General features: G+C 36.6%; 1 protein-coding gene across 1 annotated transcript; it reads left to right on the top strand.

Annotated features, from left to right (window-relative positions):
- Positions 1-9,946: 9,946 nt before the first annotated feature.
- Positions 9,947-34,556, top strand: LOC117709298 (cytochrome P450 2J5-like). The gene is made up of 10 exons (XM_034503588.2): positions 9,947-10,114; positions 10,241-10,473; positions 10,996-11,158; positions 14,043-14,192; positions 14,922-15,082; positions 22,229-22,405; positions 25,634-25,772; positions 26,656-26,843; positions 28,970-29,108; positions 33,371-34,556. Exons 2-10 carry the CDS (start codon positions 10,264-10,266, stop codon positions 33,547-33,549), a joined length of 1,506 nt encoding a protein of 501 aa, XP_034359479.1. The 5' UTR covers positions 9,947-10,114; positions 10,241-10,263; the 3' UTR covers positions 33,550-34,556.
- Positions 34,557-69,748: the final 35,192 nt, after the last annotated feature.

Consider the following 69,748-nt stretch of genomic DNA (forward strand, 5'->3'; position numbering starts at 1 on the left):
GATAGATAGAGAGATAGATAGATAGATAGATGGTCTTAAAAAACCACAGAGACCTACAGAATATGTAATTTTAAGATTTGTTTATTAATATAAGTCATTTTTTCCTTTTTTGTCAGTAAAATGGGTCTGCTCCTGGCAGCATCCCCATTCTACTTCAAAGAAGATAATTAGCATTGAAGAAACTTCATAGGGAGTTTGCTTCATATGCAGCAAGCTGACACTGGAAAAACAATTGCCCTTGCTCCAATTCCAAACAGAATGCTGTCCAAAATGGATGAGCAAATGCAGGAGAGTTGAGTACTACTGGATTATTATTGATTTGACTAGTGATACAAGGTAGGCAAGTGCTTCATATTTCCTGCTTTACAAAACATTTGTCTTGTATTATAGATGTTATAGAATGTCTCCAACATTATAGAAACAATTCTGGAGGATTGTCCAGATAGCCAATTATTGCTGTCCTTTCTCTAGTTTTAGTAGATGCTTGCTCTTCACTTCCTACACACTCAGGTAATAATTTTTTTCCTTCTCACATCTCTGATGGGGTTAAAGACTAGATGGTTATGACTACACATAAGTTTGAGTTGTTTAGGATCTCACATGATATTTTAGTTGGTAATATAAGTTATGATAGAAACAGATTTAGGTGCAGAACTCTAAACTCAACAAGATAGGATAAATAATAGAATTCCAAATAAATACTGACTGAATATTATATTATTAACCTTACCTGATAGTTTTCAAATTTGTTATTATTGTATATAGTTTATTGATTAAGAGAATGAGTTTTTTATTAGACTAAAAAGGAGAATATTAGGAAGAAACTATTGTGTACTGTATGGTTACCTTCCTTGTCAAACACACACACACACACACACACACACACACACACACACACACAAACTATGACCTAAAGAAAAGGGTAAAATAGAAGGTAGGATATCTGGTAAACAGAAATGATTCTGTAATTGATTAAATTGGGAACTTGCCCATGAACATGGAGAAGGTCAGAAGCATTGGAGTTGAGTAGAGGTAACCAGCCATGTGGCAGAATTTAAAGTAGAATAAATGAGATACTAAGTTTGTCATCTAATTGGGAAACCAACCAAAGTTTCTGGCCAAGGTGTTTGTAAATATATTTTGAGTCTTAGGATTGTTATTCCTGGAGTATGGAGCCAGGACAAAAAACTTACATTTTACAGTTTCTTCTTTTGGAAACCATAAATTAAACACAATGATAGTGTCTAAACACTATCATTGATCTGTGTCATTATTATTTATTTTAATCATTTCTTTAACATACCATTAAACGAAAAGACATAATGCTTCTGAACACTTTTGAAATTCCCCATATCCATGAGTGTGCTCTCCAAATTTACATACCCATTTGTCCAAACATAAACTGTTTGGCATATTAAGTAGATAAGAGCCCTTTAGATTCCAGATCGGGTACCACTTATTGTGTATTGATGGACACCCCAGAGACCTAGACAAAAAGGTAATAATAGAGAGAAACACAATGTTCTAACATTATTTCAAGAATAAACATTTTAAATCTTTTTCACTGATGTTGATATATCCTCCAGCTAGCTACTATAGATCTCATCGCAAACATAATTTAAACAATTAGTCTCCTTAAACTAAGTTTGCCCCTGACTTACTTAACTCTGGGTTACCAAGTTCTATGGTGTGAGAACTAGTTTATGATACTTCCCATAATTTCAGCACCAGATGAAAATAGATAGATAGATAGATAGATAGATAGATAGATAAGAAGTAAATGAATAAGAAATGAATAGGAATGTAACATAACTGCTCTGAGATACAGCAGAGGAGAAAGTTCGTTGTTGATAAAAGGGTGAGTATAGCCAGAGTAAGAGACATCTGGAGAGTCCAGAGTGGACATGACCCTGAACTACATGAAGAAATAAGGGGATGAAAAGGGAGAGTGGAGAGAAGGGAACCTGGTGCAACAGCCAGGAAGGCAATGGTACAAAAGTTAACCACAATGGTTGGATAATGGAGAGAAGAGCAAGCAACACAACCCCTTGAGTTGGAAAATTCAGAGTAAGGGGAAGTTTATGTAAGCCAGGGGCCCCATAATCGTTTGGGATTGATGGATGTTAGGAGAATCTGGCAACCAGGTCTGCTTTGATATGTTAATAGGTGCCTCAGCCATTTGTCCCAGGTATGAAACTTAACACATGTCACGTATTACTCAACGAACTGACAACTTTTAACAAAGAGATTTTTCTCACCGACAAGGGATAAGGTTGCTCTATTCAGGTCCAGATGGTCTGAACTTCTTTCCTTGGCTACAAAACCTGACCCAGCTATGGCCCCATTACAGTGAAAAACTGCAGGCATGAGATAGGCCTGAGTAGAAAGTCTTGAGGGAAAAATAAGCCAGCAAGGGCATTTTCCTGTTAAGTAAGTCCTTTGGGGCCCTGCTTGTGGGCAACTCTCTAAGATATCAGGTCCTCTTTCTTTATTGGAACCCACCCTTTCCCAAAGCCTTTCCCAGTATACCTCTCCAGTTGTTTTCTCCTCTAACCTGCTCTAACCATTTGTTCCTCTCCTTCTATTGGGTAAGTGTCACTGTGGAGCTCCCTGATTTTTCTATTTTGCTATGAAGGCTACATTGGTGTACCAAGAAGTTTTTTCTTACTCTACTTTCTGTCAGTTGTAAAGGGATGCCTCTCCTCCATGATTTCGGACATCTCTCTCTGACAAGTTTCTTAGTCCACTTGGGTATGCTCCAGTTGGAAAATCTTGTTACCATGACTCTTAACCCCTCTACACCTTCCTGGAATTCCTAACCTCTTTCCAGGAGCTGCCAACTAACTGCCCCAGCTTCTATATATGCTTCTTGATCTGTGACCCTTTCATTTCCCCTTCTGCTTAGAAGACACCTGCACTGTTTGTTTTGGCTTCTGTGAGCTTGTATGTTGTGAGTTTCCTCGTTTCCCTCAGGAGCTATTGGCTAAGTCCTACAGCTTCTCTATGCCCTCTGGCTTCTGCAATATTGGAACCTCCCTAGGGTAGTGTTTCTGCTCATTCTTCTTTGTCCCTTAGGGCTACACTGTTCTATTTCTTAAAGCCTCACTATCTTACTAAGGTTGATGTCCAAAGATAGCACAATCAAGTTACAAATTCTCACAGATTATAACAAATTCTGCCACTGCACAAACAAATAACCCCAAAGTCTCTTCTAAGGTTTTACAATGTTTGACTCTTAAATCTTAAATCTTTAATCTCTATGGTTTCTTGTGATTTGATCAAGAAAACTTTTTAGACTATTGTATAAATAGTCTTTATCTCAGGATTTGTAAATTCATTGAGTGTTGCTTAAAAAAATGTACAGTGAATACCTTGTATTTCCCCATCTACTGTTTATTTCTGAGGGTAGCATCTCTGGTCTTGGAACTCCCCTCCCCTAACTACCAGGACCTCAGGCCTAAAAGTTTCAAATGTATAGCCAAGAAAAGTGATTTTCCCCAAAGTCCTTAATTTTACCTCCTCCCTTTAATATGTATTTGTTCCAACAGATTTCTAGTCAATAAAAATTCAAACTGCTCCAACTCAATCCTGTACATCTACAGCCCCAGATGGGCCTGAATAGCCTGGACAGTAAGAGAAACAACCTGTTCTTCCTGGACTTGGCCAACCCTTATTTTGGGCTCCCCAACAGTGATATCTTGACATTAGAAGGATATAGTTATAAAAGAATACATATCCCTTATATATTTTTTATTACCAACAAAAAAGATGGAACATTAATTAAGTCTCAAACCTGTGACAATGGGCTGAGGTACCTATTTAACATTTCAAAGTAGACCTCCTTACTAGGTTCTCCTAACATTCTTCAGTCCATTCCTATTTCAGGGTTTTCCTGGCTTACATATCTTGGCCCCTGCCCTGCATAGTGGGCTTCTCTATATAATCTGGTCATTTTGGTTAGCCACTCTTTTTGTATCTTTGCCTTCCTGGCTGCTAAACCTGGTTCCCCTGTCCCTACTCTCTCTACTTTCCCTTTCCCTCCCCTATTTCCTTACAAGGGTCAGGATCATGTCCATTCTAGACTCTCCCATATGTGTCTGAATCTAACTATGCTTTCCATTTTATCTACAATAACCTAGGACCTACCACGTTCCTTTCCTCCTTATTTTATTTGTTATTTGGTATAGATTGTATTTTTTTTGTTACAGGTGCTTTGTTGGCCTATAACTTGCCAACACTCCCAACCCTATCATGAAATGTCATCTGTAAAAGAAACAGGAAACCACACTTCCTGAATGAAAGCAGCCATCAGAAAACTTCCATTGTCTCTCTACTAGACTTGGGAGAAACCACATGCCATGTACACTAACTCTTGATGCTTCAATAGAGATAAAAATATAATATAGTCTTATCCACACACACTCCAACTTCTCTTTCCAACTCCAACTCTTTGCCCTAAGTAAATGGATGTGGGTTGGGATTCTTCTGCTATTGCTTAATTATGGCTTGCTATACTCCATTATTAAAGGCATACCACACAGGGATGCCGAGCCTCCCAGACAGTGGCGTTATGGAGCAAATCATAGGCATATCCATTGAAATGGTGTGCAACCTTGCTTGTGAAAATATCCAATGGGCTACAACTTTCCATTTGTCATGTATGGCCTTGATTGTGTTAAATTATGTTCCTTCCCCCCCCCCCCCAGTGTGCTGATTTAACTTTTGTCTGTAAACTTGTGATAAACTTGAACATATCTGGGAAGAAGAAATCTAAATTGAGAAATTGCCTGAATCAGATTATCCTAATGGCATGTCTGTGAGACATTTTTTCATTAGTGGTTAGTGTGGTAGTGTTTATTTCATTAAGGGTAATTCCAAGTTGTATAAGAAAGAAATATATAGAGTCGCAGTATGTAATTGTGGGCACATATTGTAAACAGGTCCTTGAAGAACAACCATTGCTCTGAACCATTGAGCCAACCCTCCAGTCCTATATTTGATATTTTACTAGAACATTTTTAGTTTGTTTTGTAGTAAGAAATCTGCACAACCACTTTGAGAGCACCTTAGCATGGATACGCTAAAGACATGTTCACTCTGAGTTTATCTTAAACATCTATGATTCCAAACTGGAAGAGAAGGGATGTGTAACTCCATGGACTTGGTGCTTGCAGACCCTACATACACAGAGAAGGAAGGGTGTGATAGCAAAAGAAGATTGTGAAGAAAAAGGTAGATATCAGGAACAAGATCTACCTGTCTAGAATAAGAATGAAGGTTAAATTAATTTATTGTCATTGTTCTTAGGGGAGACAAAAATGCTGGAGGAAAATTGTCAAAGGCAGATATGTTCTGGCCTCTCAGATTTCTGGATCTCTGAAGAAAGCAGATTTACAAAGCTAATCTCAGGTTTTATGCATGAAGGCAACAGGATCATTACAACTGTATTAGCAATTGTTTACCTCAATTTTGGTCTAAAGCACAACAATTTAAACTTATCATGTCTAATTTATGAATAAATGAGACTCAGATTATGGTTATTTTGTTTGGATTTGACAATTACTTGGGGGAGGGAGTAATTCCTAATCTACTTTTCTAACTGTTGGCCTGGCTACCTTCCCAGTGGTGGACCCCAAATATTTACTGTATCTTTTGGCCATGTGCTCATGGTCCATCTCTCCATATGGTGGCTTCTTCTCTCCTCTCATTCTTCTTCCTCCTCCAGGCCTCTCTTCACTTCTTACTCTTCTCTACTTCCATCCAGGTAACATAAAACCCACATACCTTTAACCCCTCCAGTAATTGGTTGTAGCCAATTTTATTTAACCAATAGTTTTAAATCTAGGAACAATGTTTACACAATAAAAGCTTGTAAATGTGAGCATTTACTCCTAGGCCTAGACCTTCAGGTACAGAATTTAGCATTATAATACATAGCAACAGATCAAACCTCAACACTGGCTTATCTCATATTCTGCTTATAAAAGCAAAAGGGGTAATGTTCTAGAAAATTTAATATTTGGTCAAAAAATGTACCCAAAATAAGACCTAACCAATTTTATCTATAAATTCTAGAAATTGCAGACAACAGCTCCCATGTATTACAGTTCCAGAATCCCTCAGGAATTTGAAATATAATTAAGGGATAAACATCAAGAGAATAGTAACCAAAGAAAAACATGTCATGTGCAACCCCTCAAGCTTGACTTGGTTTTACCTAACTATAATATACCTAAAAGTCATAGCTGACATATTTATACTTTAGACTTTGGGTCAAATTTTTACTCAGTTCCAAAGTATTTCAGAAATAATTGTCTAACATTGGCACTCTAAGGCTGATCACTCCAGTTTACCTCATCTCTTTTCTCCTTTTATGGCTGAAAGCACAAAGTAATAAATAGCCAAGTTATTTATGGAGGTTCCTGGTCCTGAAAACAAAGACCTGTAATCCCTGCTACTCAGGAGTCAGTGACTGGACAAAAGTGAGCCCAAGGTTTGTATCAGCTATAAAAGTAGTTTGAGGGCATTCTATGAAACTAAGCAAGAATCTGCCAGTAAAACCAGCAAGGGTGAAGAGTCAGAGTCAGTATATCATAATGGATCATTTTCCTGGGTTGTGAAAGGCCCAAGTTTCAGTTCCAACATAACAATGAAAGAAAGAGAAAAATACACTGGCATCATGACCTATGAACTAACAAATACCTGATTTCATAGTGTTCTGTTCCAGAATACCAGAAAAATACTAGAGGTTTCAAAGTTCATTCAGTCCTTGCCTCACCAAAGCCCAAATTAGTTGCACTTTCTGCAAGATACAGAAAATAACAAACCAAAACAAAACAAAAACATTTCTCAGGCTATCTCAAGCCAGACTTTTGAAAGCCTCCCATTTTATTTACTTACTGGCTTTGCAAATACTTCTTTTAGTTTTCCAATGGTTAGTTCTCAAGTCTTGACCTTTTTAACCAATGAGATAAGATTAAGTTCACTGTGTGCAGTTAACGCTAGCCTAAATTTCCTGAGTGTATTTTTATAATTCTTATTTTTTTGCTATTGTTCTTGTCACATTAAAAAATATATTGCCAGGCGGTGGTGGTGCACGCCTTTAATCCCAGCACTTGGGAGGCAGAGACAGGTGGATTTCTGAGTTCAAGGCTAGCCTGGTCTACAGAGTGAGTTCCAGGACAGCCAGGGCTACACAGAGAAACCCTGTCTCGAAAAAAACCAATAAATAAATAAATAAATAAATAAATAAATAATAAAAAATATATTAAGGTTCAAGGTACAAAAATCAATATTTTCAATGTCCCAAAATATTATAGAAAAAATTACTGTATTTCTCTAAGCTTTTTTCAACTACAATTATATACTGATATTTTTATTATGTGTTAAAATATTTTCTTAATATCTTTGAGAAACTCATGTAAGGTGTTTTCATCAAATTTACTCCTTTCTAATTTCCTCTCAGATCTACATTACCTTTTTACACCTACTCAATTTTTTGTCCTTATATTTTATTATTATTTTTTAAAAATATCAAGTCCAATTTGTACTATTCATGTAAACCTCGATATGAAGCCATCCACTACAGTATGGTTAAGCCAAAACATGTCATACTCTTAAAGAAAACCATCTCTTTCTCTCTATCAGCAGCTATCAGTTACCAACAACTCCTCAGCTACATGTAAAATGTCATGTCTACCTTCCTTCCATATGCTGGAAATTTGACAAGCTTGGGTTTGTGCAAGTTGGGCACATTTCAGTACAACACCTGTAAGTTTGTAGTATAGCTGCCGTTCTGTGTACAGAAAACTTTGCTCTGTTGTAGTCATCAACTGCTTCCCTGAACCTTGCAAGGCTTGGCTATAAAATAGGGTTCTAACTTAGGACTGAGGACTCTGCAGTCTCTTAGTCTCTGTATTCTCTCTTTTTTCCCTTCCTTTAAAACCCCATACCCACCCAAGTCTCTGGCAGACAAGGACTTTGGCTAGTTTTGTGACCTCTGTGTTTACTCAAAGCTTGCATCAACAAATGAGAAAAAATGTTTGTCTTTCTTTGCTTAGGTTACATCATTCAGAATGATACTTTTCAGCTCTATCCACTTACTTGTCTATTTAATAGTTTTGTTTTTTATGAACAACTGAATAATATGCCATTGTATAAATATACCCATTTCATTATCCATTCATCAGTTGGTTGCCATATATGCTGTTTTTATTCTCTGCCTATAATTAATAGAACAGCAATGAACACAGATGTGTAAGTATATCTGTAGTAGGATTTAGGGTCATTTGAATATGTTCCAAAATCTGGTTATCTGGCAGGCCTACGTCTAACTTTTAGTGGAACCTCCACACAAAATTATACAGTGACTTCATCAGTTTTATTTTTGCCAGCAGTAAATAAGTGTTTCCCACCCTATATTTGTTCAAAAATTATTTCTTCATTCTCTTCTCCTCCTCCTTCTCCTCCTTTTTAAAATCAATCAATCAATCTTTCTTTCTTCCTTCCTTCCTTCCTTCCTTCCTTCCTTCCTTCCTTCCTTCCTTCCTTTCTTCCTTCCTTCCTTCCTTTCTTTCTTTTTTGCCAGCCTTAGTGTGATTAGCTGAAAGCTCAAAGGGGAATTTCTCAGAGCAGGGAATGCATCTCAGTGGCAATGTAATTATCTAACATGCTCAAGGCCCTGGGTTCAAGCTTTGACAGGGGAAAAATAGTAAGGGAGAGAGGGAATGAAAAAGAGATAATAATTAGAAACAAAATTAAATTAGAAACAACATCCCATTAAAACACATCTGAAAACCTATAAGTATTCAGTGTTAGGACCTTAGTAAGATCCTGTGTTATCCCTAATATACTTCCATATACAGCCATATTTGTCAGTGTCAGTGCCTGGTGGCAAATAATGATGTTCAACCTGTGTTCCCTAAATGCAAGGCAGTGCTATTAAGTTCATCTCCTGCTCATGCCACCTTGTATTTTAAACATGACAAAAACCCAACACTCTGTAGGTCAAAGGTCTTAGGCAGGAACTAACTGCTGTACTTTAGCTTTATTGGTATGGCACCAAACTGCCTTCTAAAAATCTATATTTATACCCACAAACAAAAGCTACTCTCAGTTTTAATCAGATAAATTTTTATTTTAATGAGTAACAGTGGATGCAGACACTGTCAGCTGCTCTAGTTCCTGAGGGTAAGAGTCATTTGAGTGCTCAAATCTCAATAGGATCTTTCTACTATTTCATCTAAGGCTCAGAGACCATTATGAAGTAGACAGAAAACAATACTAGAGTTGGAAGATTGTGTGAGAATTGCAAAGTGCTATTTTCTGTACATGCCACAGCCATAATAATTATAAAGTCATAGTATCTAGGTTTGCCTGGTGCAATGGGACTGCACAGGACTATATCTAATAATATCCAGTCATGGATAGATAAAGAGCTAAGGGGCCTTATTTCTCCCTATTTAAATATTGCCTACTGATGGATGATGGGAAATGTGAACATCATTACCTTCAGATGTGAGCTCATTGGTGATCCCACCATGTGCTGTTGAATACTTACATACACATGTTCACAAAGGCAACTCTGCTTAAACTCAGTGGGTCACAAACAAAATGATATGCCATGAACATAGAAAATCAAAAACAAAACAAAAAAACCCATAACTATAAAAAGAAGAGGAAACATTGATGGGAGTTGGAGGGAAGGAAAGAGTATGAGAGTAAGAGTAAGCCATTCGTGTATAATTCATGTATGAGGAACTGTCATAAAATAATTTACTCAATAAAAGACCACCCACCACATAACTTATACAAACTCCATAATCCTAAAATTTACAGCGCTTATATAAAGAGATGGATGTCCTGAAAAACTCAGCAAACATGTCTGTTTACCAGACAGGTTACGGTCACTGGGTGAAAGGCTTACTGAAAAACAGCAGGTCAAAGACTGTGGTCTGAGAATGAAAATCATAAACCTAAAAGTCTTCCTGCCATCCAAAACCGTTCCTTATAAGGAAGAACTGTTCTCTATAAGGAAGAATTTCCCCCAGCTTGATCTACACAAACTCTATATGGATTATTTCTAGAAACAAATACCAGGCTGCTTCACCCAACAGTGAGTATATACCAAGCCACAGCAGGGCTTATACTGAGAGGAGCATCAAGGAACAGGAAAGGATGGGAATACCCACTGTAACCTCATCATAGAGGGGCTTACTTTTCTCTGTTTTCTTTTCTAAAGAGGAGTGTGCTAGAATCCCAAATATGATTGCCTCTTTGAGCTCCCTGGTGACCTCCTTCTGGGCAGCACTGTATCTCAGGACTCTGCTACTGGCTGCTGTCATCTTCCTGTTCCTGGTTAAAATCCTCAGAAGCCGGCACCCCCAAAACTACCCACCAGGGCCCAGGGGTCTGCCCTTTGTGGGCAACTTCTTTCAAATAGACTTTGAACAAAACCACTTGGTGATTCAGGAGGTAAGAAGGGCGTGAGGGTATCTTGTCTGTTTCCTGATATTAATCCAAAATAGCAGGGTTGGGGACATTCCAAATGGCCCAGAAAGTAGCATAGGGGGCTGGACTCTAAAGCTTGTTGTGTGAATTTGCTAAACTTATTTTAACTTCTGTTCCTTCCAGTCAATAGACTCCATTCTTCTTCCCTTTACAACACTGGCACCCTGAAATTAGGACCTGTTTTGTAAACCTGCTCCACTGCTCTAGAGTGGTAGTTTTTGTTTGTTCTTTTATTCTTGTTAATTTTATTTGGTCTATTATTTCTTAAAGAACTTAGATCAAAAGAAATCACTTTAAGTTACATCTTTTTCAATGTCCATCTCCTTATTTGTATGGGGGAGGTGTGCTCTCCACAGAATAAGTTTCATCTCTCCTCACAAAATCATATAGAACTTCAATATAAGTCAACTAACTGTGCACAAGCCTGACATCCCTGGATCCTCATACACAAGCACACTCAACTCTGACTGTTGAAATATTTTTCAGCTTATGAAGAAATATGGGAATGTATTTAGTCTGGAGTTGGGCAGATCATCAGCAGTGGTTGTATCGGGACTGCCTTTAATCAAAAAAATGTTTACTCAACTGGACCAAAATTTTCTGAATCGCTTTATAAGTCCAGTTAGAGAACGAACCACCGGTAATAATGGTAAGTTTCTTGACCACGGTAATGTGTATGGTAATTTTTATGGCATATTACATGTGCTTTGCTATCCACAATTGTATAGGAATTGGTAAGAAACTCCATTGTGAAATGTTGTAATTTTAAAGGAAGCTGCCCGCATTTCTCGATGGAGAGCCGTGTGTTGTTGGCTTCTATGAGGAACTGTAAGTAGAAAGGTAATAAACACAAGCCTGGGAGTGCTGCTTGAAATGCTTTAGATTTATAAAGTAGAGCAGTTGTGTTTATGGTGTCTTAGTTTAAGGTAGGGCTAGAGAGTGAGTATCAACAGATACTATTGAAGATGTTGAGAGTTTACAGTTCTCAAAAATGAAGATAGATGAAAGAAGACGTTTTCAACATCATGTTGAAGATTTCCAGTATTTCAAGATATGGTAGGTAGTAGGTGGGGAAGCCCTTTCTTAGGGGAAAAGGGAAGGGGAATGGGGCTGGGGGGGGGTTCATGGTGGGAATACTGGGAAGGAGGATAACATTCGAAATATAAACAAATGAAATGATTAAGAAAAAAAGAAAGTAAACTAGCAAGTTTTTATAACCTTTTTCAAGACTAGTGTATACTTTTGCCTGCATTCAATGCCTCCTCGAAAACTAGTATTTCCATCTCTTCACGTCTTTTCTAAGTGGTATGTTATACCACACTTATACCTATGCAGATACACACATGCATGTAAGATAAGGTAAGATGCATGTGAGAGAGAACATATGTATGTCTTTTTCATTCTGGGTTTGGCCATCTTCCTTAATTATACTTCCCGAATACAGCATTTTTTTTCCTGACAATTTCATTTTACTTTACATCTGAAGAATATTCTAGTCTGTGTATTTACCACATTCTCATTCTCCATTCATCCGTTGATGGTCATCTGGACTGGTTCCATTTGTTTTCTATCACAAGTACAGCAACAATAAACATGGGAATTAATATATATCTATGGTAGGTTTGAATAAGAATATACTACCTAAGCTCATATATTTAAATACTTGGACTTCAGTTGGTCAAAAAGTTTGGGAAGGATTAAGAGATATGGCCTTGTCGGAAGAGTGGTGGTCACTGGTACTGTCATTGAACATTCAAAAGCCTATATTAATCCCACATATCTTTCTCTGCCTTGGGTTTGTGTCCCAAGATGTCAACTCTCAGCTACTGTTCCAGTACTGTGCCTGCTTGCCTAATGTCATGTTCTCTGCCATTACAATCATAGACTCTTACCCTCTAAAATTTTGAGCTCCTAGTTCAATTATTCTTTTTATATAAGTTTCTTTAGTTTAATTGTTTTTATCACATCAGTAAAAAAGAATTACGACAGTAGGATATGGCATTCTTTGGGTATATTACCAAGAGTAAAATATATAGGTTATAAAGTAGAACCCATTAGCTATCTGGGTTTGTACTTTCAAATCTGTAATTTTTTTTCTTTTTTGTGGTGGATATATGCATAAAATGTAATTGATAGTAAAATAGAAATGCTACAAGATGGTCAACTGCTTTAGCATGACTACTCCAACTATAGGAAGTTTGTTGAGGTATATAAAATTGGCACAGGGCAAGTATTTGAATAGCTATGCAATGTAGCTGAATAATGCTTTTATTTCTGAGTTCATTAAAAAAAATGGTATTTTTGAATGTTTACATTTATTATAAATTGATATAAAGAAAAAGGAAGAACATATATAAGTATTTGCCGAAAGTACCACTGAAAAGGAGAGGAAAAACAGCTCTAAGTTACTGAAGTGTCACAGATGGTAAGGTTGAAAGGTCTTGTAACTGATATAAAGAATGGTCATTTTACTGGAATAGGAGAGGCCACACTGACGTTAAAGAATATTGAAAAGCATTCTAGAAGTAAAACACACAAACCTGTACACACACACACACACACGCACACACACACACACACACGGAGAGAGAGAGAGAGAGAGAGAGAGAGAGAGAGAGAGAGAGAGAGAGAGAGAAGTATCACTTCTGTCTTCAAAGGATTGTCTGAGGAGATACCTACATCTTCTCCCTGTCTTTATCTGTTTCTTTGTTTCAAATATTCATCCTTCCTGTTTTTTGAAATCATGTATGTAAAATTTACCATTTTCCTTGTATAGAATTTCTCCTGTAAACCAAGAGTATGTACTTTAGTGTCCTTCCGGTATCTAGCATACCATAAATCATTACTTATAGTTATGTGACTTTTGACAAAAGTGTGTCTTTGGCATCAGGAACCCCTCAATTTTTCATACTTATTTGGCAACTAGCTGTTCTAGTTTGCTTTCTATTACTTTGAAAAGCACAATGACCAAAAGTATTTGGAGGAAGAATGGATAATTTTCATAAAATGCTTTGAATTATACCTCATTATTGAGATATGTCAGGGCAGGAACTGAAGCAGGTTCTAAAGTGAAAACCATGAAAGAACAGTGCTTCCTCCCTCACACCCTGGGTCATGTTCAGGTAGCTCTCTTATATGTCTCAGTCCCATGTACTCAGGGATGCTGGCCTTGAGGCTGGCTCCTCACACATTTATCATCACTCAGTAAAGTTTTCTCACAGACATAACTAAAGGCCAATCTGTTTTAGACAATTGTCCAATTATAGTTTCCTTTCCCCAGGTAACAATAAAAACTAACCAGGACTTCTATTTGATAAATGGATCTTGATTGTTTTGACGACCTCATGGAGTATTTGTTTTAAATGACAGAGAGAAAATTTATTGAAGTTCTTGATGCTCTAAGATGTCAGCAATATTGACCATTATGTCCATTGTTGGGAAATTTTGCAAACATCAATTCTCATGTCTCTAGTATTTGTTGCATGTTTATATAGTGGGATCACAGTATTTTATATTGAATTTCCATTTTGTAGGTTTGATCATATCTAATGGCCAGACATGGAAGGAGCAAAGGAGGTTTGCCCTGATGACACTGAGGAACTTTGGATTAGGAAAGAAGAGCTTAGAGCAGCGAATACAGGAGGAGGCCTATCACCTTGTGGAAGCCATAGAAAAGGAGGGAGGTGAGAATTTCACAGGTCATGTCTGGGATGTCATAAAGAGATATTTATTAGTTCCTAACTACTTTTCTGTTGTTCTGACATAATACTTGACAAAAGCAAATTTATAAATAAAAAGTTTATGTTGCATTACAGTTTAAGTACTCTTAAAGTCCATTTTGGCAGGGAAGTTCTTGAGGTAGGAGTACAACATAGTGGGTCACACTAAAAACATATGGTCAGTGTTCATAGAGGGTCCTGACGGTAGCTCTCTTTCTCATTTTGATTTAATCGGGGACCCTATGAGATTCCACTTCCCACATTTGGGTGACTTTACTCTGCTTCAGATAAGCTTCTCTGGAATAGCTTTCACAGATAAAGAGGCATGTTTTTAAGGTGATTCTAAGTCTAGACAAGTTGACAATGAAGTGAACCATTATGTTATTTGTACCAGGCTTTGCACTTCACCAGAATCAAATGGTGAATGTCTTACCACAACCCTGTCCTGGAGTACTGCAGCAAAGCCACAAAAGATATCATTAAACACACAGAATTTAACACCTGTCCATCAGTCTGGCTTCTTAGACACTGGCAGAGTCCTTGATAAACACCAGCCTCATGTAGGATTCTGTGGACACAGCTTCTTATATGCTTCTCTGTTATGTATGTTATGTATCACATAGAGTTAAATCTCTATAGAAAATAGAAACAAATAAATTTGAAGAACACATTTTCCCCTTTGCCCACTTCCAGGACAACCTGTTAATCTTCACTTTAAGATCAACAATGCAGTTTCAAACATCATTTGCTCTGTCACCTTTGGGGAGCGCTTTGAGTATGAGGACAGTCACTTTCAGAAGCTGCTGAAGTTACTGGATGAGAACATATATGTGCAGGCTTCAATGGCAGGCCAGGTAAGCAGAAGGACCTCTTTTCCTGACTTAGTTGAGGTTATGGAGAGTGTTATTGGTCATGGTGTTTTCATTTATGTTGCTTTTTTTTTTTTTTAAATCATATATATATATATTTTGTAAAACATTAATTTGTTCTTTGTTAATTTCATATCATATACCCCAATACCACTTATTTCTCCCTTCTCCTTATAACTGCCTTCCACCCTTGTAACCTCCCCCACAATGGAGAAAAAAATCTTATTGTGGCAGCTATCGTTGAATCATAGTGTATCCCTTTTGTCCATACATCTTAACTTGGTAATGTTCATTGCAATGGCTCTTTGTTCTGGTACAAAGTCTCTGGCTACTGCTACTCTATCGATACTGAAACCTCACTTCAACTTCTGGCAGATACCCTGTTGTTGGCCTGTGTCACACAGAAAACTGTAGGTCTGGATCTGTAGGACTTGCCCCCTCATGCACACCAATAGTTTATCTATAGGTTAGATATTGGGGTGAGCTGTTTCAAATCTCTGGATCTGGGCCTGAGAGATATCTGAGGTGGTTATTTCACCAGCTCTTCTGTTTTCATGCCTTCAGGACTGATGCACCCACACTCAAACCAGGGCAAGCTTCTCAGTTGAGGTGTAGTGCCTACTCTCCTGAGTCCTGCAGCTGAAAGGGACATGGCCAGTCTCCTGTTCTCATGACTCTGGGGACAACTCTCCTGCCTGCCATAAGTGATGAAGACCTAGAGAAGGCAGGAGGGTATCTCGGCATCTCTATTTCATGGGCACCACCACACACCAGACAAGAGGCAGGGCAAGCTCTCCAATGCTTATGACCTCAAGGCCAGCTCACCAGCCACCCCCATATCCAGGCCAAGTTCTACTATGCTGCACAAACAAGGTGCAGGGCCTGCTTTTGCCACCACACAGCAGAAATAAGGCAGGGACAGTTTTTCCTGCATGCAGTAGATGACAAGGGGCAAGGAGGGTAGATGCCATGTCTCCTTTGTCCACACTGTCCTCGTGGTAAACAAATTGTGAGGCCACCTCTCTCATGGTTGCATGCTTGGAGGCAGCTCATCTGCCCACTGCCACCAGGGTCAACTTTACTGTGCTGCCCAGTCAAGGTGCAGGACCCACTCTCTCAAGTGCTATAGATGGTAATGGGTAAAGACAGCTCTCCTACTCTCATGACCCCAGGGTCCTATCTCCTAATAGATATAATTTTTTAGAATGTAAATTCAATACAAATTCTTTAAATTACTCTGTTGACTTTAGGGTTCTCAATAAGAGGGAATATTATATCAAATGTTTCTCTCTCTCTTTTTGACTTTGTAAAATGTTTATTTTAAATTTGCACTCTTCTCTATCACCTTTTTGCCTACGAAGCACCAGTGACACTGGGTTCAGTGTGAACACCACACTCTATATGCTAAGAAATACTCAAAGGTTAATAAGATATGTACATACTAAGTCAGTTAACATTTTAAAAAAGATATTAATTAGTTGAAATATATATGTCCAATGATGAGCTCAATGTATTAATATTAATATTTAAATGAAATGCAAAGCAAATACAAATGGTGTGCCTTTTATACTTAAAATTATTGCAGCTGACATTATTTAACATAAGATGATTCCTTTTGATACACTATTGGTTATGATTAGGTTTATATTTGGCTGCTACTAATTGATTAAGAGGACTTTCCAGTCACACCCTTTACTTGTATTAAAATAAGATTATTTTACCTAGTAAACATGACTTTTGTGAAAATTAACCTGGAGTGTTGTATAAGAATGGGAATATTATTACTTGGCCCACATAGCACAACATACTCAGGGTAGAAATGATTTCGCTAGTATGAATCAACAGAATAAGGATCAACACTTTGATTTTAGCAGGAAAGAGATCCCAGGCTTCTTTCACAGTGTTTCTTAAGCTTTATCCCAAGCAGATCACTACTTCAGAACTGCAGGACTTTTAAATTATGTTTTCCAGAGGTGATACAGAGAAGCTGTGTCAGAATCCCCAGAGTTGAAGACTGAGCACAGATGTTCATAATTACTGCGTTATACTGTCATCACATGATGTTTGAGGTAGAAACATTATCTGTGTCAGTGTTTCTAGAACATACTCTTGATCAAAATAATTGGGATATTGGGCCACCTGTTGGTGTGTCTATTTTTCATGTTAGTTTATGAAGTAGGAGTGCATATTATCTAAATTCCTTCCGGCTCTAAAGTTTTGTAAAAGCAGAAAATTTGAAACCCATAAAGAAATGCAGACCAAGAAAACTATGAAGATTGGAAAATTAAGTAGAAAGAAAATATATTTCATAAAAGACACAGAGGAAAGAAGAAAATTGAGCTTTGAAAGGTGGTATGTGTCCGTGTGTATATGTGTCTGTATGTGTTGTGTTAACATTTCAAAAGCCAGGTAAAATTTGAGACACAGTCATGAAGTAACACAGATGCTGTGTCTCATACACACACACACACACACATACACACACACACACACACTCCCAAACCCATGAGCATATATCTAAAGACATGCACACACATGTACTTATGTTTACAAACACATAGACACAAACGTGCACATACATGTATGAAATTGCAAAGCAGACACATGCACATTTAGAAATGCATATAAACTCATACTCACATGAACACACATGTAAGTTTTCTCTTGACTTAAGCTGACAAAGAAAATAACATCATAAAAACCTGAAAAAAAAATCTTTGATAGATTTAAATTGGTGACATTCCAGATCTTTATTATTTCTTTGAAATTGACTTTTGCTTAATGGTGTTTTGATCTATTTTGGGAATTGCTTTATGTGATATAAATACTATGTGAATGATTTCATAGCCAAATGTATTGTATATAAATAATGAAAGTTTCATCACCTTCAATTTTTTTGTACATGTGTAGGCTCATTTGTGTTTGGGTGTACATATTCTTACATGTATATATTTGTGTGTGTGCATGTGTGTGCACATGTGTGTGCATGTGTGTTTGTGTGTGTGTGTGTGTGTGTGTGTGTGTGTGTGTAGTTACACATATATTCATCTGAGGGCAGAGTGTGGAGGACTATTTTGGATTAAGTGAGCAGGACCTAGGATCCACTTGGTTTTCCTTTCCAGCATACACTGTATGGCGGTACACACTGTAACACTTGGCAGTTTTTGTGAGTGTCAGGAATCTGAACTCAGGTTCTTATGGTTATGCAGCAAGTACTTTATCAACTAATCTACCTACCAGCCCTTTATTTCTAATTCTTTGCCATTATTTTTTTTTCTTGCTTTATGATTTTGGCCAGAGTATTTAGTGTGTTCAAATTTCCTACAAATAGTGAGACTTAACTATTTCTGATTTTACTTCTGTGAATTTTTACTCTATATTATTTACAACAAAAAATACTAGACATATATAAATGTATTTCTTTTTAGTGGTCCTAATTTCTATTAATAGTTTCTTCCCTAAGGAGTAATTTATTTCATGAGAATATAATAATTCTCCTCCCTCGATTTCTGCCTCATTTTCTATCCTTTTGATTCAAATTCTGTGAATTAGGTTTTTAAAATGTGTTATTAGGTCTCTGAGTCTTTCTTACAATGTACTTTCATCATATCCACCCCTTCTCCAAGCTCCTTCCAGTTCTACCTCCTTTCTGCATCTACCCATTTTGGCATTTTTTTTTTTTTTTTTTTTTTGTTATCACTTGTTTGTCTATCAGTTGCTAGTAAGACTCCTGATATGGTGATTGTAGTTTTTGCCTACATATCTCCATTCTCCATGATTGCATTTGGTCTGGCTTGCATCTACATAGTGCTTGGGCATGCTATCACAACCACTGTGAGTTCCTATATGTAGTTGCCTTCTTGTGTCTGAGGGACACTGCTTCCTTGGAATCATCTGCTATCTCTGCTTCTCATATCTTCTCTACTTCCTCTGATGCAATGATCCCTGAACCTAGAGAGAGAAGTTGTGATGTGATATGGGTGTCTTTTTTCGGCCTGCACATTCTTTTTTTTTTTTAAATTAAAAAAACACTTTATTTATCAATATTTGTATAAACATACATACCTATACATGTATACATATATAAACAATAACCAAATAATAAGATGCATTTCAAAAGCATGGGGAGTTGGGGAAAGTGGGAGGAAGGAGAGAAAGGGGGAAACCATGCAAATACAGTGTTCATATATGAAATTCTCAAACAGGAATCCAGTTTTTTAAAATGTTCAACAGATTAACCAGCATTTTACAATATGAAAACAAATATGACCCACAATTATGTTAAAGGACATTTTAACTCACTACAAACTCTGAAGTTCAAAATGAGATCAACAAAAAAATATTTTTCCCACCATACCAACAAAAACCACAATAACGTTTTATAATTCGAAGTATTTCTGAGAACAAGAAAATAGATTGTCAGGAGCTAAGTCAGCGGAACCAGGGGTACACTGTGTGTGTGTATATGTGTCTGTGTGTGTGTGTTTATCGAATCATAATTTTTACTCTTTAACATGGGGATTATAAACACAAAAATGCAAGATGTGGGGAAGGGGATGGCACAGGAGCATAGATGTTCAGAGGGAGCACAGATATCCCTTAGAACAGGGCATCAGCTGGGTGAAGGCTCAGGGGTCAGGTCACTACAACTCTGCCCATGATTCACCCATCCCCATCTAACTTGGTACTATCTGCCAAAGGCTGCCCATCCACAAGGTCTATGACCACTCAGGCTGGCAGACCTCAACAAAAGCTGCCCGTTTACAATAGTCTACAGCCCTCTGTTTTAGCGTTTTCCCATAGAGACCCAAGACTCCGTGTTAGCAGACATGTAAGTCAGGCCCATTGCTGATCCTAGGCTCATGGCAGACTCTAGGCCTTCAGTGCATAAGCAGGGCTGCCCCTGACATCTCCTCGATTCTAATCTTGCCAAGGTGGGGATAGAGGCCTGACCTCCAGTAATTAAAGGGGACCTTGTAATGGCTCCAGTCCTCCTGTCGTTGTTCAGTGAGGCATAAGGGCCATACCCATCCCGATGTCTTTTTCCTGGAGAGGGGATACTTTTGACATCAACCCCTACTGCACATTCTTGTTATCTTATTATTCTTTACATCTTGGCCAGTTGGTCTCTGTATTACACCGTCTACTTCAGACAGAAGATTCCCTTTTCTCTGACTAGAGTTGATATATGCATTGATTTTTTTTTAATTGTGTTATGTGTGCAGCAACTTTATATTTTAATTGTATCTGTTTGAAACACTGTAAAATCTCCATATCAGCTTTTTACCCAGTCTGATGATCACTGTGTTTTATTTACATAATTATTTATTTTGCTTTTATGAAAATCTGCTAGAATGGTAATATTGATTTCCCACAGGATATTTTTGTTTTTGCCTTTACTGGTTACATTTCAGATCATGCGATTTGCTCTGATTTTATAGACTTTTTTATAATGCATGGAGATATCATTTTGGTATCACACTAAGTCTTCAAAAAGTCTGTTTTTACAGCTTTATGCAACTAACTACACAAAATGACCAATTGTTCTATGTTATCCCAAGAAAAGAAAACATTCTTCTTCTTCTTACTATTATTATTATTATTATCATCATTTTCATTGTTATTGGCAAATTTATCCTCTGTTTTCCTCTTACTCACAGTAGCGCCTAGTGCAGCAATTCCATTTGCTTTCATGCAGTTTATTCAGAGTCTGAGAACTCAAGAGAGTTTAGTGTGGTGACTCAGCTGACTTTGTACTGAGTATGTGTCTCAAAGAAAGAAATTCTAGAAAAGGAACAGAGGCTAGAAACTGAGAATAGAAACCCTTTTTCTTTTCTTTTCAGTTTTTTTAAATACCAGGCATTGTATGGACAACTGAACATATTTTATCTCTGTAAATATTCACAGCACAATCTTAGAAAGATGAAACAAAACATCATCATATGTACATGCTGGTGAAGGAGTAAAAGAGAAATTACATACAATGGTCTACTATCATTGTGTGGCTGGAGTTTCTCAGCCTCCATTATCTCCAAGAACCCCACAGAAGATTAGGTTAATGAGATAAAGAATTACTAGAACTCGTACTTCTATTACTGCTGCTGCTGCTGCTGCTGCTGCTGCTGCTGCTGCTACTGCCACGACTACTACTATTACTCCTACTACTGCTACAGAATTATTCTGCCATTATAGCTAGAAAGTATTAGACCTAACATCCATACCATGTCTGTGCCATTTCTATCATACTATTAACTTTCCACATGATAGTAATAAATGTCTATTCAATATTCACATTATTTTGATAAAAATACTGTCTTACTCATATGCAGATCATCTCATATTAAAGGGGGAAGGGAGTATAAAAATCCCTCCCAACACACATGTTCCTGATGATTTCTCTGAGAGAAATAAATCATGGCCGAGGAATAGATAGAGGGTGAAAAGACAGCTATCACTTTGAGGATCACCAGGAAGACGGTATTCCAAGGAGGAAACACTTAAAAGGGGCTTCATACAAACAGGATCGGGGGTCATGTGGCTCCCACAGGAGAGCTTTCTGAGCACAATGAGTTATAGCCAGAAATGTACATTCTGCAACAAATGTACCTTCTTCAAATGAAACAAGTACAAAGGATGTTGAATCACAGAGAATAACACTGGCAGTAAGAAAGGAGTGGGTACTCAAGGAATAGCTCAGCAGAACCTACGTGGAAATTCACTGGATTTGATGTGAATATAATGGAAATGTAGTGGAGGTTAAAGTCAGGGCAGTAGCCGTGTGTTTAAACTGTCACATGTTCCTCTGGAAGCCCTATAGATTGTAGACTGGCCATGGGCTTAAATCTAGACAAATACTGCATGATGCCATCCTCTAGGTAGGAGAGGTGGTGGCATGTACCAGGGAGCAATCCAATAGAATAAAAAAAGGGATTGGAGACTCAGTATATTTTCCATGCTGAAAATAAAATTCTCACTTTGGAGCTGAGAGAGAAAAATCTGTGTTTCTTCAAAAAAAAAAAACAAACAAACAAACAAACAAACAAAAAAAAACAAAGACTGTAAGACAAGACTGACTTAAAACACAGAAATTGATGCCATGGGTCTCTATGGATGTTTTATTTCCCCAACCAGCTCTACAATAGCTTTCCACATATAATGAAATATCTTCCTGGACCACATCAGAAAATTTTCAGAAACTGGGAAGAACTGAAATTGTTTATTTCTCATACCATCAAGAAACACCAGAAAGACTGGAACCCAGATGAGCCAAGAGACTTCATTGATGCATTCCTAACAGAAATGCAAAAGGTAAGGAAGATGATGTCTGTATTGCCTTCTTACAGAAAAACTGGCCACTTAATAACAAAAGTATGCAATAATATTCCCTGTATTTACACTGCATTAACACTGTGTGTACACTTTATCCTCTTTAGAAGATGCTCTGGGAAGTCGACTTTGAGGGCTCCTCCACCTTCTAGAACACTTCTAAATGTCTAAGGTCATAGGGTTTAGTACAATTATTATTCTGTTCATTATTTTCCTCATCTTCCATAAATAATTTTTGAAGTAGGATAGCATAACATGAATTTTTGAATTGGAATAATAAGAAGGAATATATGTTATACATGGATATAAATTTGTAATGTTTAAAAGGGGGAGTAGAATATCTAAATCAGTCCTTTTAAATGTAGGAGCATTAGCCCTTTGCTGAGATCTGGAAGGTCTTTCTCTTTATGATCATCCTTGGGTAGATCTAATGTGTACATTACTGCAATCCAGATTGCAAAGTAATAGACAGGGATTTGATCTTTTTTGAGGTCGTTTTTATATTGCCTCCCATATGTTTCCAAGTTTCAATATCTTCCATGTTTAGGAAACCAGGAATTAAATTTATATTGGCTTATACAAACTTATAGAGTTGTTGCTCTGAATATTTTGCTTCTTTGGATCTTAAGAAATAGTTCAGTAATATAATGGTTTCTGATGGTTTATGTACCTAATGTTGGACAACAGCTATTGGGTTTCATGCAGGCTTTATAACTGCAGGAAAACAGTCCAAGTGAGGTAAGAATGAATGTCAGTTTAGCTTCCGTAGTTATCCATAACTGATTTAAACATCTAGAATTGGATGCCAGGCTAAATATTTTAGCCATATTTAAGGGCAGCACAATTTTGGGGAAAATTTTTCTGACAACTAAGTCCAGTGAGTATAACAAAGCTTAAGATATGTTTACATTTACAATAGTCCATAGTACATCTGTATAATAGTCCATAGTACATTTGTACAGTCGTCTATAGTACATAGAAATAGTATATCTGGCATCTTTCTCCCACAAAGATAGGTGTTGTTGACTCAAAGACAATCTTAAAGATTTAAGGCCTAGGGAGAATGACTGAGGTAACATAAAGGCTGCTGGAGAAGGGATTGGCCTGGCCTGAGATAACGTAGAAGTAATTTAGGCTGTTACAAATTATAAATGACAACTCTCATTAGGCTGGATTTAGTGGACTGAAAAGCAATGCTTAGCACTTAGGGTAAAAGGGTATGAGATTAAATAATAAATTCTGGGAGATTCTGAGAATATCTGGCCTTACAGATAGCAAAGGATCACCAGGTTGTAAACTTCATACACTCCTAGGATTCTGGGAGGAAGACAAGTAGCCACTCCTATCCTTTGAAGCAATAAGTATGCATGTTTAGCATTCCTGACTTCTCCAATGCTCATCTACGTAAATGAATTTTCTTTATTATAAATGTAACAGTAAATTAATCTGGCAGCTGTATTTCTTTATTTTATGCTGGTTTGCCATTAACTGCACAAGAAACCAAGATTTATTTAAAACTTCACCTAAATACCTGAGGAATTAAATGATCTAGCTTTGTTCTCTATGCTAATCTGACTTCCTCCCAATCCAATCCCATGATACTTGCATAGTATTATTAATCTGGCTCTTTGTGCTTCAGGTGTGTTTCCAGGATCTGTTTCTGGACCTCTTCCTTATGGCTCCAAATCCTCCATCTACCTCACTGATCTGAATCTCCCTCTCTCTCCTCTCTCCTTCCTTTGGTTGGCAGACAACCTGATCTATTCTTTGTTCCACCCAGCCATTGGGTGATCAACACTTATTGACAAAGTAAGAGCTGTTTACACAAACTTGGGAGAGGAGATTCTTGGATAAGTATTACAGTGAAACAAGATATGAGGGAAGAGATGTCAGTATGTGAATAACACAAGAGTAACCTTCATACAATTTACAAACATACTATTCCTACACATCTGTGTGCACAAACACAAACTTGTCTAGTACACCTAAACTCGCAGGTGCTTCTTCAACTTCAATGCTTGGACTGATCTTTTCTTTCAATTGTCCCCCACTTCTCTTTGATTCTGATTCTTTTTTCCTTTTTGCAATCTTATGATTACACTGGGGCTACTTAGCTAAACTATGTCTTCTAATTTCAAAATTTCATATTAAATACATATACAAACATTTTTTTGATGAATTAGGTAATGTAAACATGTTCTATAGATTAGGATGTAGGTGTTGTAATTTTGTTTATTTAGTCTTATTTCATCTATATGAGATGAAAAAATAAGGTGAATATTTTATACATATCACCTCAAGAAAGAAAGGTAAGGGTTGAATGATATTTGACTTACAGCCTCGAAAAATGTCAAAATATTACCTTTACATTTTGCATCCCCTATCTCTTGTTCACATCTAAAGAACTGTACAAAAATCAAAAGTAGCAATTAACCTTGAGAATTCTATTTTATTTTAAGTCATACCCCAAACTAGTTATCTAGAATACCTCAGTCTCTACTGTGGAACAAATGAAACCTAGAGCTGAATGCTAGGATTTACCCTTTAAAGTTTAGATGAGATTTTGCATTCCTCCTTTCCCCCTTACTACCATCATCCATTCTTCTATACAGAACCCAGTAATATAGTCAAACTGGATGTTGTTCTGAGTTGTGTAACCTGCCGCTAAAGTATAGCATTGAATCAACATTGTCATCTGTGACTCAAGGAATTTAAATACCTCTTTTTCCAGTGAACAGAGAGTAAATTTCTTCCTTTTTTCCTACTTCTTATTCTCACAGTAATTCACAAAAACAATGTCTTATCATAGGAGCTGTTGCTGGCTACACAGTGTTTAGATATAGGCTTGTAACGAGAAACTATATTAACAAATTAAAGTTTTCAGAAGGAAAATTAAAATAATAGGGTTTGATATTTGATGAAAACAGGTTTTAACTATAAAAGTTAGTATAATGATGGGTTTGTTTGTAATTAACATTATAATTTCAGGTATTTTAAAAAAATAACTGCATTGTTGACTACTTACTATGTGGCATTCGAACTTCAATTTCAGGAGCTCAATTATGATATCTGTGTTTCCTTGTAAAGTAATACAGAGGATCATTTTTTCCCTATGGTTGTTGCCTTTTAATTTCACCTCACATGGTAGGAACCTTCTATGTAGAGACAAACACACCATCTGGATAAATGAATACACATTGTCTTTTTTAGTACCCAGATAAGACTACAAGTTTCAATGAAGAAAACCTCATCTCTAGCACCTTTGACCTCTTTTTGGCTGGAACAGAGACAACATCCACTACACTGCGGTGGGCTCTGCTCTACATGACCGTCTACCCAGAAATCCAAAGTGAGCATGTAGTTGGTCATCATCAAGGTGGAATGATGCTTCTGGAAACTGTGTCTCAGATAAAACAAGAAGATGGCAATGGTGGAGTAGGAAAACTTAGAACAACTATGATGCAATGTGAACTTATGAACTGACACATCCTCTAGGTATTTTGTTAGGACAGTGTTGACCCAGGGGACACACGTTTTTACAACATGACCATTCCCTGATCATCATCCTTCTTCTCTTTCTTCTTCTCTTTCTCCTTCTCCTTCTCCTTCTCCTTCTCCTTCTCCTTCTCCTTCTCCTTCTCCTTCTCCTTCTCCTTCTCCTTCTCCTTCTCCTTCTCCCTCTCCCTCTCCCCGTCCCCCTCCTCCTCCTCCTCCCCATTCCCCTCCTCCTCCACCTCCCCCTCCCCATTCCCCTCCTCCTCCACCTCCCCCTCCACCTCCCCCTCCCCCTCCACCTCCCCCTCCACCTCCCCCTCCACCTCCCCCTCCTCCACCTCCATTCCTCCTCCTTCTCCTCCTCCTAACCTGTTTTTCACCCAGAGAACTAGGAGCTGACATAGTTTATAGCCTAGTGACATTAACCTTATGTGTTACCAGGTTACACCAAATCTTTCCACCCACTGTCACCAATGTCCCTATTGCTATAGTTTGTACATTGTTTTTGTCCCTCCACTGATTGAGAGAGACTGTCCCATTCTATCTTTTTTCTTCCTCATAGTTTTAGAAGATTTAAGCATAAAAGGCTAGGTATACTTTTCATGTCATGTAACATTTGTTGTTTTCCAAATTATGACTAACAATTCATTTACATGCTATAATACCTATTTAGTAAAAAACCTGATGAAACATGAAGTTAAAATGAAAACTTAATGAACACTTCTATTTTATATTAGAAAATGTACAGACAGAGATTGACAGAGTAATTGGCCACAAGAGGCAGGTGAGCTTGTCCGACCGAGAGTCCATGCCCTACACCAATGCTGTCATCCATGAGGTGCAGAGGATGGGCAACATCCTCCCCTTGAGTGTTTCCAGGGAAGTGGTAGTTGATACCAAGTTTGATGGATTCCACCTGCCAAAGGTAACTATGCATTCCCAGTTTCAAATACCCCAGTCCATGTTGTACATCAACTTCAGAACCTAAGCTTTAAAGGTGATGGATATTCTTGTCCTAAGAAATAGCTTCAACTGGAGAAAGAGAGATCTGATAAAACTCTTCATATATCTAAATGATTTTTCGCATATATTATTGGAAGCTGTGACAGAAGTTCTTTGATCAATGATATTTTGGCAAAACCTAATTTCATTTTCCTTGGGCAATCTCATCATTGTCTTGTGCTAATGTGAGCACCTAGGTGGTATATATTCTATGTCAGGCACTGTCTATTTGGGCAGGTCTGGGGACTAGTGACCTGCCATGCTGAGTTTAGGAATTTCCTCACATTCCTCAAAAGATAAGATTTATTATGTAAAACACATTTGAGGGTCATGGACCAAACCCAGAGTATGACTAGTGTTTCTAACATTGTCCCCATGGGCACATTCTAGTTTCTATTTATAACCCAAAATATCACAAAAATTCTGATGTGAAATAATAATTATAAGAAAGTGAGGAAGGGAATAATATTTATTAAGCAACCAGAACATGTTGTAGACTTATCTCTTTTAAAACATTTTCCTAATTTCAGAATAACTATCAATCTCCATTTTCTAGATTAGAAAGTTGAGTCCTAGAAAACTAACATTTTCATAAGAGTTCTCTTTTACAAAGCAACAAGAGATGGGATCCAGAACCAAGCCTGTTCCAAGGATTTATATCTTCCCATGATCTACCCACAGTACTTGCTCCATTTGACATTAAAGAATCTTATTTCCATGTTACTCCATATATCCGTGTGCAATTTTGTCTTAACAGATTGAATACTGATAAGATTACTACTCATTTCTCCCAGCCATTAGCCTTCCCACTCTATGACATATATGAAGTTTCATTCTTTGCTGTCTATGATCAGTCTCTGAGAAACTAGATCTAGGACCTTAGAATATATTATTCTTGAAGATGCTCTCCACTTCAGACCTGCCACCTTCTCTTTAGAATCAGAAAAGCAGTTGCTTTTGTTAGTCTTCCCTTTGTCATTGAAAAGCTCATGGCTGGAAATTGAATTCTGGATTACCCAGGTGCTGAGTGCATTTTCACTATACATTTACTTAACTCTAGGCATCAAGTGAAACTTCTCCCACAGACTTTTAACATCAATGTTAACACCTATCCTAGGGATATAGAAATCAAAATAGCTGGAAGCTGTGGCCTTGACAGCAGGAAGGCCTAGTTCCAATGATAATTTCTACAATTATGTGAGTGTATTACATAACCACTCATATCTTCTTTACTCATTTGATAGGATCCAGATGAAAATAAAATAAGATTAAGTATGCAGGATATAATACTCAAAATTAAAATCATTTTTATTTTATACATCAAGCCAAAATTTATTAAATACTGTAAAACTTTGATTTGGGATTGGAGGAGACCTAGAACATGGAGTACCTACTCATAAGTCATAAGGACATCCCAGGAGAAAATAGAAATGTTTTTGTGTATGATGCAAATGAGGAGTGAAGAGCAGAACAAACCTGGTAGATGATTGCTTGAGTCTAGGAGAATAATATAGAAGGCTACACTAAAGAGAAAGTGAGAACAATGCCCCAGGCTTCCCAGTGAGGGAAAATCTCATGGCATGTACTTGCCTAAACAGGAGTGCCTTCTGATGCATCAATAAAATTTTCACTAGCTGTGGTCTAATTATGTGTTGTCTCTTTAACACTGTATGGAAAAAAACAGAGAATTATAGAATATAGTACCATGGACCTGACCGTTATGTGCAGCGGGACTTAATATCTTTCCTTGGATGTTTACAGGTCATTTCCTAGATATACACATACTAACATCTGTCTATTAAGCAGTTGTTTTCTGTAATGTTAAATGTGCTGATAAAAATTTCTCTGAGGAAATTACAATCGACTACTGCAATATGTCACATATTAAAAGGAAATAATATGTAGATAGTGCAAGGGACAGGTAAGAAGTGGCTTGGTCAGAGTGAAAACATTTAGGATATCAAGAGTCTCCAGCATGGGAGATTGAGAGACACTCCCACTTGAATGTGTTCCAGATATTAAGCCCTGATGCTTTGTTGCCTCCTATAGGGAACCAGGATCCTCACCAATTTGACTGCACTACACAGGGACCCCAGAGAGTGGGCCACTCCAGAAGTGTTCAATCCAGAGCATTTTTTGGAGAATGGACAATTCAAGAAGAGGGACTCCTTTCTGCCATTCTCAATGGGTGAGTTGTGATGAGAAGGAAAACGTTGTAATCTTAGCTCTTCTGTCCTCTTCTCCCTGCAGTCCTCTGCTTCAGCTGTATCCTCTCCATGAGGACCTGCCAATAGGTTCTTTTCACTATTGCTGACTTCTAGTAATTCCTGAACAGGGACTGCTTCAGATCACCTTTATTTCTCTCTGGCTTTATTTCCTAAAATATGGTGTTAGAGACCCAACCCTGCCTCTTCTCAATTAAAAAAAATAAAAATAAAAAAGGTAGATCACCTACCTACCATATTTATAGAGACTTTAATGTCCTAAGTTATTCTAAAGGTGTGCTCTCCTACCTACTACTCAGAAATAGAACTGAGTATTAATAAGGAAGTTAGGTGAAGGTAGGAGGAAGGACTCCCTATTTAACACAACAAATATACAAGACAGTAATTTTAAAGACTCCTGATGAAATAGATCATATTTTGATTTACACACATTTTTTTAGAAGTTGACTTTTATTATAGGTTTTAACAACACTTTGAAAATCTAGTTAAAACATAATATCTGTCTTAGGGTGGCATTGCTGTAAAGAGACACTATGAGCAAAGCAACTCTTATAAAGTCAAATATTTAATTGACGATGGCTTACAGTTTCAGAGGTTCAGTCCATTATCATCATGATGGGAAGGATGGTAGAGTGCAGGCAGCTATGATGATGGAGGGTCTGAGAGTTCTAGATCTTGATCCAGAGCTCACCAGGAAGAGACTCTCTTCTGCACTGGGCAGAGCTTGAGTACTAGAAAGTCTCAAAGCCTACCTACACAGTGACACACTTCCACCAAAAGGCCACACCTATTCCAAGACCACACCTCCTATAGTGCCACTTCCCATGGGCCAAGTATATGGAAACCACCACATTCAACTCCCTGGCCCCCATAAGCTTGTTCAAATATATGAGTATATGGGGGCCATTCCTAAGCATAGAATAATGCAAAATACATTTATTCCAACTTCAAAAGTCCTCATAGTCTAAAACAGTTTCAACCATGTTACAAGTCCAAAGTAGGGAATCAGCTAGTTGACTGCTGGTCTATCCTTGGAACAACAATGTTGTTCTTACATTATCTCTTCCCCTTCAGCCAAGCAGTTTGTTCTTCATATAGTGGTGATACAATCTCCCAGGCTAAACACTGTCACACAATAACTTGCACTGCATTCTGATAACCTAGCTAACCCACAGGGTAAGCCCCATGTCAAAAGAAAAGAAAACTACTAGTCATTGATTGGAATAACATCAAATTTCCAGTGCATGTAACCTAGGGAAAAATCGTGACCAGTTCTGTTTTGTTATCAACTCTTTCTCATATAGGGAAAGAAAATTCATTTGCACAGGCAAGAGTAAAGACCAGTAATATTGCCAGGAAGGTAGAAACCTAAATTATCCAGAGTTAATATCATGACAACAGTTGTCTGTATTCTCTACCTTTGGACCATAGCTACTTTTCTTTACACTTCCTCTAGACTTTCCAGAGGCAACCTGCCAGGAATAATGAAGTACAGATATTTTTCTCTTGACAAATATAAGTAGACATGAGTTTATTACCTATGCATTGTCAAGACAAGCTGCAAAAATATTCATAAACTTTGCAGTTTCTATTTATAACCTAAGCAAAGGACAGTTTATGATAAGAGATACCTTACTCTCTTACCAATAGATAAAAATCATTGTTTTACACGCGGTGGGCCCTGAAAAAAATATTAACAAAATCCATTTCTCTGATTTTATTAGTGAGAAAATTCATAAGTGTATTTTGTGTTGTGAAGATGAACCAAGTATAGATTTAATCAGGTCTTTCTATCATGCAACAAAACATATGACATAAGCAGTTGGAAAGGGACAAAGAATTTTGGTTCTTAATATAAAACTTATTCTCTAATTTAGATAATAACTTTGAAACTGAGCATCCCTGGTTTTGTCAATTACTTATTAAGAATATGTAAAAGACATACCAACCAGTGACATTGGTGGAGGTATTTTCTCAAGTGATATTTCTTCTTTCTAAATACTAGCTTCTTTTAAGTTGACATAAAAGTAGTCAGCATAGACTTGTAACTAGAAAACAATGAAAAGGGTGGAAATATGTTGACCACTCATGGAACTCACAAGTACAAATAATGACACAGCATTATTGTGACACATGGTTACTGGATAGGTTTGCCTATAAAAACCAGTTTCAACAATCTAGGGAAGGCAGACATCAAAATGGAAGCATGAATTTATGGGCAATTTTATAATATTATTTAATACTATGGTAAAAAGAAAGGTAAAAAGTGTCTTTGGAGTTGACATAGTATAATGCCTGCCATGATGTTCAGAGGAATTCTCACAAGAACACTGAACTTACACTGAGAACTTTCTTTCTTCAAAGAAAAGGGGGGTGGGACTGAGGAAGATGAAGTCTGTCTTCTTTGGCGGGGGTGAGACTGGAATGGAGTCTTCTTTCCTTCATTTAGGATTGGTCAGGTAAGATGAAAAAGTTGTCTTGGGATGAAAGTCTGAGAACCTTTTTATAAGTCAATTTTAGTTAAGAAGTTGACATTTCTGTTTCTCCTATCATAACTTCATGTAGGATGTCTGAAGACAAAGTTAAAGATGAATATTTCTTAACTTTGTGATTAATAGAAACCTTGTTTATTAAAATGAAATGTAATGGTGCAGCAGGCTGGATCATCAACCAGAGCCCAGCAAAAGAGTAAAGCTCGAGAAATGGTCTTGTCCATGTTTATACAATGATAAATTTTGCTTGAAAGATCAAAGTGTAACTTTGATGTAAAAAAAAAATAACATTCTTACATTTGACCTTGGTAATTCAAAAAATGTACCTTTGTTGCTTGGCTACAAGTAGGTACTGCAGGGATGGCTTAAGCACACATGATGATGTCAGATACCTGGGCATCATATTTCTTATCAAGGAAGGAATCATTACTGAAAAATAGTTGCCTAAATAACACCTCTGATGGTTGAGTCTATGGGAGGATGTCAAAGGCCTTACTTAATAGTCGCTTTGCTCATAAGCATATGTAGACCCTCCTATTTGTACAATAGAAGCTGGATATTGAATTCTATAAGGAGTTACTGAACAACAACAACAAAAAACCAGGTGATGCCCCATCAATCAGAACACTATATTTTGGTTTTCCTTTTAGAATACTATTAGATTCAGAACACTTGATTTTAACGGGTCACCCTCTGATCTCTTTAAAATTCATAAGGTCATGGGTGCATGGCAATTTGAATTAATGATCAAGCAGAACCAAAATGACAGTGATATTTGCCACATATTATTAACTTATTGTGGAAAACGTCTAAATTCTCACAATAAACTTTGGCCAACCAACTACTAGAAAATACATGTCTGAAAATGACGACCAGAAACCTGACACATTAATTAATACCTTTTTCTTCTATAAAGAGATCAAGTTGTTCGCTTTTTCCCCGGCAGACAATCATTAGCTAAGAGTAATTAAGAGGTTTGATCCTTGATTTCAATAAGCCCTATCTTTCTCCTTAGGCTCTACTAACAAGGAGGCTCTGTGAACATGATTATGACAAATTCCTCCACTATTTTCTACAATGACAATATCCAAGGGGAATCTTGAGGTCATTGTCTCCTGGAGATATATATATATACATATATATATACACATATATATATATGTGTGTGTGTGTGTGTGTGTGTGTGTGTGTGTCTGTGTGTGTGTGTATGTGTGTGTATGTGTATATATATATATATACATATATATATATATGAATCTTTTGTTTACATGTCTGAGGAGCTAATCTTCCCCAGTGTTAGTAAAGGCAACAAAGTAGTAATTAAATAACTAAGGAGAAAAAACAGTTAGTTACATAACTGTTTATATTTCTTTTTATGTGTAGAAAATCATTGATAATTTTGCTGGTGAACCATGGTCTGTTGTATCAGTGGTGTGTGTTAACTGAGTTTTGAAAGCTGTTAGGCTTTCTCCATCACTGTTGGACTCCAATATTTACCATTCTACACTCTATACTAATTAACACCTACCTGCCCATGAAGGCATCTGACTTGTAATTTTGGATTTGCAGATTCTGTGCTTTCAGGAACCCAGAAAGATGACAGACATAAATAAGCATTTGAACATAAAATGTAGGATCAACTCAGAACTTGAAAGAGATACTTGAGATAACAGTCTCTAGAGACTAATAAATACCAGCAGAGAAAGTGATTCACCTTATGTTTCACTCCACAGGAAAGAGAGCTTGTCTTGGAGAACAACTGGCCAGAGCTGAGCTGTTCATTTTCTTCTCTGCCCTTATGCAAAAATTTACCTTCAAGCCCCCAATCAATGAGAAGCTGAGCCTGAAGTTCAGAATGGGCCTCACCCTTTCCCCAGTCAGTCACCAAATCTGTGCTATCCCTAGACTGTGATGTCAGAAAAGAAAAGAGAATGGAGAACTGGAAGAGCTGATATGTGCTATAGAGAAACTAGGGCCTGCTCACATGGGAAGGGATAGGCTGTAGGTGACTGGGGAGATATGAGAGGATGAAGACCAAAAAATTGGGTCCAGTTTCAAGACAACTATTATCTTGATGCTGTCTCAGTAATTCACTGATGTGCCCACTGACATATCTTATCATCTGAAGGGTACAGAAAATGATGATTATTTGCATAAATAAAGCACTTATATGAGTCAGAATCAGAGGAAATGGTAAATTAAAATCTATCTGAATCATAAATAACATAGAAGTTATATTTTCATTTTCCCTCATTCTTTGAATGTGTTGCTTATATTTATTACATTTATATTCAGGGAGGAGCTTATAGTTCATAAAACAGAGAAGGCAAAAGAGTGTTTACAAAGTATGTCTACCAAGATATACTTTAAATTTATACACCATGGTGAGGTCCAGGATATGACAGACCTGAGGTGAGGTCTAACCCAGTAACTAAGTAAAAAAGATGGGATCCCCTGGTAAGATATAGGTCAGTCACAACTGGAAGTTTCAGAGCTCTACTCCTGGAGCATAGCTTTTGTCCTCTTGTGTTCATTCAAAGCTATTGAGCCAATCTTTGTGCTAAGTGCTAAAGTGGAAGGGTGAGGAACATTACTGTGGGGTACCTGGAGAAAACCACAGAGGTCATTTGACTGAATGAAGACATTAAACCTGTAAACTTCTGTTTCCTTCATCTAAACTTGAATATAAGGACAGAAATTCCACCATCTGATGAAAAAGGACTTGATTAAGAAGTGTGAAATGTGTTTGATGTGTTTGATGACACAAGGCTTATGTGGGACAGTTTGGTAAGGTAGAGCAGGTTGAAACCCAGAGATTCGATGGGCACACACCAGAGGGTTAGTTGATTCTTAGCTCCCTGCCAGAATCCTGACTTGGAACAGGTACCATGCTTCTCACATAGAGACATGGCCTGTTGTCATGTAGGCTCAAAATGGAGTTCTCAAAGCTAATGAGATACCTAGAGGCCAGGAGGGCTTAGCCAATGAGCTTTCCTTACCAGATATTCCTCCTTGCAGATGATATTTAATCTCAGACCCACTCTGAGAAGTGGGTTATGGTTTTACACATCCACTTTCCTCTATGACAATAAATGCCTGAGAACCATAGACTATCTGTTTTCATTGAGATCCACCATGGTGAGCCATGGAGATGGCCCTTGCCTACAGAACCACAGTCAAATCTTATGTAGAAGGTCTCTCTGTCCTCCCAGTAGAAGGCCTCCTTGTGCTCCCAACCACAACTGCCATAAAGCCTGCTGCCCTCAAGCCAAGGACAATTACCATGGAACTATCTGGAGCAACCCTTTTCACCATGGCCCTGGGCTAGACACAGCCCTCAGGCCTCTATTTTCTTCTGTGCTCTTCTGAGACTTCCAGCCTTGCCTGAGAGTCCCACAGGCCAGGCTTCATTGCAGGCCAAGGGTCCTCTTAGCCACCTCTTTCTTTCCCACATCTCAGACTGCACTTCCCCACTCCCAGAGCAGTGCCTTAGTGCTTCCCTACAGACCAGCACCTGCACCTGCAGTGGAGTGGAATAAGCACAGTCAAACTCCCCACCACCAATCCACAGATTCTGCCTCCCCAAGAAAAGCAAGTCACTGTGCCCAGTGTTGGAGCAGATGTGGGCCCAAAATTCATCATGTTTAATCAAATAAGACAAAGGTTGCTCTATTTTGATTATATATGTCTCATGATGTTCCTGAGAAACCACAACACCTCTATCTATATAATCTAGATAATGAGGGTACCAGCAGGCCATAGAATTTTTATGCTGGTGCATCTGTAAACTTATCCATGTTATTTGCAAGAGCATGGATGGCTCAGTTAGTGCTTCATTGAGAAGCAATATAAACGACATGAGGTCCTTGTGCTCACAGATAAACACTACAGAACACAGAGATGTTAAACAAGCAGATTTGTCTCTTCAGGAAAAGAGATATATAACCAGTTTTTCACCCAGAAGGCTAGGTATGGATATAGTTAGTAGCCTGCTAGCCTGTGCTTTCTGTAGAGCCAGTCCACACTTGACTCCCCCAGAGTCTTTGACATATCTCAATCATTTGGCTTAGACTGTTTTGTTTTCCAAAATTATACTATGATGGCTAGAAAAACCATTGATTTTATGCTAGTCATTGATCTTGGTATCTACTAGGCAATTGTCTATGATACCAGGGTTTGGAAAATAAATTCCTGTTAAACTTGACTCAGTAACCACATCCTCTCACCCAGAAATGTAAAGCCAGGACCATTGACTTGGTTTGTTATCACTAACTGCTTTTTGGCTTCTGAAACCTGCTTATGCAGATGTTCGGGTTGCTTTGACTACCTAATCTTAGCAAAGAAAAAAAAAAAGAAAACAAAACAAAACAAAAACAAAAAACCTCTTGCCTCCCTCTCTCCATACAGATTTCTAATGACTTCTGGTAGTGTGGTAGTGTACTTTAAAAGTACTTTAAAAGTACTTTGCTAACACTTCTTCTTGTAGCAATATCAAGTTTGACTCGTAGATTTTTTTTGTCCTTCTAGTAGTAATCAATAAATCTTTTAGTTATAATCGGATTGAGTCATGAGTCAGGGACTCCATAATAGTATAAAACTTAAATATTCCTAAAAATAAAGTACCTGGGTACAAACTCTAGAAGTCAGAACCAACACCATTTACCGAGTTATGCTGAACCAGACTTCTTTCTTGCTTCGCTTGGATCATAACCCTGCTGGCCATGGCATTTGCAGAGACTCCCACAACTGTGTCCAATATGAGGGCCTCAACCCTTGGTGAAGGTAGGAAATTTTTTCTTTAAATACAAGTAAAATGCAGGAATTTGGCCCTCTCATCAAAGGGTTGGTGACAATTAGAGAGAAATAAATATAGGTTCTAGTCAGTCCTTGGAGACAATTTAATTTATACAATTATTGGCATATTTGTTAAGATATAAAGAAGCAAAATATTCAAAGCAACACCTCTACAACTTTTTTCAAGTAATGTTAAATTTTAATCCCTGGTATCCTGACCAAGTAAATATTGATGTTAAAAATTGGAAGTGCATAGAAGTGAATGTGGAAAGAGCTCACAAGAAGGGAAATCAAATTCCAGTCAATTCTTTCAGAAGCTGGAGTACAGTAATATATTGCTTGGGTCCTCTCAGGCAGAACAGAGAGAGGATGGAGAGGGGAGGGAGAAAGAGAAGGGAGTGGGGAGGGAAAAAGGAGGGGGATTTCTATCCCAGACACATCTTGGCAGGGTCTGGGAGAGTAGGACAAGTGGACTCAGGTATCACTCATCCTTCCTGGCAGTCAAAGAGCCAGACCCATTTTTGCAAGCTGGTACAACAGGACCTGAAGTCAGAGCCCTCTAGCCATGCACTGCTCCTCAGGAACATCTACCACTGCAACCCCTGCTAGGGCTTGGTTGCCCAAGAGTTTAGTTTAGTTTGTTTGTTTTTCACTCACAGTGGGAATAAATTAATGATCAATAGTCTCTTGAAGCAAGTCCAAGTTCTAGTACAGGAACAATTGCAACTAGGATATAAATCTAAGCTGGTGGTTATTGAATTTATGGGCATTCGTTATATGGATAATATTTTTTGGTTCATGCAGGCAATACTTAAAAGAATGCCCAATTTTCTCATACTCACAATCTACACATCGTTACTATCCAGAAGATTGCCCTTTTAAACTTCTTTTTGGAAGATGTCCTATGGATGCTTTCTAAAATTACACCTAGAAATACTATTGTGATTACTTTGAATGCTATTACAGTACTATATTGAATAGGTAGGGTGAGAGTGGGCAGCCTTGTCTAGTCCCTGATCTTAGTGGAATTGCTTCAAGTTTCTCTCCATTTAGTTTGATGTTGGCTACTGGCTTGCTGTATATTGCTTTTACTACGTTTAGGTATGGACCTTGAATTCCTAATCTTTCCAAGACTTTTAACATGAACGGATGTTGAATTTTGTCAAATGCTTTCTCAGCATCTAGTGAGATGATCATGTGATTTTTTTTCTTTGAGTTTATTTATGTAGTGGATTACATTGATGGATTTCCGAATATTGAACCATCCCTGCATTCCTGGGATAAAGCCTAGTTGATCATGATGGATGATTGATTTGATGTGTTATTGGATTTGGTATGCAAGAATTTTATTGAGTATTTTTGCATCACTATTCATAAGAGAGATTGGTCTGTAGTTCTCTTTCTTTGTTGGGTCTTTGTGAGGCTTAGGTATGAGTGTAATTGTATCTTCATTGAACAAATTGGGTATTGTTCCTTCTGTTTCTATTCTGTGGAATAATTTGAAGAGAATTGGTATTAGGTCTTCCTGGAAGGTCTGATAGAATTCTGCACTAAAGCCATCTGGCCCCGAACTTCTTTTGGTGGGGAGATTTTTAATGACTGCTTCTATTTCTTTAGGGGTTATGCAACTGTTTAGATGATTTATCTGCTCCTCGTTTAACTTTGGTACCTGGTATGTATCTAGAAAATTGTTCATTTCATCCAGATTTTCCAATTTTGTTGAGTATAGGCTTTTGTAGTAGGATCTGACGATTTTTTAATTTCCTCTGTTTCTGTTGTTATGTTTCCCTTTTCAGTTCTGATTTTATTAATTTGAGTACTGTCTCTGCGCCTTTTGGTTAGTCTGGCTAAGGGTTTGTCTAGCTTGTTGATTTTCTCAAAGAAGCAGCTCCTGGTTTTGTTGATATTTTGTATAGTTCTTTTTGTTTCAACTTGGTTGATTTCAGCCCTGAGTTTGATTATTTCCTGCCATCTACTCCTCTTGGGTATATTAGCTTCTTTTTGTTCTAATGCTTTCAGGTGTGCTGTCAAGTTGTTAATGTATGATCTTTCCATTTTCTTTTTGTGGGCACTTAGAGCTATGACTTTTCCTCTTAGTACTGCTTTCATGGAGTCCCACAAATTTTGATATCATGTGTCCTCATTTTCATTTAAATCAAAACAGTCTTTAATTTCTTTCTTTATTTCTTCCTTGACCAAGTTATCATTGAGTAAAGCATTGTTCAGTTTCCATGTGTATGTGGGTTTTCCGTTGTTTTTGTCCATATCAAAGACGAGTCTTAGTCCATGGTGGTCTGATAGAGTACAAGGTATTATTTTCATCTTTTTGTATCTGTTGAGGCCTTTTGTGACCAATTATATGGTCTATTTTGGAGAAGGTACCATGAGGTGCTGAGAAAAAGGTATATTCTTTTGTTTTAGGATGAAATGTTTTATAGAAGTCAGTTAAGTCCAATTGGTTCATAACTTCTGTTAGTTTCATTGTGTCTAGGTTTAGTTTCTGTTTCCACGATCTGTCCACACGATCTGTCCATAGCTGAGAGTGGGGTGTTGAAATCTCTCACTATTATTGTATGAGGTGCAATGTATGCTTTAAGCTTTAGTAAAGTTTCTTTTATATATGTGGGTGCCCTTGCATTTGGAGCATAGATGTTCAGAATTGCAAGTTCCTCTTGGTACATTTTTCCTTTGATGAATATGAAGTGTACTTCTTTATCTTTTTTGATTACTTTTGGTTGAATAACGATTTTATTTGATATTAGAATCGCTACTCCAGCTTGTTTCTTGGGGCCATTTGCTTGGGAGATTGTTTTCCAACCTTTTACTCTGAGGTAGTGTCTGTCTTTTTCACAGAGGTGCATTTCCTGTATGCAGCAAAATGTTGGGCCCTATTTATGTATCCAATCTGATAGTCTATGTCTTTTTATTGGAGAATTTAGTCCATTGATATTAAGAGATATTAAGGAAAAATGAATGTTGTTCCCTGTTATTTTTGTTATTGGCAGTGGTGTTATGTTTGTATAGCTACCTTCTTTTATGGTTGTTGGAAGATTACTTTCTTGTTTTTTCTAGGTTGTAGTTTCCCTCCTTGTGTTGGAGTTTTCCACCAATTATCCTTTGAAGTGCTGGATTTGTGGGAAGATATTGTGTAAATTTGGTTTTGTCATGGAATATTTTGGTTTCTCCACCAATATTGATTGAGAGTTTTGCTGGGTAAAGTAGTCTGGGCTGGCATTTGTGTTCTCCTAGGGTCTGTATGATATCAGTCCAGGATCTTCTGGCTTTTATAGTCTCTGGTGAGAAGTCTGGTATAATTCTTATAGGTCTGCCTTTATATGTTACTTTACCTTTTTCCCTTACTGCTTTTAGTATTTTTTCTTTGTTTTGTATATTTGATGTTTTGATTATTATGTGACAGGGGGTATTTCTTTTCTGGTCTAGTCTATTTGGGGTTCTGTAGGCTTCTTGTATATTTAAAAACGTCTCTTTCTCTAGGTTAGGGAAGTTTTCCTCTATAATTTTGTTGAAGATATTTACTGGCCCTTTAAGTTGGGAGTCTTCACCCTCATTTATACCTATTATCCTTAGGTTTGGAGTTCTCATTGTGTCCTGGATTTCCTGGATGTTTTGGGTTAGGGGCTTTTTGCATTTTGCATTTTCTTTGACAATTGTGTCAATGTTTTCCATGGTATCTTCTGCCCATGAGAGTCTCTCTTCTATCTCTTGTATTCTGTTGGTGATACTTGTGTCTATGACTCCTAATCGTTTTTTTTAAGTTTTTCTATCTCCAGGGTAGAAATTTAGAAATTCTTGCATGGGCTACTGAGTTTACTGTATATTCTCTGGTGTTGTGCAGAATGTTCTGTAGATATCCATTAAATCCATTTGATGTAAGATCACAACTCTGATAAGTCTATGATTTTTTCTAGGTAATCTACATCACAGAGCATGTTTGGTGGTAAATTCACTTACTAATATTGAATTAGGGTCAATCTTTACCTCTAATTCCAGCAGTGCACTTTTTATAAAGTCGAGGACAACAGATTTTGGTGCATCTATCTTTAGTAGCATTATTATCAATTATTATAGATGGAAAAACCAAGATATTCCATGACAAAACCAAATTTACACAATATCTTTCTACAAATCCAGCCCTACAAAGGATAATAGAGGGAAACAACAAACACAAGGAGGGAAATTATACCCTAGAAAAAGCAAAAAAGTAATCTTCTTCCAACAAACCCCAAAAGAAGATAGCCATACAAACATAACTCCACCTCTAATAACAAAAATAACAGGAAGCAGCTATCACTTCTCCTTAATAACTCTTAATATCAATGGATTCAATTCCCCAATAAAAAGACATAGACAAACAGACTGGAGACATAAACAGGACCCAACATTTTGCTGCATACATGAAATGCACCTCAGTGACAAAGACAAACACTTCCTCAGAGTAAAAGGCTGGAAAACAATTTTCCAAGCAAATGGTCCCAAGAAACAAGCTGAAGTAGCCATTCTAATATCGAATAAAATCAACTTTCAACCAGATGTTATCAAAAAAGATAAGAATGGACACTTTATACTCATCAAAGGAAGAATCAACCAAGATGAAATTACAATTCTGAACATCTATGCACCAAATGCAATGGCACCCACATACATAAAAGAAACTTTGCTAAAGCTCAAAGCACAAATTGCACCTCACATTATAATAGTGGGAGACTTCAACACCTCACTCTTATCAATGGACAGAACATGGAAACAGAAACTAAACAGAGAGACAGTAAAACTAAGAGAAGTTATCAACCAAATGGATTTAGCAGATATTTACAGAAGATTTCATCCAAAAACAAAAGAATATACCTTCTTCTCAGCACCTCATGGTACCTTCTCCAAAATTAACCATATAACTGGACACAAAACAAGCCTCAACAGATACAAGAAGATTGAAATAATTTCATGCATTTTATCAGATCACCAGGGGCTAAGTCTGGTGATCTGATAGAATCATGTATCATCTATCATTATCAATAACGATAAAATCAATGGGAAGCCCACATATACATGGAAACTGAACAATGCTCTCTACTCAGTGATAACTTGGTGGGAGCCCCTGTTTTATCTGTGCACAATCTAGGAAAGCCCATCGACCCTCCTTCCCCCAACCCTGAGAAAACTCTAAACAGAGAAATAGTGCCAAAACACTGGTCCCACATTTCTGGAAACCTATGTAACATATTTTTCTTACAAATGCCTGCCCAAGAGCTTAGATTTGACCGTACCTATGCATAGTCCCAGATCATGATTGACATGTCGGCTCTACCTCCCTAATCCCTAAGCTCTAGACAACCTCCCTACCTTAGCCAGAGCCTGGGACTTCCCTGACCCACTCGGGATCAGTACCACATAAACCTGCATTTTTCTGTTTTCAATCTGGTCTGATCAGGCCTTTTGCACCAGCAGAAACATATCAGTTCTGAATAAACCAAGTTGATAGAATTCTTGGTGAAGGCATTCTAGGAAGAAGAGTTAGTAAGTAGGACTAGGATGAGTAATGACATTTGGCATCAATGGAGCTCTTTGTTGTCTCAAAGTAAAATTCCAAATATTATTGTAAATGGATTATGCTCCTTTTTTTTTCACTCTGATTAGGATTGAATATGTGATACATCTACTCACCTGGCGTGTTCTTATTGAGAAAAATCTCATCATTTCTCCAATGCCACTATACATTAATGGTATCTCTCTTAAAGTAAACAAGCAAATTATAGAAGCATTTCTTCTAAGAGGGAAGAGTATTTGGATATGTACTCCAAAAAGAGAATAAACAATACATTCCAGTCAATTTAAAGATATTTACTGACCATGTATATTATGTCAGTTATTCAGTGATTAACACAGGTAGATACAGGAACACCCCACCTAGAACTCCATCTAGTCCTGGTGTAATTTGGAATAAGGTGATAATAAGCATGCAAGAAGTTCATCATGTTTTCCACTGTAGAAAGTAAGAAAGAGACAAGATTTTTCAAGCATATAGAGTTCCAAACACCTTTCCTCACCTTTATCGACTGTATAGTAAATTTCATAGAAAAGAATTTATTGTGAGATAGGCTTCCTAGGTGTTTTCTATTACATGAGAGGTGCGGCAGCTTCACTAACAAAACCAGACTTTCTGTCAAACTCCAAGTAAGAGCTCTGCCTCCCTGAGCTGGGGGTGTGGGTGAGAGTTGGGGTAAGGGCTGCTGCCTTTTACAAGTGTTTTGTGGGTTTTTTATTAGTAAGCATTTATTTATTACATTGCATTAAAATAATTTCCAGAGAATTCTATTAAACACTTGGAGTTTTAGAAATGATTTTGCTTTTTTATAAGTTGTAGACTTTTTCTTATTTCTACAACTTATAGGGCCAGTGATTCAAGTGTCTTTAGTCTGTGAATATCCCCCATATGTCCAGCAGGATGGTAGGGATCCATATGCTCAGGGAGAAGAATGGCAGTAGCAAGTTAGAGTTCAGTTTTGTAGATTCATGTGTGTGAGAGTTAGCCCAGTGTACCATAATGGAGACTGGCAGCAGTACACTGCTTCATCAGAGGGATGCTGCCACCTCCAATAGCTAGTACTCTGTGTTTGGGCCTCTAATTTGTGGTACCACTCTGAGTATAACAATTGTAATTCATTCAGGACTTCTTCAGTTGCATAGCACAGTGTCCTTAATGCCTGTGTCGGCTGCCTGTACCAAATGTTCTGTGGAAAGTAGAAAATCAAATAGAGATGGACAATTTTATTAATAGGTATATCTTACCTAAGTTGAATCAAGATGAGATTAAACAACTTAAATTGACCTATAGTCCACAGTGAAATAGAAGCAGCTATTAAATGTCTCACAACCAAAAGGATCTCAGGTCCTGATGGTCTTAACACAGAATTTTGCCATACTTTCAAAGAAGAGTTAATGCCAATACTCCTCAAATTATTCCACTAAATAAAAACAGAAGAAACATTGCTCAATTTATTTTATCAGGTCATAGTTCCACTGACACTCAAACCACATAAGGACTCAACAAAGAAAGAGCGATTAACCTTATAAACAAAGATGAAAAAATACTCAATAAAATACTTACAATTCTAATCCAAGAACATATGAAGAAGATCATCCACCATGATCAAGTAAACTTTATACCAGAGATGCAGGGACAGTTGCAATTCACCATATAAACAAACTGAAAGAAAAAAATCCAGTGATAATCTCATTAGATCCAAGAAATCTGACAATCCTTCATGATAAAAGTCTTGAAAAGATTGAGGATGCAACAGAAATACCAAAACATAGTAACAACAGTTTACAGCAAGCCCATAGCCAATCCCAAAAAACTCAAAACAATTTCACTAATATCAGGAACAAATCAATGTTGTCCACTCTCTCCATATGTATTCAATGTAATACTTGAAGTTTTAGCTAGAATAAGATGTGAAGAAGATCAAGGGGATACAAGTTAGAAAAGATAAAGTCAAGGCATCATTATTTGCAGATGATATGATGGTATACATTTTAGGATGGTTCCTAAAATTCCACCAAGAATTTCCTATAGCTGATATGCACTTTTAGTAAAACAGCTGGATATAACATTAAAAAAAAAACAGTATGCCTCCTATACACAAATAACAAATGGACTGAGAAGAAATCAGGGAAGCAGTACCTTTCACAAGAGCATCAAATAAATAAAATATCTTGGGGGTAATTCTACCTAAGGAAGTAACAGACATGTATTATAAAAGCTTCCAATTTTGGAAAAAAATTGAAGAATATTAGAAGACACACAAGAAGGGAGAACTATACTCCCCAGAAAACAAAAGACTTACCAAGCTAAATGCACAGATGGACTCTTAAGATATGAGTGCAATCAAGCAGCCAAGAGATTTAAAGTGTATAAAGGACCTCAGGTTTTGAGCCAGAGAAATAATAAGACTTAGAATAAAGAAGAAATACCTAGGAGAAAACAGCCTAGAATAGGGACTTTCCCGAGGTTTCAAGTGTCCTAGGTAATTAGATCAGATAGCAGTTTTAAGGTAAGTCAGGAATTGTCAGAGATATTAGAGGCTCCACTGTTTATACTGTCTTCAAAGCTCAGGACAGGTAGAGAGAATATACAGAACCCTAAAATTAAACTACCCTTGGGAACTGGCGCTGGCTAGAGTGTCCTTTGTCCTTATTCCACACCCAGAATGTCCCTTCTGTGTGAGAAATGATTTTTCAGGCTAAGAGACTTCCTGGTGCTGCCGACCATCTGACCTCCTTGAAATCCACCAACACGTGTGCCTGAACATCCAGATGTGTGCCTGAACATCCAGACACCAGAACAACCTCCTGCTGTTTAGCTCAAGGTCGTCTGCTATTCTACAAGACTAAAGAACTTCAGGCCTTGACTCCTGAGACATCCCACCCTAGAGGCACAGGGGTAATGCTGCCTTAGAAGGTAGGGCCTAGGGTGTATACACCCAAGGTTAAATGACAGCTTGTGATTACAAGATTGAAGTTGAAATGTGAATCTAGAGTTATATAGATTTGTTCCTTTTGCAATTTCTCTTTATTATATATGTGATTTTATGTGTATGTAGACAGCTATGTGCCACAAAATGTGTAAAAGTCAGAGGACAACTTTGAAAGTGTGTTTCAAAGAAAGGAAATGTTTTGAAACCCCTAGTCAATAGAATAGAGCCCAAGAACCCCTGCTAACAGATACTTAGTGCCTAAAATTGATAAATGGTAGACTTACAGCTCCGGGCTAACACCATGTGTTTCCACTGCTATCTTTGATGAGAACAAAGATTATTGTGTACTTGTCCAGCTAGATCCCGCAGGTACTCTTGAACTGAGTTTGAGATACACCCTAGACGATTCTGCAGAGAGCCTATTTTCCTTGACTCTAGCTGTAACATTGTGACTAGGAGTGGCCATAGGTATAGAGACAGGTGTGGCTACATTGATACAGACACCTCATTATTTTCATCAGCTGAGAGCTGCCACTGATGTAGATTTGAGAGCCCTAGAACAGTCAGTAACAAAGTTAAGTTGTTACTGGACTTGCTGTTTCTTAAAGGAGAAAGTCTGTGTGCTGCTCTAAGAAAAAATGTTACTTCTATGTAGACCATTCAAGAGTGACTAGAGAGTAAATTCAGAGAAAGGTTAGACCAGAGACAAGATAGGGAGGCACTGCAACGTTGATTCGAGAGTTGGTTCAATCCTCCCTCGCTGGACCCTTTGTGATTTTACTTTTGCTTTTAACCATAGGCCCCTACATTTTAAATAGATTTGTAACTTTTGTTAGAGAAAGGATAAATGCTGTTCAGCTTTTTGTGTTGCACCACCAATATAGGACTTTGGGTCAAGAAAATGGTAATTATGATGACACTGGAGTTTAAACTTTTCTAAAGATCCTAATCGGAAGAAGTGGGGTGAGAATAGACTTATTAATAATTGAGTTTTTATGATTAAAAACAACCAAATTGGAAGAAGTGGGGATGTAGAGTGAAAAATTATAAAGGCCATTTTATGAAATATGTGTAGATTTTTTCCCCTTACAGAATGCAGAACTGAAAATAAGATTTCAGGCCTCACATTCCAGGTGAAGGACACTTGCTGGATTACATTCCTCAAGCCTCGCCCAAGGCAGGAAGACATTCCTGATTACAGATAAAGATGCTACCACCTAGGTGGGGCTATAGCCCTATAGCCGGAAAAAGTAAAGATAGTAATCTGAAATGGCAGAATAGGACACAATGGCATGGTAAAAACCACATTTTTGAGAAGAATGCAGGGCGATTTCCACATGACACTAATTATTTAGAGTGAGTACCTCTGAATTGTTCCACTGTTTTCATGTTTTGTATCCTTGACAACCCCTCGCCCCGCTTCCCACTCCCCTGGTTTGTGGTTTTTCCCTTTAAAACCCTCCAAGGACTGGCTGAGGTGGTCGGATCTTGACTCCAGCGTGAGTACCTGGTTAGACCGCTGGCTGCCAGCTCTTTCCCTAATAAACCTCTGCTGATTGCATCCAGGTATGGTTTCTTGTGACGTTTGGGTGGCCGAAATGTCCTGAGGCTTGAGGAAGGGTCTCCAGAGTTTGGAGCTCTTCAGTCATCAGAATGGCCTTGATATTATGTACTTAAAGTACTAAAAGGTAAACTATTTTCAATAGTAGATAATACTATATCTCATGGTATAAAGGTGTCTACTAAAAGCAGCTAACAGGTCGCTCCTGCATGGAAAGGCAAAAAAAAAAAAAAAAAAAAAAAAAAAAAAAAAAAAAAAAAAAAAAAAAACCTCTGTCTAAAGCCTCTAAATAACACCTGAAACTTAGTTTCAACAGGATTCCCTCAGCTAAATTCTGTCAGACAATGGGAATACAAATTTAATAATGACTTTAATTTAAAAAAAAATCCTTCTACATACTGCGTAAGTTTTTAAAGGCTGTCTATGTTCTCTAAAAGTTTACCAGAAAACTCACAAGACTTACCTAATGGTAATATCAACTTGTTGTTTTACTCTATGTGGATTCAATATTTTTATCAAGGCAATGTTGCACAGTATCTTCTAAGCTGAATAATAAAGATCTTCAGAACTCCAACTGTGCCTGCTTAAAATAATTACAGGCAAACTTGTTAAATCTAAATAATCTTTCAAAGAGGAGATAGACATGTGATTGGTGGACCATCACCAGAGTATCCATTCTTCCCAGTTGGCTGTGTGTGGTTTGTCCCTAGTCCTATGAGACCTCAATGTTTTCTGGGTGTATGAGGTAAAATCTAAAAATGGGGAGATGGTCCACATATGCAGCAGTTAAAAAATGTGTGGGGAAAATCGTGGGTGGGGAGGTGAGAGTGGGGGGGGGTAGGTGGGGGCACATCCTCATAGAAGCAGGAGGAGGGGGGTTGGGATAGGGAGTTTCTGGGTAGGGGGGAAAGGGGATTACATATCTGAAATGTAAATAAAATATCTAATAAAATTTTTTTTTAAAAAACGGTGTATATATACTGAATAAAGGTCCTCAATATTGCCTAATATGCTCCTTAGAAAAATTTTCTCTCAAACAAATAAGTTTGTTAATCTTATGTCTCATGGTATTTAGTTTTTAAAAATCAAGATAAATGTAGGTATAAAAGTTAAAACAACCCATAAATATAATTATAGATTTCTATCTCTCTGAAAATTAGTTCAACCTTCTTGATTCTTGCAGGGCGGTGATGGCGCACGCCTTTAATCCCAGCACTTGGGAGGCAGAGGCAGGCGGATTTCTGAGTTCGAGGCCAGCCTGGTCTACAGAGTGAGTTCCAGGACAGCCAGGGCTACACAGAGAAACCCTGTCAAAAAAAAAAACAAAAAAAAAAAAACAAAAAACCAAAAAACAAAACCACAAAACCTTCTTGATTCTTAAAATCTACAACAAAAAATAAGTGACAATTGTTTAAAAAAATCCACATACAGGTAATTTTAATTTACTGCAGCGTACCATGCATAAATTTCTAAGGTTATAATGGTCTAGTAATGTTTTAAAAATCTGACTTAAAGATCTATATCTAATCATATATGTCTATGTTAACTTTATTTTTTTGGTTTTTTGAGACAGGGTTTCTCTGTATAGCCTTGGCTGTCCTGGAACTCACTGGGTAGACCAGGCTGGCCTCGAACTCAAGAAATCCGCCTGCCTCTGCCTCCCAAGTGCTCGGATTAAAGGCGTGCGCCACCACTGCTCGGCATATGTTAGCTTTATTGAGATTTAATTATTTGGAGAAAGTACATCATATAAAACTGATATTTTGTAAAAGCATGGTATAAAAGAATTTTAGAATGAGATTCCTAGCCTCTCCATGAACTGTATCTATGGTTTGAAGTATATTTTGATACTAAAAGAACTTTAATCAAAACCATAATTTTTAAGACTCAGTCTTAACAGATAAAATTGCAAAATCCTAATCATAAAAAGTTATTTATTATAAACTTTTAAAGATATCAATATATGCAAGTTACTGACCAGTCATGTCGTATGTGATCAAAGTCTTTAATGCGCTCAGAACTGTGTTTGTAGTCCTGCTAAGCACAAATGTAATTCATTTACAGAGACGAGCTCAGAGAGACAAATTTATATCTTACATAATATCTTTGTCACATGTTGTAAAATACAACGCTGAAGCAAGTAACTCAAAACAAGTTTAAAGTTTAATTAAAAATTATTAATATAAAATAATAATCAAAATCAGGTATACAAAAGGAACTGGCTATAAAAAATGAAAAGAATGAGTAAAATAGGCTAAATGTTTATATAATACACTTGCATTGCAAGGAAAGCCCAGGCTCAAGTAGTTCCCTTGGATGGAATAGAATCCTACCAGAGTAAGTGCCTTGGGACTGGGAGGAGACAAGGGAGTGGATCCGGAAGTAACATGAATAAACAAAAAACCAACCAAACAAACAGATACATAAATACATAAATAAAAACATAAATACATAAATAAAAACATAAATACATAAATAAAATGTCTCCCATCAATAAAGAAGAAAGAAAAAGTTAATTCCATGGTATATATCCTAACCATCCATGTTCCAGGATTAAAGGAGATTTTTTTTTCCCCCAGTGGCTTCCCCTTCTTTTATTCTCCATTAGTATTTCCTTACAGTTGTAGAAAATTTTAATCCCAATCAGGGTTTCTACCCCATCTTTGATCTTTTAGTTCCCAGATAGAAGACTCACACAACCTTTATATTTACAATAAGCCTTAAACATCACAAGAGCTGGGTAGATATCTACCTCCTATACTATTAGACTCTACTTTCATATCGATAATCCTGAATCATGGAATCATAAAGGAGACTTCTAGACTTTGTGTCATCATATTTATAGTTCCTCATATTTATTCAGACTATCCACATAGTGTCTTTAAAAAGTTTGCTAGACAATCCTATAAAATGACACAATAAGATTTTATTTCTCTTTTAAACTACCAACTAGACACTGAATTAATATGACTTCTACAAAGGTTTCACCTGTTTGTTCCTTATGCAGGTGTCTAATGTAACAAACTTCTAACTACAGTTACTGTAAGGTTCTACAAAACTCTGATACATGGTTTAGCCAGTTGTTCAACTGTATTTAACCTTACAACTCAAAACTTGCTAACATTTTCTGTTAATGTTCTTGAGAAGTTTGTACAGTTATTAGCTTCTGGCTCTTGTTCTGTATCTTTACCTTTTTAAAGATTTTTTGTGCCTTTTTGGATGGATCCTCCTCAGAGGCACAGTTACTGCTGTCACTGTCTTTTCTACATTGTATTTTTTTCCAGTTCAAGTAAAAATCTGCATCCTGAATCTTTAAAAAAAAGTTTGTATGAATCTAAATCTTAGGCTAGAACAAAGAAGTAATTATATGCAGGAATCTAAATCTTAAGCTAGAACAAAGAAGTAGGCTTCAGGCATGAAAATGACTTTGGGCTAGGACAGAGAAGTAGGCTCAGATATTTTGATCATCCTGATAAGCCCTTAGAAATAGTGATCAGGAGTGATCAAGAGACTATGTTTATTGTCCTGCCTGTTCTTTGACTATCTGGGTTTATTGTCTTGCTTGTTCCTTGACTATTTGCATCTATTGTATTGCTAGTTCCTCAACCTAGAACTGAGCTTAATACTTGCATGTAATTTAAACAGTATAAAGGCAAAATAGGAGGAGGGATGGGATAGGGGATTAATGGGGGGTGTGAAAGGGGATAACATTTGAAATGTAAATAAAATACTGAATAAAAAGAATCTAAAAAAAAAAGAAGTTTGTATGACCTCTGATGCACAGATCTGACCTGACTCCATCCTACTCCTGCCTCTTTCTGCCAATCTAGACATTGTTGTGGGACTCAGAATTATCAGACTGAAGCCTTTTCCACATTAATACCCTTATATCTTATCAACTCTCAAAAAACCTTTAGAGAAATTTCAAGCCAGCTTCACATCTTTTTATAACCAACTCATTTCTTTGGCTGCCTAAATTCTTTACTTAGATATTACTACTGCCAAGAATGGGATTTGTACCTTACTCCTAGGAAGATTCTGCTTCCACATCAAAATATCCTAACTGGTTTGAGATGGGGCCCAAAGATGAGAGACTTAGACATAATTGAACCACAAACCTTGTACGAATGAATGTTTAGTTCCCTCCCAATCTGGCTCTTTTCCTGATCACTCCTTTCCTCCTTATTATTCTCATACATTTTTATCCTGTCTTTTCCCCTCTGAACTTCCCCATATACCCAAAGACTCCATGTAAGCCTCTTTGTCCCCCAATGTCTCTCACCTCTGCAAAAGGTACCTCTGCAAAAGGTACCAGTGCAACCACTACAGAGCTCCACCAGGTACACTGCACCCAGCTGACCAATCAGACCAAGAAAGAACTGACCTCGGTACAACTAAGCATAATCTTTCTACAAAAGCAAGATTTCCTAGCTACAATGGTAACACACACACACACACACACACACACACACACACACACACACCTACCTTATGGAAAAGTTAGGAACCCTCACTATTTCAATACTATGGTCTCAGTTTGCTGAGATCCAGTCTGCTTCTCTGCCTCACTTTTCTTACATGCAGGGTCCTCAGAGGCTATAAGAGGGGCTTGGATTCCCTGAGACCGTAGTTATAGAGAGCCGTGAGCTGCAAAATGGCTTCTGAAACTGAATCTGGGTCCTCTTCAAGAGCAACCAATGCTCTTATTTGCTGAATAACCTCTCTAGCCTGAGTTTCTAGGTCTTAACTTGGCCACTTGTATCATACTAGGCAGGAGACAGAGAGAAAGAGAGAGAAAGACAGAGAGAGACAGACAGGCAGAGAGAGAGAGAGAGAGAGAGAGAGACAGAGAGAGACAGAGAGAGACAGAGAGAGACAGAGAGAGACAGAGAGATTAGAGAGGGAGGGAGCAAGTGCTGGGCCCTGGGAGAGAGATGAAGAAGGCTTCAGGAGTGAAATGTATTGGCAATCTGCTTTATCGTGTTCAGTCTAGTTGAACAGGCAGCTGTCATCATCCATGACAGGTTGTAACTTTGCATTCATCCAGCTGCTTTGGTGTCCCTCATACACTTGTAGATAACCACTTACTCATGCCACATAATATACGTAAGACCAACAAACTCTATGGTTGGCCAAGTTGGACTTTGATGGAATTAAATATGCTCACAAAATGAACTTTGGTCTATTGTTGGTTTCCTATCTCTGATGAACAGACTTTTGTCCATTTCTTGGTAGAAAAAGTTAGCACAGCAGCTATGACGAACAGTGTTGCACTGAGCATTTATTTTATGGTATTTTGTAGCCATTTTAATTGCATTTTGACTTTCATTTCTTTGGGAAAACACTCAGGAATATTGTAGCTGTATTGTATAAGAGATCAGTTGTTCATTTTTCAAGTATCTTCTACACTGCCATCCATAGCTGATAGACTAATTAACATTCCCTCCAAAAGTACAAAAAAGTTTTATAAAGCATGTTGGCAGAAATTAACATATTTCTGAGAAATTAACATATGTCATATTTCATATAAAGAGGCACCTGCAACAACCCCCACCCTTACAACTTTCCTCCAATTGATTATTAAATTATTAGAATGGTGATCCATAAAGGAATTGAAACTTTGCCTGGAATCTCATTCTGAATGAGGAACTCTGAACCCTTATGCTAGTCAAAACAGGAATTTGTCATTCAGAAAGGGATTTCACAGTTCTGACAACTTGCTGCAAAACCTTACTGAAAAAAGACTGGAGCTGAGAAAATGATGACCACTGTGACAGGTATGGCTACACCTTGGTCAGGCCTACTTAGTTATGCATGTATCTTTGCCTCTAGACGCCCCCCAAAAGGATATGAGTGGGTCACTGGATTTCACTGTTATTAAATAAATCTCAATTTTTTTAATTTTTAAAATCTATTTATTTATTTATTTATTTATTTATTTTACTATTACTTATCTGTTTAACTGACCTACTGAAGAGAGTTACTACACTGGCTTCTTAGGGCTGCCGAAGGCCAACCTCTGACCCTAACACTTTAATAACCCTTCCTTGTCAATGTAAGTTGATTTTTGTTTTAGAGATGGCAAAAGCTTGATTGAATAAGATCTTAATAGAACTTTGATTTTCATTTCCTCTGTGTCTAAATATGTTAAACTTTTTCACATATTTAGTAACTATTTATACTTCTTTTAAGACATAGCTGTTCTGTTCAATGGTCCATTTACTCGATTACATGTGTGCTTGAGTCTTGTCTGGCTGGTTGTTTGTATTTGAATGAATAACAGTCAAGGATTTTCCCTTTCTGCAGGCAGTCCTTTCACTCTGTTATCATGCTCACTGTACAGAAGTTTTTTAATTTCTTGAAATCTCATGTCAATTACATTCCAACCTGTAAGAGCTCAGAAGGTCACTGCTGATTCCTGTTTTTTTGAGAGGTCTCATTATTGATTTCCTATAAAGATTTTAAAACCTTATGTCTTACATTAATGTCTATTACATATCTTGTTCAGCTTTTAGTACAGAATGAAAGATAGGTACCTAGTTTCAATTCTATGTTAAAATAACTAGTTTTCCCAGGACCATTAAAAATATGCTATCATTTTTTAGCATATGGTTTTGATGCCTTAGTTGAAAGTCCAATGCACGTAGCTGTGAAAGTTTACTTATGGGTTTTCTATTTCATTCTCTATTTTGTTCTCTCTGTATGTTTTGTGTCAGTATCATTGTGATTGTTACTAGGGTTCTATAGCATAGTTTGAAAATATATATTGTAACTATCAATTTCTTTGTGAGTATCATTGGTAGTTGAATGACAATTGCATTGACTCTGTAAATTAGTTTGGTAAATATGCCAATTTTCACAATATTAATCTATGAAACCATGACAATGTGAGGGGCTCTTTGCATTTTCTGAAGTTTTCCTTAATTTCTTTCTTCTTTGCTTGCAGTGTTCTAGGTATCTATTACTATCTCAGTTAAGCTTATTCTAACATTTTTATTGTTTTTGATGTTATCTTGACTAGATTTGTTTTACTATTTCTTTCTAAGTTGGTCCATATTTATATAAAAAAGCTACTGGTTATTGTATACTAACAGTATAGTCTGCTTTACATAGTTTGCCTTTAATCAAAAAGTTTTTGGTATAATCTGCGGTGTCTTCAAGTATAGGATCATATGGTCTACAAGGTTAATTATTCTACTTCCTACTCTATGTATTGACTTTCATGTATTCATCTTACTACAGTGCTTTAGAGAAATGTGCAAGTGCAATAATCACTATGTATAGTGAAAGTGGACATCTTTGCCTTGTTACTGATTTTAAACATGTTTTCTACTTTTCCCTATTGTGCATGATAGTATGATATTGGCTCTGGGTTTGCTTCACACAGCTTGCTTTTTTTTTTCTTTTGAGGTGTGACCCTTGATCCTATTTGTGTACTATATTGAAACTTACTTATCTGCAAATTTTGAATCATTATGGTATGACTGGAATAAAGCCAACTTGATCACGGTACATGATTTTTGAAATGTCTTGTTGACTTTGTTTTATAAGTAATATGTCTATATTCATCAAGAATATTGGTCATATTTTTCTCTCTATTTCTGTTTATTGCTTTGTCCCTGCCTGATTTTGATATAAGGATAATATTTGCTCAGAAACATTGAGTTTGAAATCCCTGGCTCTTATTTCCTTATGTGGAATAGCTTGAGGGATGTTGGATGTTTCAATTCTACATTAAAATAACTAGTTTTTCCAGGACCATTAAAAATATGCTATCCAATTCTGATTTCTCCTTTATTGCAAAATATGTCATTATCTAAATTTCAATATTTCTTATTGATCTGTTCATAATTTATATATTCTTATTCAATTGTATATAAAATTTTAGAAATTTATTTCTTCTAGATTCTCAATTTATTGGAAGATGAGTTTTTAAAATAAACCCTAACAATTCTTTCAAAAGTATCTGTTTTAAAAATGTCTCCTTTTAGCACTAATTACAAAGTTAGGTCTTCATTAGCTTTTCTTTTCTTTTTAAAGGTTTGTCAGTCTCTTTAATCTTTTCAAAGAACACACTTTTTTTTTTACTCTCTGTATTATTCTTTTATATGTGGTTGCATTGATTTTATTCCTAATCTTTATGACTTCTTTTTGGCTGTTATTGGTGCTTGGTTTTGTAAATATTGAGCTGTGTCCTCAGGTTACTTATCTGACTTTTTAAAAAAACATAAGCCCTTAAATAAATATTGTTTTTTCTTAGATATAACTTGCTTGTTCTTTTTTATTAATAGAATATGCTTTAGTTTCTGAAGAAAAAAATTTTTATTAGTAGATTTCTTTCGTGTATGCTGCTTTGAACATGCTATTCCTTTGTTTTCTGGTTTCATGTTCATTGGTCTCTTTCTGATGAATGATTGATCTACATTCATTTTCCTAATGGTCTTCTGTCCTATATTTCTAAGATCTTTTATTACTATTAGCAATTTGGAATAATGTGTGGACATATTTAGGCACTATTTAGACTAAATTCCTTTGAATGTTTGAATCTGTTATGATATCATTTAAAAAAAAAACTTTGTAGTTGGCAAGGAGGCTTAACTGGTTAAGACACTTTCTGCCTGGCCAGATGTTTGGTGCCTGGGTCTCATGTGATAAAAGGAGAAAAAGAACTCCAAAAGTAATTCACTGATCTCCTATCTTTTTTTTTTTAAATCACAAAACAAACCTTTTTTATTTTGCAAGCAAATGGATGGAATTAGAAAGTATACTCCTGAGTGAAGTAACCCAGACCCAAAAGGATATGCATGTCATTTACTCACTGACAAGTGAATACTAGCCAGAAAGTTGAAGGACATCTGGGTTCTTTCCAGCTTCTGGCTATTATAAATTAAGGCTACTATGAACATAGTAGAGCATGTGTCCTTGTTACATGTTGGAGCATCTTTTGGGTATATGCCCAGGAGTAGTATAGCTGGGTCCTCAGGTAATATAATGTCCAATTTTCTGAAGAACCACCAGACTGCTTTCCAGAGTGGTTGTACCAGCTTACAATCCAACCAACAATGAAGGAGTGTTCCTCTTTTTCCACATCCTTGCCAGCATTTGCTATCATGTGAGGTTCTGATCTTAGCCATTCTGACTGGTGTGAGGTGGAATCTCAGGGTCATTTTGATTTACATTTCTCTGATGACTAAGGATATTGAACATTTCTTTGGGTATTTTTCGAGCATTCGAGTTTCCTCAGTTGATAATTCTTTGTATTTCTGTTCCCCATTTTTAATAGGGTTATTTGATTATCTGGAGTCTAATTTCTTGAGTTCTTTGTATCCATTGGATATTCACACTCTATTGGATGTAGCATTGGTAAAGATCTTTTCCCAATCTGTTTCTTGCCATTTTGTCCTACTGACAGTGTCGTTTGCCTTACAGAAGCTTTGCAATTTTATGAGGTTCCATCTGTCAATTCTTAGAGCTTAAGCCATTGGTGTTCTTTTCAGGAACTTTTCTTCTGTACCTATGTGTTCAAGGCTCTTCTTCACTTTCTCGTCTATTAGTTTCAGTGTATCTGGTTTTATGTGGAGGTCCTTGATCCACTTGGATTTGAACATTGTACAAGAAGATAAGAATGAGTCAATTTGCATTCTTCTACATGCTGACCTTCAATTGAACCAGCACCATTTGTTGAAACTGCTGTCTTTTTTTCCACTGGACAGTTTTAGCTTGTCAAAGATCAAGTGACCATAGGTGTGTGGGTTCATTTCTGGGTTTTCAATTCTATTCCATTGATCTTCCTGCCCGTCTCTGTACCAATGCCATGCAGTTTTTATCACTATTGCTCTGTAGTACAGCTTGAGGTCAAGGATGGTGATTCCCCCAGTAGTTCTTTTGTTGTTGAGAATAGTTTTTGCTATCCAGTTTTTTTTTTTAATTTCAAATGAATTTGCAAATTACTCTTTCTAACTCTATGAAGAATTCATTTGGAACTTTGATGGGGGAATGCATTGAATCTGTAAATTTCTTTTGGCAAGATGGACATTTTTACTATATTAATCCTGCCAATCCATGAGTATGAAAGATCTTTCCCTCTTCTGAGATCTGCTTCAATTTTTTTCTTCAGGGACTTCAAGTTTTTGTCATACAGATCTTTCACTTGCTTGGTTAGATTCAGACCCAGATATTTTATATTATTTGTGATTATTGTGAAAGGTTTCATTTCCTTAATTTCTTTCTCTGCCTGTTTGTCTTTTGAGTAGAGGAAGGCTACTGATTTGTTTGAGTTAATTTTATATCAGGTCACTTTGCTAAAGTTATTTATCATGTTTAGGAGTTGTCTATTGGAAGTTTTGGGGTCACTTAAGTATACTATCATATCATCTGCAAATAGTGATATTTTGACTTCTTCCTTTCCAGTTTGTATCCATTTGATCTCCTTTTGTTGTTTAATTGCTCTGGCTGGGACTTTGAGTACTATAATGAATAGGTTGGAAGAGAGTGGGCAGCATTGTGTAGTCTCTAATTTTAGTGGAATTGCTTCAAGTTTCTCTCCATTTAGTTTGATGTTGGCTACTGGTTTGCTATATATTGCTTTTACTATGTTTAGGTATGGACCTTGGATTCCTGATCTTTCCAAGACTTTTACCATGAACCAGTATTGAATTTTGTCAGATGCTTTCTCAGCATCTAGTAAGATGACTATAGTTTTTTGAGTTTGTTTATATAGTGGATTACGTTGATGAATTTCTGTATTTTGAACCATTCCTACATTCCTGGAATAAAAAAAAACACAATGAGTATCAACAACAAACAACAAAAATTACACAAGTTCATGAAAATTAAACAACTCATTATTAAATGAAAAATTATTCAAGACAGAAATCAAGAAGGAAATTAAAAACATTTATAATTAATGACAATAAAAACACAAAATATCCAAACCTTAGCACACACACACACACACACACACACACATACAGTCAGAGAGATTGCATATTAGTAACTTAACAGCTCATGTGTAAGCTCTAGAACAAAAAGAAAAAATAGTGCTCACAAGGTGTTGATGGCAAGAAATATCCAAAACCCAAGGCTGAAATTAATTGAAAAGAAGCAAAATAAAATAGAACGTTAAAGGAAATGAAGAGTTAGTTGTTTGAGATTGATAAACTTCACTCTAAGTGAACTAAAAGATAGAAGATTCAAATTAAGAAAATTTAACATGAAATGAAGGCATAACAACACATACTAAGGAAATTTAGAGAACTATAATGACATATTTAAAAAAATTATATTTCACCATACCAGAAAACTTAAAAGAAATGGGTGAATTTTATGATATGTAAAAGATAAGTCAATATTATGTAAACAATTTAAACCAGTACAAAACCTCTAGTAAAACAGAATGAGTAAAAGTTACCCAATAAAACAAAACAAACAAGCAAACAATTAAATAACAAAGAAAACACACAAACAAAACAAACCAGCTAAACAAACAAAATAACAGAGACAGATGGATTCAGCACAAAATTCTTCCAGATCTTCAAAGAAAAATTCTTAGCAATGCTCCTCAAATAACTTCACAAAATAAAAAGCAAAATATATCTCAGTTCTTTTGATGAGGCTAAAATTATCCTTATGCCTGAACCATACAAGACCCAGCAAGGAATAGATGTAAACATTCTCAATAATAAAATACTTGAAAACTGAATCTCAGAACACATCAAAAATTCCATTATAAACAAATAGGCTTCATTCTAGAGATGCAGGGCTGCCTTATTTGACCTCCTAGCTTCACAGAGACTTGATGTACCATTGCAGAGGTGGGGGGTCCGCCAAGAGGATCCCATACACTCAGAGGAGAAGAAGAGGTAGGATGGGGAAAGGATCGTGGGAGAGATGACCAAGAGTGGGGCATTGAGTTGGATGTAAAGTGAATAAGAAAAAGAGTTAGATACGAACAACCCAAATTCGTTAGATACGAATAACCCAATTAAAAAATGGATTACAGAACTAAAAGAATTCTCAACAGAGAAATCTGAAACAGCCAAGAAACACTTAAACACTTAAAATAATGGTCAAAGTCTTTAGTCGTTGGGGAAATACAAATCAAAACAACTCTGAGGTTCCATTTTATACCCATCAGAATGGCTAAGATAAAAAAACTCAAGAGAGAGCACATGCTAACCAGGGTGGGGGGAACAAGGGAAATACTCTTCCATTGCTGGTGTGTGAGTACAAAATTGTAAAACCACTTTGGAAATCAATTTGGCATGTTCTCAGAAAACTGGTAATAACTCTACCTCAAGACCCAGCTATACCATGCCTGGGCATATACCCAAAAGATGCTCCAACGTCTCACAAAGACATTTGCTCAACTATGTTCACAGTAGCTTTATTTGTAATAGCCAGGAACTGGAAACAACCTAGATGTCCCTCAACTGAGGAATGGATAAAGAAAATGTGGTATATTACTTTTTTATAGAGTGGAATAATACTCATTTTATTATATAATTTTTATTTTATTTTAATAACATTTTATAGTTAAATATATTTTATTGTATATTATTATATATTATTATACTATTATATACTTCATATATAGCACTTTGTATATAATACTCATGTATATAAAATAATGCACAAAAATAGTACCATAGTTTTGTTCTTCATTCATCTGTTGGTGGGCATCTAGGCTGTTTCCAGTCCTTGCTATAATAAGTAGATCAACAATAAATATTGATATGCCAAATTTTATAAAATAACTTTACTTTTGTAAATTTATTACATTTTTTGTGTCCCCCTGTTATAGAATTCTTTCTGGAATAAATGCTCAGATATCAATGAGGGGAAGACAGATGTACTCACCAGTAGACCAAAGCCAGTATAGCTCCTGAAAGGCAGTCATATCAAATAAAGTTTGCATCTTCATTTTATAACCTATACCCACAAGGTGTAATGAACGAGCAAGTGAGATTTTACAGAAGCATGAGTAGCAGTCAGTGATTAAAGGTATATGTTACAGTTGTAATGTGTAGATTTTGGGGTTAGGTTGCTAAGGTCAACCTCTTTGTTTTAACTACTTCTCCAGGTCATTATATTCTAGGTAGCAAGTAAAGTCATGTTTGACACTAAGCAATGTTTTAAATAAATCATCAAAGAACTCAGCAGGTCAGTATGAAACAATTTGTCTCTTCTACTTTATGTCATTTCACCAGGGTGTGTTCCTTTTTTATTTTAGAAAATCTTGAATGGGATACTGAGTAAAATATATATATTCCTTGGTGTTAAGGTGAGATATTCTGCAGATATCTGTTAAGTTCATTTGAGAAAATGTCATTAATTTAATCGTTTTGCTACTTGTTGTTGGTGCCAATATTCTATATTTCACAAAAGGTGTGTTGGTGAAATCACCTGCTAGTATTGGGTTACAGTCAATCTTTGCCCTTAATTCCAGTACCATGATTGTTTGAAATTGGGTACAAGAAACTTAGTAATACATGTTTATTATTATGGTGGGTTTTGAAATTAATTTTAATGTGCTTTGATTAGGATGAATCTTAGGATGAAGATTAGGATGAAGTCTCTTTTAGTTAGTTTTCATTTAAAGTCTGTTTCATCAGATATAAAGTTGACAACTACTTGCTCTCTAGTCTCATTTGTTTGGAATACTTTTTCCACTTGTTTGTTTAAGGTGGTGATTATTTTTAAAAAGAATGCAAGTTTCTTGGAGTCAACAAAATGTTGGATTTCATTTCTTAATTCATTCAGGTAGCCCATGACTGTGGATTAGAATATGGAGGTCATTCACATTTAAGGTTATAGCTTCCTAAGTCTTTTGGATGTCATGTGTGCTATTTGCTTATCTGTTGATGCGTATATCTTCATGCCTCCCTCTAGAGACACAGGTAGAAGCACATGTAATTCATATTTGCTTAATTCATTAGAGATTTTTCATAGGGAAATTTCTGGTTTGAGTGTGTATTGAAATTGAACTCAGTTCATAGAAGAGGAAAACATTAGAGCACTTCTACATAGTAAGATGCTTACCTCCACTCACACAGGGTCCTCACAGCTATCTCCAAGTAATCCCATTGGCTACACAAATGCCTGCCATTCCTGGAAACAAGAACAAGGGTTCAGTCAACTGTGACTAATGAAGTACATTTTAGTTTGTGAAGGAATGTGAAAACTTATAAGCTTAGAGTTTCCACATATGTCTTAAGTTGTCATAACTGCCTGCCGTTAATCAAAGAAGTCTATACTCAAATGGAGCAATGCCATGGCCAGTGCAGTCAGGGTCATCACAGGAATGGAGGATAATGCTAGACAGACAGACAGGAATCAGAGTGCATAGCAAGAATGAACAATTTTTATTTTTCTCACCAATGTTTATATAAAAACATAAAAGTGGCACTGCAGGCAGAGCTTGAGCAAACAGTAACTCTCACCCCCTTTTCTGAGGTCTGCCTTCCATACCTCCCTGGTTTTGGGGCTTGTTTTCCCAGGATGCCATTCCTCCTCGGCCTTACCTTGTAACTGCAATTTTTTTTCATCAAGGGACCATGCCCGGATCACAGTTTGTGCTGAGGCATCATGGTGATATTAGCTTCCTTTTTTGAGTAATTTCAATAATTTTCTCCAGACTCTTTGGATGCTGAGTTGGCCTGCATCCAAATAATAATAATATTTACATTTATATAAAGATAAAATATTTATATAAATATTTATATCAAGATAGTCTCAACTAATATTAAACTCACAAGGATTTTAACAACTCAATCATCTAAAATACTGAAGGGATTGAAACATTCATTGTACGGCACTTTTCAATTTATCGGCAAACTGTCAGCCAGAGACTATTGACAAGTCAGAATGTTCTCATGAATACCTTTCTTGATAAAATTGTTGAAGCTCAATAGTATTGTTGTGTTGACACTATATGCTGTCTAAATGTTTTTTTTTTTTAACAAATATCTATGCATATTTAGAGTCATTATATGGTAAAGCAATGTACTTGCAGCAGATACAAGTGCAATCATCATGGCAATTATTGGTCAAGGAATTCTTAATAGGTTACATTTGTTGCTCAGTTGAGCCAATATCTTTAAAAGCATTTTTGTTGTGAGCTTCCTTTGTATCCCAACAGAATTGGTAAAATCTGAATGGAGGTTAGTGGAATAAAAAGAAGTTTGGCAAATGGCATTCAAATGACAAATTACATGTAGTTTATAGGTGGCTGAAATTCTGAAAAGTTTTCCTTTTTTATTACCAGGTTGTTGTCTTCTGGTGCCAGTTTACTTTATGATTTTTACCAATTCTGTTGGATTACAAAGGAAGTCCTCAGGAAAAAAAAGCAAAGCCTTGGCCCCAAATTATGAAAGGAACAAAATTCATACATCGATTCAATCTTTGAGTGAATTTATATAAAACTATGAATTTAAATAAAACTAGTTTCTTGTAAAATTTTTCCGTAGTTGTCAAGGTAAAATTGAGCAAAACAATGTTTAACAATTAAAGTATAAATTACTTTATTTAGCAAGTTACTCATGAGAAGTTAATTTTTTCCCTCGTTTCTATTTATGTATCTGAATTTTAAGTAATAAATGAACTTGTTCAATTGAGGACTGCACCCCCTCGGGGAAGGGCATATAGGAATTCCTTGAGAAATACAAACTTTCCAAAGTTGATACAAGAGATAAAACATTTTAGATGTATTAGCAGGGCCATTACATGTTTAACTCTGTATTGAAATCCTCACTGCAGAGAAAGCATGCAGTAAGTGGGTGAAAACAGCTGCAGCAGACTCATGTGTCTTAGGGAAAGTAAGGCATGAAGTGTGGTCTACATAACCATGAACAAAATTAAAATGGCCAAAAGAGCCCTTGAATCTATGTCTACAGTAATTTTAATTGTTTCCATAAAGCTTTAGTAGTAGTACTTACAACTGTTAAGAGTAGAGAAATGACTTAGGACAGCTCAACTAACTTACATAGAGGCTTAACAGTTATGAGTAAAACTAGAATTTTGAAGCTTTAGCATTATATTAGATAGATAGATAGATAGATAGATAGATAGATAGATAGATAGATGATAGATAGATAGATATAAAATTTCTAAGTTTTTTTTTTACATACCTTAACTTATTTACTAAGATACTCACAACTCAGCTAAATCTTTAAATTGTTTTTAAATTTAGGAAACATATAGATATTTTAACAATTAATATAACATTTTATATATTTTTATCTGGAAATATCTACCCATTGTATAAACATTTTACCCATCCTTTTCATCTGGAAATATCTAACCACTGTACTCTTTATTACACCTTGTATAAATATTTTTTCTTTTAAAATGTACCTATTAAAAATATCTATTTTTAAAAACAAATTTAAGTACACAGATAAATCTTTTTTTAAGTTAAATACCCATTTGTCATTACATTAGCGAACCTTTCATTTACCATTGTTAATACCCTGAGATATAGGTGTTTAATTATTGAGAGTAGCATTGAAATGTTTTTTTAATTTTTATCATTAAAGAAAAAAGTAATAATAAAAAGTAAGTTTTTAAAGTCAGTTACAACAGCAGGATAGTTTTGAATTTGTTTTTCCATTGAAACATCTTGGTGAGCTTCTTTATGTCAATAGAAATTCTATCATTTCCAGGAAAAGATAAAACCTGGATTTTATATTTGAAATATTTGGAGGCTTAGTCAGAGTTTGTATTTTTGTAAGTCAATGAAAGAAATAAGAAGCAATCGCTGTATTGTCTTTTTTTAATATATCAGTTAGAAGATAAACAAGTCTATGCAGGTTCAGATAAAACTTGTTTCTAAGTAATTTTTTTTCTATAGCTATCAGGGTAAATTTGAGGAAAACAATTATTTGTATTCTTTAATTTTTTTTTACAAAGACTTTATCCCCCTCCCAGTCCATCCTCCAACTGTTCCAAATCCCACACTTCCTCGCCTGTGCCCCTTGTCTCCAAGAGGACATCCTTATCCTCACTCCCACATCACCAAACCTCTCCACTCCCTGGTTCCCCAAGTCTCAAGAAGGTTAGGTGCATCTTCTCTGACTTAGTCCAGACCTGGCAGTCCTCTGCCGTATATGTGTTGGGTGGCTCATATCAGCTGCTGCACGCTGCCTGATTGGTGTTTCAGTATCTGAGAGATCTTGGGGGTCCAGGTTAATTGAGACTGCTGGTCCTCCTACAGAGTCGTATTCCTCCTCAGCTTCTTCCAGCTTTTCCCTAATTCAACCACAGGGGTCACCAGCTTCTGTCCATTGGTTGGGTGCAAATATCTGAATCTGACTCTTACAGCTGCTTGTTGGGCTTTTCAGAGGGCAGTCATGATAGACCCCTGTTTGTAAGCACACCATAGCATCAGTAATAGTGCCAGGCTTTGGGGCCTCCCCGTGAGTTGGATCCCAATTTGGGCCTGTCACTAGACCTCCTTTTCCTCAGGCTCTTCTCTATTTTTGTTCCTGCAGTTCTTTCAGACAGGAACAATTCTGGGATGGCAATTCCATCCCTCTTCTCAATGTTCTACTGGAGGTGGACTCTACAAGTTCCCTCTCCCCATTATAGGGTAACTTTTAAAAATTGAAGTATTGCTTTTGCAAGTTGCTCTTGAGAAGTTAATCTTTTATTTAATTTTGTCTGTTAGTGGTAAAAGACCCTGAGTTTGTTTCAAGAACAAGGACTTTAATTCATTCACTTATTCTAAGCTTTTGTAGCAGAGTCTAAGCCTATTAGGAGGCACCACTAATTGTTTTATAACCAATTGAGGATGGTCAGGTTGTTGAGCTTGAATTTTGAAGTTGTTCTTATTTATGTTCTTTTTTTTTTTTTGAGATTTGGATAATTGTTTTGTTTTGTTTTTGCATCATCAGCAAGCAACATCTCAACTCTTTTTGTACAAAGATTGCATAGCTAAGATGTTTTTAATATGAAAGCAAAGATTTTAGCTATGGGTGAACTAAACCGTCTAGGCTTTGTGAGGAGGACCTAGAGCAACAGGTGACAGAGTTGCTGAATTGTCTGATGAAGATAGGATCTAAGACAAGGAGGCCTGAGAAGAATTGTGCATGCACAGAACACTTGAAGGACTCTAACATGCCCAAACATGGCAAACATGGCACCAGCAGAATTTGCCTTTCCCGGTTCCCTGTCCCTTGTTAAACTATTAGGTTCCCTTATTTAGATACTTCTATCATACAAAAGCTAGCCATCAAGATCCATTCCTTTATTTAGCTACTTCCTTATACCTGACTTACTCCTCAGGCTGATCACCAAGGTCCAACTGTTAAAACATCAAGGTCAAGTAGTACGAGTCTCCCTTTGGCTTTTGGTAATGGGGAATTACTCCCTTAAAATTGTTTCCTGATGATTTCATGATATTATTTCATTTTGGGGTCCAAGAAAATTGTAAAAAAGATCAAGTCTTAAGATACTAATATGTCCAATCAGAACTGACCAAGTTACCTTAGCTTATTCTAACACTGACCTCCTCCCCCATCTTTTAAAATAAGCACCTACAAAGCTGTTTGCTGCTGTTTCTTCCTGATTCCAATTGAGCCAACTTGTCTCTTTGCCTGGATTATTAAAGGATCGCTTTCTGCAAGAAACTGGTGTTTTTCTATAGTCTGTGCCTAATCTTGAGTCCAGAGGTGAGTACCCAACAAACATGGGTCTCTTCAGTGCTCAAAGATTCACATTTACAAGCTTCTTGTAAGGGAGGTAGTTTGTAAGCTCTAGCACTCATGTGAAGTCTGCTTTAACTATTTCCTTAGAATGACCTCATTTAGGCTATTCTCAGGTCTTTAGAAATAATAACTTCTTTATCTTTGTTCCTTTAATCTGAACTAAAGATTTTATACAGGGTTGCTGATGGAGAATAAAGCATTACCCTTGCTGACCCTTGGAGAGAGACTTTGGTTTGTCTCCCAGAGGTTCCAAAGCAACAACACCAGCATCAGTACTTCAAATACAACTTAAGAGTATTACAGGAATCGAGTCACCTTACTTATATTTTTGTTTCACATTTCTTTATATTTTCTGTCAAGTTTTAGAATTTCAGTTTCTTATATGGAGATAATCGCTTGTGTACTGTATGTTTTCATCACTTGTCAATAAAAAAAAATCCTATGGCCTATAGTAAAGAGTAGAATACAAAGTGGGGCATCTGGTAGACAGAAAAAATTCTAGAATACAGCAAGGCATGGACTTGCTGGGAACATGGAGCCAGTCAGAAGCATGGCAGCTGAGTAAAGTAACCAGCCATAAGGCTGAACTTAGAATAGAATAACAGGATGATTAGCTTGTAAGCTAGTGCAGAAGAGCCAATGTGTAAAAACAAAATGCATTAAGTTAATACAAAAAATTACCTCTACAAGCTTAGATTTTCACAGAAAAAAAAAAAACAATTAGACAAGCAGCCTTGACAAGATTCACCCTCAGACATGCGAAGGTGCTGAGGCATATTTATCCCAGCATCCTGCAAGATTCAGCTTCACAGACTGACTCAGTGGCATCAAACTTCCTTCCAAGACAGCTTCAAAGAAAGCTTCCGACTGTAGATAATCCCAATTTATCCAGTCTTACAAACTGTTCAAATTAGGACTTTATTTAAGCTTGTACTTTTACAGTACATAGAGTCTAGACAACAAATGCTAGAGCGAGCTATCTTAAGACTTGAACTTTGTTACAATTTTCTTGGACCCCAAAATGAAATAATGTCATGAAATCATCAGGAAGCAATTTTAAGAGAGTAATTCCCTATTACCAAAAGGCATGTGGATGACCTGGGTCATTCTATGGGTGATGGATGCTCACTGTTAAAAAGAGGTTGGTTACAAGTTGTTAAAATATCCTGGTCATGGAGGAAACAAGGTATAGGAACTTAGACCCATAGATTGCTCTATTTTTCTTTCCTTTATCCTTCATTCTTTCTTGAATAAGGGGAGAAGGGTTGAAAAGCAAAAAGGGGAGACACAGGAATAAAATGGATAAGGGTAGACCATTGAATCTACTTTTAAATCAAAACAAATGTTTCATAAGCCAACAATCCTTCTTTGGTACAGATCTTTGTATGTATGTTATCAATTTTGGTCTAAAGCATAAGCAATTTAAACTTATCATGTCTAATTTATGAATGAATGAGACTCAGATTATGGTTATTTTGTTTGGATTTGACAATTACTTGGGGGAGGGAGTAATTCCTAATCTCCTTTTCTAACTGTTGGCCTGGCTAGCTTCCCAGTGGTGAACCCCAAATATTTACTGTATCTTTTGGCCATGTGCTTATGCTCCATCTCTCCATATGGTGGCTTCTCTCCTCTCATTCTTCTTCCTCCTCCAAGCCTCTCTTCACTTCTTACTCTTCTCTACTTCCATCCAGGTAACATAAAACCCACATACCTTTAACCCCTCCAGTAATTGGCTGTAGCCAATTTTATTTAACCAATAGTTTTAAATCTAGGAACAATGTTTACACAATAAAAGCTTGTAAATGTGAGCATTTACTCATAGGCCTAGACCTTCAGGTACAGAATTTAGCATTATAATACATAGCAACAGATCAAACCTCAGCACTGGCTTATCTCATATTCTGCTTATAAAAGCAAAAGGGGTAATCTTCTAAAAATTTAATATTTGGTCAAAAAATGTACCCAAAATAAGACCTAACCAATTTTATCCATAAATTCTAGAAATTGCAGACAACAGTTCCCATGTATTACAGTTCCAGAATCCCTCAGGAATTTGAAATATAATTAAGGGATAAATATCAAGAGAATAGTAACCAAAGAAAAACATGTCATATGCAACCCCTCAAGCTTGACTTGGTTTTAGCTAACTATAATATACCTAAAAGTCATAGCTGACATATTTATACTTTAGACTTTGGGTCAAATTTTTACTCAGTTCCAAAGTATTTCAGAAATAATTGTCTAACATTGGCACTCTAAGGCTGATCACTCCAGTTTACCTCATCTCTTTTCCCCTTTTATGGCTGAAAGCACAAAGTAATAAATAGCCAAGTTATTTATGGAGGTTCCTGGTCCTGAAAACAAAGACCTGTAATCCCTGCTACTCAGGCGTCCATGACTGGACAAAAGTGAGCCCAAGGTTTGTATCAGCTATAATAGTTTGAGGGCATTCTATGAAACTAAGCAAGAATCTGCCAGTAAAACCAGCAAGGGTGAAGAGTCAGAGTCAGTATATCACAATGGATCATTTTCCTGGGTTGTGAAAGGCCCAAGTTTCAGTTCCAACTTAACAATGAAAGAAAGAGAAAAATACACTGGCATCATGACCTATGAACTAACAAATACCTGATTTCATAGCGTTCTGTTCCAGAATACCAGAAAAATACTAGAGGTTTCAAAGATCATTCAGTCCTTGCCTCACCAAAGCCCTAATTGTTGCACTTTCTGCAAGATACAGAAAGTAACAAACCAAAACAAAACAAAAACATTTCTCAGGCTATCTCAAGCCAGACTTTTGAAAGCCTCCCATTTTGTTTACTTACTGGCTTTGCAAATACTTCTTTTAGTTTTCCAATGGTTAGTTCTCAAGTCTTGACCTTTTTAACCAATGAGGTAAGATTAAGTTCACTGTGTACACTTAACGCTAGCCTGAATTTCCTGAGCGTATTTTTATAATTCTTATTTTTGTTGCTGTTGTTTTTGTCACATTAAAAAATATATTAAGGTTCAAGGTACAAAAATCAATATTTTCAATGTCTCAAAGTATTGTAGAAAAAATATTACTGTATTTCTCTAAGCTTTTTTTCAACTACAATTATATACTGATATTTTTATTATGTGTTAAAATATTTTCTTAATATCTTTGAGAAACTCACATAAGGTGTTTTCATCAAATTTACTCCTTTCTAATTTCCTCTCAGATCGGCATTCTCTTTTTACACCTACTCAATTTTTTGTCCTCCTATTTTATTATTTTTTTTAAAAAGGCCAATTTGTACTATTCATGTAAACCTAGATATGAAGCCATCCACTACAGTATGATTAAACCAAAACATGTCATACTCTTAAAGAAAACCATCTTTTTCTCTCTACCAGCAGCTATCAGTTACCAATAACTCCTCAGCTACATGTAAAATGTCATGTCTACCTTCCTTCTGTATGCTGGAAATTTGACAAGCTTGGGTTTGTGCAAGTTGGGCACATTTCAGTACAACACCTGTAAGTTTGTAGTATAGTTGCCGTTCTGTGTACAGAAAACTTTCCTCTGTTGTAGTCATCAACTGCATCTGGCTCTTAAACTTTTCCACAATGGTCCCTGAACCTTGCAAGGCTTGGCTATGAAATAGGGTTCTAACATAGGACTGAGGACTCTGTAGTCTCTTAGTCTCTGTATTTTCTCTTTTTCCCCCTTCCTTTAAAACCCCATACCCACCCTAGTCTCTGGCAGCCAAGAACTTTGGCTAGTTTTGTGACTTCTGTGGCTGTGTCTAAAGATTCAAAGCTTGCATCAACAAACAAGAAAAAATGTTTGTCTTTTTTTGCTTAGGTTACATCAGTCAGAATGATATTTTTCAGCTCTATCCACTTACTTATCTATTTAATAGTTTTGTTTTTTATGAACAACTGAATAATATGCCATTGTATAAATATACCCATTTCATTATCCATTCATCAGTTGGTTGCCATATATGCTGTTTTTATTCTCTGCCTATAATTAATAGAACAGCAATGAACACAGATGTATAAGTACCTCTGTAGTAGGATTTAGGGTCATTTGAATATGTTCCAAAATCTGGTTATCTGACAGTCTTATTTCTAACTTTTATTGAAACCTCCATACAAAATTATACAGTGACTTCATCAGTTTTATTTTTGCCAGAAGTAAATAAGTGTTTCCCACCCTATATTTGTTTAAAAATTATTTCTTCATTCTCTTCTCCTCCTTCTTCTCCTCCTTCTTAAAATCTTTCTTTCTTTCTTCCTTCCTTTCTTCCTTCATTTCTTCCTTCCTCCCTTCCTTCCTTCCTTCCTTCCTTCCTTCCTTCCTTCCTTCCTTCCTTCTTTCCTTCCTTCCTTGCCAACCTTAGTGTGATTAGCTGAAAGCTCAAAGGGGAATTTCTCAGAGCAGGGAATGCATCTCAGTGGCAATGTAATTATCTAACATGCTCAAGGCCCTGGGTTCAAGCTTTGGCAGGGGAAAAATAGTAAGGGAGAGAGGGAATGAAAAAAAAGACAATAATTAGAAACAAAATTAAATTAGAAGCAACATCCCAT

This window comes from Arvicanthis niloticus, chromosome 5 (assembly GCF_011762505.2).
Source record: "Arvicanthis niloticus isolate mArvNil1 chromosome 5, mArvNil1.pat.X, whole genome shotgun sequence".
In the NCBI taxonomy this organism is placed as follows: Eukaryota; Metazoa; Chordata; class Mammalia; order Rodentia; family Muridae; genus Arvicanthis; species Arvicanthis niloticus.

Coding starts and splice junctions, on each gene's coding strand:
- LOC117709298 (XM_034503588.2), top strand. CDS start 10,264: ATGATTGCCTCTTTGAGCTCCCTGGTGACCTCCTTCTGGGCAGCACTG. Junction 14,193..14,921: donor AGCCATAGAAAAGGAGGGAG/GTGAGAATTTCA, acceptor GCCCACTTCCAG/GACAACCTGTTAATCTTCAC. Junction 15,083..22,228: donor AGGCTTCAATGGCAGGCCAG/GTAAGCAGAAGG, acceptor TTCCCCAACCAG/CTCTACAATAGCTTTCCACA.